The sequence below is a fragment of the Lagenorhynchus albirostris genome, chromosome 2, assembly GCF_949774975.1.
Source record: "Lagenorhynchus albirostris chromosome 2, mLagAlb1.1, whole genome shotgun sequence".
Taxonomy (NCBI): domain Eukaryota; kingdom Metazoa; phylum Chordata; class Mammalia; order Artiodactyla; family Delphinidae; genus Lagenorhynchus; species Lagenorhynchus albirostris.
Genome location: NC_083096.1, coordinates 75,406,274 through 75,473,424, shown reverse-complemented (window position 1 = coordinate 75,473,424; position 67,151 = coordinate 75,406,274). Strand labels below are relative to the sequence as shown.

At 48.9% G+C, this 67,151-nt stretch overlaps 5 protein-coding genes and 1 non-coding gene across 14 annotated transcripts; 3 read left to right on the top strand and 3 right to left on the bottom strand.

Annotated features, from left to right (window-relative positions):
* Positions 1-19,065: 19,065 nt before the first annotated feature.
* On the top strand, positions 19,066-19,138 carry TRNAD-AUC (transfer RNA aspartic acid (anticodon AUC)). Its single transcript has one exon. It is a non-coding gene; the product is annotated as a tRNA-Asp (tRNA).
* Positions 19,139-21,943: 2,805 nt separating this feature from the next.
* Positions 21,944-28,144, bottom strand: S100A16 (S100 calcium binding protein A16). Of its 4 annotated transcripts, none has more exons than XM_060138373.1 (3): positions 27,952-28,121; positions 22,990-23,167; positions 21,944-22,675 (listed from the first exon to the last, which is right to left on the bottom strand). In XM_060138373.1, the coding sequence occupies exons 2-3, from the start codon at positions 23,140-23,142 to the stop codon at positions 22,517-22,519; spliced, it is 312 nt and encodes a 103-aa protein (XP_059994356.1). In that variant the 5' UTR covers positions 23,143-23,167; positions 27,952-28,121; the 3' UTR covers positions 21,944-22,516. The 4 variants fall into 4 exon arrangements, with proteins under 4 accessions (XP_059994356.1, XP_059994342.1, XP_059994348.1 ...); XM_060138359.1 differs by having other exon boundaries at positions 27,956-28,120; XM_060138365.1 differs by lacking the exon at positions 27,952-28,121 and adding an exon at positions 23,843-23,988.
* A 998-nt stretch (positions 28,145-29,142) lies between these two features.
* S100A14 (S100 calcium binding protein A14) lies at positions 29,143-31,358 on the bottom strand. Its single transcript, XM_060142327.1, has 4 exons — positions 31,249-31,358; positions 30,756-30,854; positions 30,169-30,315; positions 29,143-29,945 (listed from the first exon to the last, which is right to left on the bottom strand). Exons 2-4 carry the CDS (start codon positions 30,783-30,785, stop codon positions 29,808-29,810), a joined length of 315 nt encoding a protein of 104 aa, XP_059998310.1. The 5' UTR covers positions 30,786-30,854; positions 31,249-31,358; the 3' UTR covers positions 29,143-29,807.
* Positions 31,359-33,477: 2,119 nt separating this feature from the next.
* On the bottom strand, positions 33,478-42,208 carry S100A13 (S100 calcium binding protein A13). Of its 2 annotated transcripts, none has more exons than XM_060138339.1 (3): positions 42,076-42,208; positions 40,676-40,869; positions 33,478-33,706 (listed from the first exon to the last, which is right to left on the bottom strand). In XM_060138339.1, the coding sequence occupies exons 2-3, from the start codon at positions 40,826-40,828 to the stop codon at positions 33,563-33,565; spliced, it is 297 nt and encodes a 98-aa protein (XP_059994322.1). In that variant the 5' UTR covers positions 40,829-40,869; positions 42,076-42,208; the 3' UTR covers positions 33,478-33,562. The 2 variants fall into 2 exon arrangements, with proteins under 2 accessions (XP_059994322.1, XP_059994313.1); XM_060138330.1 differs by lacking the exon at positions 42,076-42,208 and adding an exon at positions 41,028-41,330.
* Positions 42,039-46,482, top strand: S100A1 (S100 calcium binding protein A1). The gene is made up of 4 exons (XM_060138349.1): positions 42,039-42,057; positions 43,071-43,129; positions 45,067-45,219; positions 46,177-46,482. Exons 3-4 carry the CDS (start codon positions 45,079-45,081, stop codon positions 46,318-46,320), a joined length of 285 nt encoding a protein of 94 aa, XP_059994332.1. The 5' UTR covers positions 42,039-42,057; positions 43,071-43,129; positions 45,067-45,078; the 3' UTR covers positions 46,321-46,482.
* A 1,781-nt stretch (positions 46,483-48,263) lies between these two features.
* On the top strand, positions 48,264-57,671 carry CHTOP (chromatin target of PRMT1). 5 transcript variants are annotated; one of them, XM_060138296.1, is made up of 8 exons: positions 48,264-48,512; positions 48,995-49,036; positions 49,486-49,567; positions 50,911-51,064; positions 51,682-51,765; positions 53,615-53,801; positions 54,626-54,763; positions 56,452-57,671. In XM_060138296.1, the coding sequence occupies exons 3-8, from the start codon at positions 49,503-49,505 to the stop codon at positions 56,655-56,657; spliced, it is 834 nt and encodes a 277-aa protein (XP_059994279.1). In that variant the 5' UTR covers positions 48,264-48,512; positions 48,995-49,036; positions 49,486-49,502; the 3' UTR covers positions 56,658-57,671. The 5 variants fall into 5 exon arrangements, with proteins under 5 accessions (XP_059994279.1, XP_059994288.1, XP_059994271.1 ...); XM_060138305.1 differs by lacking the exon at positions 48,995-49,036 and having other exon boundaries at positions 53,618-53,801; XM_060138288.1 differs by lacking the exon at positions 48,995-49,036.
* Positions 57,672-67,151: the final 9,480 nt, after the last annotated feature.

Genomic DNA, 67,151 nt, shown 5'->3' with positions numbered 1-67,151 from the left:
GAGTACTTGTGGAAGGTGGTGACCATCACAGCCAGCGCCTACTCCAGAGGACTGGACATCTTAGATCTGGGGCTGCAGGGCTGGCAAGTAATGGAGACGCCTCAGCCCAGCCTGCAGGACCCACTTCTGCCCCAAACTGCCTCTCCAAGCCCCTCTCTGAATGGGCAAACAGGGCTGCATCTCCCCGCTCGGCCTATGGCTCCCTGGGCAGGGGCCATACCTCCAACTCACACTGCGGGCAGATGCTAGACCTTCTTCTGTACTTGGAAGGGCCTCATGTCTCCTCCCATCACACTTGGGGCCCACCCCTGAGTGCAGGGCTCCCCTCTTTGAGCATCTGTGGAAAGGAAATGGCAGGGTAGCCAGAGTCCCATTTGGGATCCTCTCTGTGCAGCTCCTTCCACAGGCCAGTGGGCTCTGGGCCAGTGCTGTGGAGACGGGCATCTCCATGGGGTAGCCAGTGGGGCTCGCTGGGCTCTGGCAGTGGCCATGGCTACGGCCCAGGGGTACGAGGTTCCCTGAGGAGTCAATTCCTTCCTCTGCCAGAGGGTGTCGCTCTCCCATCTAACTGGAAGCTCCCTTGGGTGGGCTCATATCCTCCCTCAGACTAGGGGCTCTCACCAGGTAGGGAATGTGTGTCCCCTCATACTGGAGGCCCCTGAGCAGGGGTGCTGGCTCTATGCAGACAGGGCATGGGTAGGGTGGAGGCAACCGAACACCCTCCCCACCAGGAAGAGTCCTATTGGGACTGGAATTAAAGAAATTAAAAGCCCAGCACCCTGGGATCAGGGCAGAGTCTAAGACCAAGGACAGACCTCAGAGGTCATCTTTTCCAAGGCTCTGCCTCTGAGAATGGTCACACCACCCCAGGAGGGTTAAGCGGGTCCCAGGGTGAGGCCAGAGGAGCTGGCACCAGAAGCGAGAAGAGCCCCGGGGCCCATCCTGCCAGCCCTGCCTTCGGGAGGTAGGAGAAGACAGGAAGAAGCAGTGGGCAGGAACCCAGCCTGCATGCTCCAGATCCCTGGCTTTTGTTCCTCAGTCCTGCTGGAATCCAGGACTTTGCAAAACAACAAAAACAAAACCCACACAAACCCAGGATCCTCCTTAAAGCGCCCATCCCACCCTCACCCGCCCCACGCACGCTTCGTACTCCTGGGCCTAAAGCCCCAAGAAGTGCCTCTAGACTGACAGCCGGACTGCGAGACCCAAGAAAGAGCCTCAGAGTAACCCCTAAACACCACAGAGGAACGCGGAAAAGGCCTCGGTCTGACACTTCACAGGAGGACGCCCCCAGATGCAGAGACCCACAGAGGCCCCAGGCCTCTTCCACCAAGGGAGCCAGCAGCAGACAGAGATCAAGACAAAGGGACAGACGGCACAAAGTAGCACAACATTGTAAATCAACTACGCTCCAATAAAAATTAATTTAAAAAAAAGACAGGGCTTCCCTGGTGGCGCAGTGGCTGAGAGTCCGCCTGCCGATGCAGGGGACGCAGGTTCGTGCCCCAGTCCAGGAGGATCCCACATGCCGCGGAGCGGCTGGGCCCGTGAGCCATGGCCGCTGAGCCTGCACGCCCGGAGCCTGTGCTCCACAATGGGAGAGGCCACAACAGTGAGAGGCCCACGTACCACAAAAAAATAAATAAATAAATAAATAAAAATTAAAAAAATAAAAAGACCAAGGGACAAAGGTAGAGACCCATGGGGGTCGACCCCACCCAGCCCTCAGCAGGACAGAGGTACTCACCAGACCTGACAGCAGAGAGACACCTGGGAAGGAAAGCAAAGGGCCAGGTGCCCAGAGTGGGGATTTATACGTCAGCCCCACTGGCCCCCAACATTGTATTTTAAGAAAACCAAACCTGCCCTAACCTGATCCTGCCAAAGCCGGGCCTCCTGCCACTCCCAGCCCCGTCCATCCCAGAGACTGCCAGGGGCACCGCCAGCTGGCCAGCTTAGCTCGGGGAGAGCTCTAGGCTGGCCAAGGGCAGCCCCTTCCCCAGCCCCACCCACGCCACAGAGGGGAGTGGGAGGTGTCATGGGGAAGGGGTAGCCTGGGCCCAGAGCAGGGGAGACAGCCCCTGTTTGCAGGGCCTGGTGACTCAGGCCAGGCCTTGTTCTCATAACACACGCCTGCGAGTCACAGCTCACTGGCGTGTCAGTGGCTGCAGGTGCCCGCTGGGACTGCACAGGCCTGTGTATGTGCGCTGGAGAAGCCAGAAGGCAGCTGGGGGGTCATCAGGAAGAAGAGGGCAGGGGTCACCTCAGGGAATGAGGGAGGCAAAGTCACTGTTTTGGTTTAATATTCATTTATTTATTTATTTGGCTGCATCGGGTCTTAGTTGCGGCACACGGGATCTAGTTCCCTGACCAGAGATCGAACGTGGGCCCCCTGCATTAGGAGCACGGAGTCTTAGCCACTGGACCACCAGGGAAGTCCCCAAAGTTACTTTTAATAGCCGGCACCAGAACATACCTGGAAAGGCCCCCTTTGGGTAGGAGGGGGGGGGTCTGGCAGGAGGCAGGAAGGCAGTGAGAGGTGGAGATGGCTCTGTTATAGTCAGCTGGGGTGAGCAGCGGTCTGTGGTGTGTAAGGACGCCCCGGGAGGGTTGAAGGGAGAGGAGAAAACTCGGGCCTCCTGCAGATTGCGACGTGGGCAGGTGACGAGGGGCCGGACAGCTCCCCAAGCCCGGTGGCCAGGCCTGGGTGAGGCCACACCCTCCCTCACCCCACTCCTCCAGGCCCCTCTCCAGAGAAAGGCAAACACTGAGGCCTTTCAGGACCCAGCCCAGGGAAGGGGCTTTCAGAGAAGAGCTGGCTTCACACTGCCCCTTCCCAGGCCCCCGTCGCCTACTGCCCCAATCCAGTCCCAGCACCGCACTTCCTGTGGGACCAGCTCCCCTCCCCCTTCCAGATGTCCACCAGCTTATTTCCCCTCCCCCAGCACCGCTAGTCCTAGGTGACTCACCCGTGGTTCCAGGCCCAGATGCCCAGGCAATGAGTCAGCGGCACCGCCCTGCTCTCCCAGGGCCAGGGCAGCCGCAGTCCCAGGGCAGTAGGCAGAAATCCCAACCCAGCTTGGGAGGAGAGAGCACCGGCACAGACACTCCGCATCAGGCCCACCCGGGGAGTTTTGGATCATGATACCACAGAGAAGCTCAGACTGAGCACCCACAGAGGGTCAGACATCAAGCCAGGCTGCTGTCTTCCTGCAGGCCACTGTGGGACTTGGAGGCAACCTGAGCGGCGTACATGAAGTCAGGCCTTGGGGCCCCCAGCATCCTCTCCTACACCTTGCAAACCACCCAGTGTCCCTCCTCCCCAAGGCACTTGGACCCCTCATGCTACTGCTCTTCCCCATCAAAACCTACTTCAGGCTGAGCCCGGAATAAAAGTTGTTCACCCTGAGGTTAAAGACCACTGGGGTGCAATGCATTGCTTTTGACAGCAGTTCTTCCATTTTAACTGAGGACTTCAACAGACGCCACTTCTGCTCAGAAACTGCAGTGGTGTCCCCATGGCTCCTGCTGGCAGTGAAGTGCTTCAGGCTTTGACCCCCACCTGCATTCCAACCTCCCCTGCATATCTCCTAACTGCCTGCTCACTGTACCTGAGCACATGGGGGTATGTGCACCTGGGGTGGCCAAGACTCTGTTCATGTTCATCCTTCTGCTCAGAATGTGCCCACTCACCACACCCCTTCCTGCTGAAATTCCCACCTATCCTTCAAAGGCCATTTTAATGCCCCCGACCTCACAGAGCCTGCCCCCAATTCTGTCTCTACCTGCTCTGTCCCGCACCAAGCACTCCTTTTGTCCTGTGTGCTCAGAGCATTCTGCTCTCCATTGAATCCCTCGTGTGCTTGTCTCCTCTCACCCTCACTCCCACATGGTGACCTCACAGGGCAGGGACTGCATGAGCAAACGGTCTTGCCCACACCAGGTGCTAACCGGGAGTTTATGGTTACCGAATGCGGGGTGGCGTGCTGGGGGCAGTATTTAGGAGCCAGGGGGCCTTCCCACCTCCCCAAATCACATCACTGATTATGCTACCAAATCATAACTTCTCCTCTGGATCCCAGGAGTGGAACTGAGACACTGGGTTGGAAAATGGAGCTTCAGAGAGCTATGAATCCCTGAGAAGTGACTGCAGGAAACATCACGCTCATGGACCCTGTGAGGGAAGGAGCAGAGCAAACTCCCCAACGGGCAGGGATGGAGATGGGAGGCAGACAGATGGAAACTGGGAAAAAAGGTCTGAGAAAAATAGAGTCACAGAAACAAAGGGACTGTGAGGGAAAAGAGAAGAAGACCAGAAAGATGAGAGAGAGAGAGGGCAAGAGTGCCACTGATTGCTAGGGGCACTACCTGGACACCTGTCCTTAAATAGGAACTGAGGCCAGGACAGTGCCCATAAAGGGGCCATATTCCTGAGACTGATGAAAATCACATAATTTGCCACTAACTTGCTGTGTGATCTAGAGCAATTCCCTCCCCCTACTGGCAGAACAGGAGGGTTAGATAGACCGACCCCTAGATTCCAATCCCGCTCTACATTCTCCACTTCTCCATGAAGGCAGAGAAACCAGGACACAGGCAGGCAGTGGGCACATCCTGGCAGTGACTGTGCCCATGCCCAGACTGGGAAACTGGGTGTCTGCTTTCCGTCCATTCCCTCGTCCCAGCTCCAGGTGCCAGAGGTTTCCTACCAGCGGCTCCTGGGCTTTGCCTATCTTGTTTATGCCTCCTGGTGGTTGCGACGTGGCATTGCAGGCTGGTCTCTGGGCTCTCCTTTCCCTCCCTCCTATCGGGGTCTGCCTGTTCTTGCCCTGCCCTGCTCCTGACTCAGGCAGGAGTAGGCAGTGCTGATTCATCTCCAGCGAGCCTTCCCACACCCACACCTCTCACACCTGCCTGATGTATGAAGTTTTTCCAGCCCAGGTGGACTTCTAAGATGGAAACTGTATGCCTGTAAACTGTTTAAAAGCCACAGGGAGGAGTCAGGAGGGAACTAGGTGGCAGAAGTGAGGGGCTGAACACTGCCAAGCTCTGCCAACCCACCCACTATCCCAGGGGCAACTTGGCGGGAAGAGAAATGGTCTTGCTATTGGGGCCCCAGATTTAAGCCCTGGCTTTCTCCTGACTTACCGTGTGACTTTGGGGGAGTTGCACCAACCTCTGAGCTTAAACTTTTTCACTACAAGGACCCCTTTTATTCTTCTTCTCCCCCCCCAGCCCCCCGCAAATATGCTTTTAAATATTTTCTCTTAACAAACTTTATGAAATAATTTATCTACTATCCCCTGACAGCCTGCTCAGCATGAGAGAACCTGCATTATCACACTGGGTGTGGGTCATTCTGGATCTGCCGTGTGTAATGCATTTGTCATTCCCTTTGCTGGAGGGGTGCAGACTGACATTATGGGGCACCTGCTGTGTGCTGGGTAACTGTCCGTATATCATCCCATTTAATTTACAGAACAATCCCAGGAAATTAGTACAGTCTTACCCCACTTTATAAAGGAGAAAAATGAGGTTCAGGGAAGTTTCCCCAAGCTCACACAATGAATGCGGCATGACTTAAACACAGGTGATCACAATGGTAAACCTCCCCTATAATGTCCAATCACCAAGAATCTCCAAGAGGGGCTTCCCTGGTGGCGCAGTGGTTAAGAATCCACCTGTCAATGCAGGGGACACGGGTTCGAGCCCTGGTCCGGGAGGATCCCACATGCCACGGAGCAACTAAGCCTGTGAGCCACAACTACCGAGCCTGCACTCTAGAGCCGGCGAGCCACAACTACTGAGCCCGTGCGCCTAGAGCCCGTGCTCTGCAACAAGAGAAGCCACCGCAATGAGAAGCCTGCACAGCAAAGAAGACCCAACACAGCTAATCAATCAATCAATCGATCTTAAAAAAAAAAACTGAGAGTGAAATTTGAAAAATTACATAAAATAGGCAGCTTTGCAGGGGAAAATATATTTTTTATATATATATATATATATATATATATAATTCACCAAAATTGACTAAGAGAGAGGAAATCTGAAGACCTATAACTATTAAAGAAATTGATCCGTAGTATAAATCCACACAATAATGATAAAAATTAAAAATAAAACAGATCCAGGCTTCCCTGGTGGCGCAGTGGTTTAGAGTCCGCCTGCTGATGCAGGGGACACGGGTTCGTGCCCCGGTCTGGGAAGATCCCACATACCGCGGAGTGGCTGGTCCCATGAGCCATGGCCGCTGAGCCTGTGCATCCGGAGCCTGTGCTCTGCAATGGGAGAGGTCACAACAGTGAGAGGCCCGCGTACCACAAATAAATAAATAAACAAAACTGATCCAAATGATTTTTGCAGGCAAGTTTATCAAATAGCCAAGAAAAAAAATCTTATACAAACTTATATTTCTAGAAAAAAAGGAAAGAGTGCCCAGCTTATTTTATGTGGCAGATACGAAATAAGCTTTGCAGTAAAGACTGCTGGTTGTGCCATTACCTATTCTCTTGTCTCTCATAGCAAAAGAACCTGTACTTTTAAGTTCAAATAAAGGCCACACTCCCCAGCCTTCCTTGCATCTAGGAGTAGCCACATGACTGAGCTCTGGCCTAGAGAAGTAAACAGAAGTGATGTTACTGAGCAGGACATTATGGACACATCCCCGGACAGACCTCCCACACACCACCATGTCCTCCTCCTGCCTCTTATTTGTAGAAAAGCTTTGGTCTCCAAGGCCTCCCATGAGTCACAAAATGCAGGCTCAAGAGTCAAGGATTGAAAGAATGGGAACATATAGTAATAAAAGATAACAGTTTGGCCAGGAGAACTGGTAACAATTTAAACAGGTCAGCCACATGGCAGTCACAGAATCGCTCACTCCTCCCTGAAGGACATAGAGAACAGAGTCTGATGCACATTCCTGAGTTGTTTTGCAGTTACTAAAACCACCACCAGAGGGAAAAAGCTAACTACATGGTAACCAGACTATAGCCATGATATAAGCGGCTCTATCCTGAGCAGTACTAAATCTATGGCTTGCCTAATTCCAGAAACTGGCCTCAAGGAAATGGGAACAAAGCAACCCTGGAGCTATAGATTGACTGTTCTTAAAACAATCAAGATGATGCTGACCAGATCACTGCATGACCAGTTCTGAGATGATTGTCAGAGTTGACTGTTACTGTTCGGCAAATAGCCCCTGCCTGCACACCCCTGAATCTTCCCAGTTTTTTCCTATAAAATCCTTTTCCCTCTAACTGGCAACTTGGAGATGGTTTGGGGGGCACTAGTCCACCATCTTCCCAGGTTGCCAGCTTCCTGTATAAAGCATCTTTTTCCACCAACCCTTGTCTCTCGAACATTGACTTTTGAGCCAAATCTGAGTTTGATTCCAGCTCTGGCCGGTAACAGAGATAGATGCAATTTCTGATTCATGCCCTTAATGGCAGAGAACATGCTGTTCTTTCACTGCTGTTTAGAATACAGATGAGCCATTTGGACCACACAAACCAGGGATAGCTGGGCAGAACCCCCAAACTAGCCCTAGACCACAAACCTCCAGACAGTACGTGACAAAGCAGTCAACTTCTTCCTACTTGCCTCTGCTATTTTTGGTATTTGTTATACACAGCCAAATCTGTGTACTAAGTAAATCACCCTACATGTGAACACCAGAAATGTACCATACGAGAAAGGAAAGTTAGAAACCAATCTCAATTATGCTTACAGATACAAAATCCTCAGTAAACTATTAGCAAATGGACTCCATCATTATACTTAAGAAAAATACATCCTGCCTAAGTTGGGTCAACATCATGAATGCAGAGATGGTTTTAACATTAGCAAATGTATTAATGTAAGTCACCCCACTAACAGATTAAAAATTAAAATTATATGATTATCTCAAGAGATGCCAGAATAAATTCAATACCCATTCATAATGAAACTCTTAGTAATCTAGGAATGGAAAAGAAATATCTTGACCAACAAAGGGCATCTATCAAAAACTTAGTTCAATTTTATTCTCAATAGTAAATGACTTAAATTATTTTTTTTTTAAATATAAATTTATTTATTTATTTTTGGCTGCATTGGGTCTTCGTTGCCGCAAACGGGCTTTCTCTGGTTGCGGCGAGCAGGGGCTACTCTTTGTTGTGGTGCGCAGGCTTCTCACTGTTGTGGCTCCTTTTTTTGCGGAGCATGGGATCTAGGTGTGCAGGCTTCAGTAGTTGTGGCACGTGGGCTCAGTCGATGTGGCACACGGGCTCTAGAGAGCATGCTTAGTAGTCGTGGCGCATGGGCTTAGCTGCTCCGCGGCATGTGGGATCTTCCCCGACCAGGGCTCGAACCTGTGTCCACTATATTAGCAGGCAGATTCTTAACCACTGCGCCACCAGGGAAGTCCCTAAATCATTCTTATTAAAGTCAAGAACAAGGAAATGATTCCCACTATTATCACTTCACTCAACGTTAAACTGAAGTGTATGGCCATTTTTCTTAAGGTCTAAGGATTAGGAAAAAATAACAAGATGATATGATTGTCTCCATGGAAAAACAAGAACCCTGACAGCTGACTACAAACAGTGCAGCATAAAAGCCCTGTTGGGATAAGAAGCAGCTGAACATAGGTGTGGGCTGACCTGGGGCAGCAAAGCCCCCTCCTGCAAATCCCCAGAGCTGGAGGATTACGACCTAAAGGGACTGCCTCTTCCCAGAGCTGTGTTTTAGAGTTCGAAGGCATAGCCCTTCCCAGAATGTTGCCTAGTAGAGTGACAGCAAAGAGAATAGTGACCCTAGTTCTCTGGTGTCTCTGGCTGTCCACACTGAGGGCCCCAATACCCATCACCAGACACAATAACTGAGAACAAACCCCACCCCAGCCCAGGAAACATGTACTTACAAGCCAAAATAATCAGAACCTGAGGTATATAGCTATTATAATGACATAATAAGAGCAAGCTAAACCATTTGAAGTAGAATTGTTGAAACTGATGAACGAAGAAATTAAAATAAGATAATAAATAGCCTCAAAAAGATAAAGAACAACTGATAGAAATAAGAACAAGAGGTCATAAAAAAAGAACCGAGTAGACATATCAAATATAAAAAATGTATTTGTTGACATTAAGAACACAACAAGTGGAAAAAATAAAGGATGGATACAGCTGGAGAACAAATGAGTGAACTGGGAGATCAGACTGAGAAAATCTCCCAGAGGGCAGAAGAAAAGATTAAAGAGAGAATACTTCAAAAGGAGCTAAATGACATAGAGAATAAAAGTGTGAGATCAGGATAATAGGATTCCCCAAAGAGAGGAAGAAAAAAAGGTAGGGGGGAATAGCTGAAGAAATATGGTAATACGTTTCTGAGAGTTAGAGTAAGGTGAAAGTTCTCAGCTTGAAATGGCTCACAGAGTGCTAACTGGGGTAACTAAGGAGGGGGAAAAACACATTTAGACTCATACTGAAATTTAAGTGTATCAAATCAGATAAAATTCTAAATATCTCCAAAAGAAATACAAAGGAACAAAAATCAAACTGCATCAGACTTCTCAACAGAAACACTAGATGCAAGAAGACAAAGTAGCAATGTTTTTAAACGTTGAAAGAAATCTTACATATAGCCAAATAGTCATTCAAATGTGAGGGTATTAAGCCCTGGTGGTCCAGGGGTTGGGACTGCTCTTCCGCTGCCTGGGGCCGGGTTCAATCCCTGGTGGGGGAAATAGGATCCCACAAGCAGCCTGGCACAGCCAAAAAAAAAAAAAATCCTCAGGCATAGTAGGCCTCAGGAAAAAGACCAACATTAAAAACACTCTTCGGGGGCTTCCCTGGTGGCACAGTGGTTGATAGTCTGCCTGCCGATGCAGGGAACACGGGTTCGTGCCCCGGTCCGGGAAGATCCCACATGCCGTGGAGCAGCTGGGCCCGTGAGCCATGGTCGCTGAGCCTGTGCGTCTGGAGCCTGTGCTCCGCAACGGGAGAGGCCACAACAGTGAGAGGCCTGCGTACCGCAAAAAAAAAAAAAAAAAAAAAACACTCTTCGGGACTTCCCTGGTGACACAGTGGTTAAGAATCCGCCTGTCAATGCAGGGGACACGGGTTTGAGACCTGGTCCGAGAAGATCCCACATGCCATGGAGCAACTAATCCTGTGCACCACAACTACTGAGCCTGCACTGTAGAGCCTGCAAGCCACAACTACTGAGACCTCGTCCCACAACTACTGAAGCCTGCGCGCCTAGAGCCCATGCTCTGCAACAAGAGAAGCCACCGCAATGAGAAGCCTGCGCACTGCAACAAAGAGTAACCCCTGCTCACCACAACTAGAGAAAGCCCGCGTGCAGCAACAAAGACCCAACACAGCCAAAAATAATAAATAAATTTATTTTTTTAAAGGAAACAACACTCTTAGAGAAAGTACTCAAATAAGAAGAGAGAAATGAGGATGATGCCTGAGACATGGGGAGTAAAACTGGTTAAATAATATAATAAAACTGATTATTTTTAAAAGCCAAAGGGCAAGGGAGAGAGAGAGAGAGAGAGAATGAAATGGTTGGGTGGAGAGCAGCGTCTCCAGTTGCTGCAGGTTATATTTGCAAAAAAAGGACTTGGCACAAAATTTTATTATCGGCTTGAGGAAAAGTACTTGAGGGACAAGACAGCTAGCCTTTGGTTGGGGAATTACACAAAAGAAGAATCAACCTGAATTTTAAGAACTGTCAAGATGATGAGAGAAGAGAGAGGAAAGGGCAAGACTAAAAGGATATGAGGGTGTGAAAAAGTACTTTTGCTATTAAGGGAAATACAAAATGAATGATACATTTAGAAATTATTCTAAGGAGGAACCTGGAGTTAAATTAAAGCAATCACAACATTGTAAAAACATAGAATATATAACTTTTTTTTTAACATCTTTATTGGGGTATAATTGCTTTACAATGGTGTGTTAGTTTCTGCTGTATAACAAAGTGAATCAGTCATACATAAACATATGTTCCCATATGTCTTCCCTCTTGCCTCTCCCTCCCTCTCACCCAGAATATATAACTTTTAAAATATAAGAAGAAAGTTGGCTCCATCCGTTGGAAAGCAAGAAAGAAAAAAACGACAAAAAAGGCACAGTATACAGAAAATTAAAATGTCAGAATAAGTCCTAATACCATAAAGGAATCTGTAATAAAGATGAACAAAATAAACATACTTGTTAAAAGACAAAGATTCCCAAGTTGGGTTTAAAATTTGTTTCAGCAATATGTTGCATACAAGAGAAACATTTAAAAGAAAAATGTATTAAATGTTTAAATTTTAAATATTTTAAATAAAAGAACAGGAGAAAATACACCAGGGAAATATAAAGCATAAGAAATATCAGGGAAGTAATTTTGATATTTGATAAAAGAGAATTCAAGATGAAAAACTATGAGACAAGAGGAACATAATACAAGAAAATACAAACATCATGAACATTAAAACACCAATAATATAGCCTCAAAATATATAAAGCAACAGCTAACAAAACTTCTGGAAGAAATAAATAAATTATGGTTAGAAATTGTAATGCACTCTTCTCAGAAACTGATCAAGGAGACAAAAAAAAAGCAGAAATATAAAATAGCTGAATAATGTTATTGGTAAATTCAAACCAGTTGGTATATATAGAGAAACCTACACCCAACAAAGAGAACATAAACATTTTTTTCTAGCACATGTGGATCATGTAATATTGAATAAGCTCTAGGACACAAAAGAAGTCTCAATAAATTTCAAAGAATCATTATTACACAGATTATGTTTTCTTACTATAATACAATAATAATTTTAATTAATAGATAATAAAATAGTTTTAAAAGAAACAGAAAAAAAATGAAAACAACCCTACTGTTCATCAACAGTATAGAGAAATAAATTAGAGCTTTTTTTTTTTTTTGCGATACGCGGGCCTCTCCCTATTGTGGCCTCTCCCATTGCGGAGCACAGGCTCCGGATGTGCAGGCTCAGCGGCCATGGCTCACGGGCCCAGCCGCTCTGCAGCATGTGGAATCTTCCCGGACCGGGGGCACAAACCCATGTCCCCTGCATCGGGAGGCAGACTCTCAACCACTGCGCCACCAGGGAAGCCCTAGAGCGTATTTAAACAATGAAATATGACACAGTAATGTAAATGAATGAACTTCATCAATATGGATAAAACAAGAGAGGAAGTTGCAGAAGAATCCACGCGTTATGGTACTATTTATGTAAATCGCAAAAGCATGCAATACTAAATAACATATTGCTTAGGAATATGTACACATGTGATCAAAATTTTTTTTTTAATCAAGGGAATCATAAACGCATAATTCAGGATAGTGGTAAAAAACTATAAACTCATAATTCAGGAGCAAAATTTGCCACCCCAAAATGTGTCTCTTTGGCTTGAAGAATAATTTAATTTTAAGAAACATAAGACTCAGGAAGTCTTTCTATTAACGTCCCCTTTGCTGCCTAAAGAATTTGGATAAAAGCCAGAATAAAGCTATCACCAGAGCTACCTGCAAAGAATATAGGCTAGGTGTGGTAGGGAGAGATCAGAGTCCACTAGTGTCTGATTGTCTCTGCATGGCCCAGCAAATATTTATTTACAAAATATTTGCTTCTCTATCTCTTACTGAATTGTCTTCCTCTCCTTTGAAGCTCCAAACAACTACCCCAAAATTCCTTTTGTCTTTAGCTGAAGATGGTATTTAAGGTGAGGGTTTTGACCATTTTGGTGAGTTACTTAGTTTTCCTAGGTCTCGCCCATGTATACATCTCATTAACCTTCTGTTTGATTTTCTCCTGTTAATCTGTCTCATGTCAATTTAATTCTTAGACCAGCCAGAAGAACCCAGAAGCACAGAGGAAAATTTCCTCCTCCCAACAGTGACTACAGCTGTGGAGAGGGCCCGTGCAATATAGGATTGCATGTGGAGGCCTTCACCTAGATCTGTAAATTTTGTTTGTTTTAAGGGATCTAAAGCAAATATTTTTTAAATTCAACAAAGCTTATGACCGGATAATGTGCTATTTTCTATACTCTTCTGTATGCTTGAAAAATTTCAACATTAAAATAGTAGGAAAAGAAAAAGAAAGAAAAGAAGAGAGAGCATCCATGGAAGGAAAGCCAGCCACAGACAAGGTAGGAAAATCCAGTTAGCCTGAGATTTTCCCATGGAACTCACAATGGCAGCAAACAGAGGAGCCATGTCTACAGGGCACAGAGAGAAAGAATGTATGACCTGAGAATTTTATGCCCTGCCAAGCAGCAACAGTCTCAAGCTGAAAAAACTCAGGGAATACAGAAGCCAAGAGCCCTTTGAAATCCAACCAACCAAATAATGACTCAAATAAAGGATGCCGGAATGAAGAAGCCAGGCTAAAAGGTCTGTTTGTGAGAGCTGAATTCACAGAACTAGAACTAAGACCAAACTTGCATTGGAAATCATGTTTACAAAACAGAATGTGAATACTGTATACGTCGACATTTTAAAATTAACTAATATAACTATCAGAAATTGGTAGATTGGGGCAGGGGAAATGGGAATAAGTGTAAATATACTGTTTTCCTCATCCTTCTGGTAGGTGGTGAGGAGTTGTTTTTTATCTCTGACTCTTTTACAAGCTAATATTTCTCATGATGAAAAATAATTTATTTTTCACCACGAGATTTATTTCATAAAATTTAGTAATTTGTTCATTTTCCATTTTTCCCTTTTGTTATCTACAAGTAAAACCTAAAGAGTACTTTTTATTATAAATAACATGTATTGTGGTCCCATTTTTGTCACTGTTTTTTCTGTAAGTCTATCTATCAGTCTCTCTAGCTGTCTATACTGATAGAGAGCCAAATGGTATTCAACAAATGTTAATGCTTATTTCTGGGTGGTGGGATAGTGATTAATTTTTTTCTTTCTTCTCTGTATTTTGCTGCTTAATTTGTTGCTGTTGTGGCTGCTGCTAATGGATATGGGTCATGGGCATTCTTTTAGAAGAAACAGAAAAGATGACCTTGGCAGTAATTTCAGGAATGGATCAAGGCAGGACTTGTGGGAAGCAGAGAAGATTGGCCCTTGCAGTGGGGGGAGATGGTGATGGTTTTGAAATGATGGGAAGGGCATTAGAGAGGAAAAGAAGTGAAAAGATTTGAGGTTTATTTTTGAGGTAGAACCAATAGGACTTGCTGATCAGTGAGGTATGGGGAGTGAGAGGTAAGGAAGACCCAAGAAAACTTCTGGATTTGACTTGTACGGCTGAGCAGATGGTAGCGCCGTTAATATGGGAAGGTGGGGTTGAGGATGTGGATTTGGAGGGAAAACCAGGAGTTTGTTTTTGGACTTGGTCAGTTTCATATACTGTGAGACATCCATGTGGAAGTTCATTTATTCAACAAATATTGAGTACTTACTGTTAGGTGAGCCAACACGGGTTGTGAAAGAATTCACAGAAGGATTAACAAGGGAAAAAGAGAAAGTTATTCACTTTCTGAGGGAGGAAAGAGGCCAGACGCATAGAGTGGCATTAGCCCCAAAGGCTGGGGGTTTGAGTCTTTCAGTGGGCTTCAAAGGGCAAGGTGCAGGAAAGAGGGGGTGGGTTCATATCTATTTTGGTCCAGAGTTGTATCGAAATTGGATGTGCTTCTACGGGGTGTGTTTTCTCTGAGAATCTGTAACTTTTTGTCTTCAGAAGTTTTCCAGTCCTTGGGTGTCTGAAAGAGACTTGATAGTGGCCCTTGACAGGCATGACTCTATTTTGAACAATGTTATATGAATTTACACTTACTATGTGCTAGGCACTGTGGGATGCTACAGTGAACAAAAGAGACAATGAAATCTTCCCTCGTGGTGCTTGCAATAAACAATAAGTAGGGACTTACCTGGTGGTGCAGTGGTTAAGAATCTGCCTGCCAATGCAGGGGACACGGGTTCGAGCCCTGGTCTGGGAAGATCCCACCAGCCGCAGAGTGACGAAGCCTGTGTGCCACAACTACTGAGCCTGTGCTCTAGAGCCCACGAGCCACAACTACTGAGCCTGCATGCCACAACTACTGAAGCCCACACACCTAGAGCCCGTGCTCCGCAACAAAAGAAGCCACCACAGTGAGAAGCCCGCGCAAAGTAACAGAGTAGCCCCCACTCACCGCAACTAAAGAAAGCCCGCGCACAGCAACAAAGACCAAGCACAGCCAAAAATAAATAAAATAAAATAAAATTTTTTTAATAATAAAAATTTTTTTCAATAAAAATTAAAAAAAAAACAATAAGTAAAACACATAGTATTTTAGAGGTCACAAGTGCCATGAGGAAAAATAAAGCAGGAAGTAGGAATAGGGTATAACAGCCTGTGGAGAGGTTCAATTTTTTTTTTTAATATTTATTTTTTTAATTTATTTATTTGGCTGCACCAGGTCTTAGCTGCGGTACGCAGGATCTGTGTTGCGGCACACAGGCTCTTAGTTGCAGCATGCGGCATCTAGTTCCCTGACCAGGGATCGAACCCGAGTCCCCTGCATTGGGAGCGTGTGGTCTTAACCACTGGACCACCAGGGAAGTCTCAAGAGGTTCAATTTTAAATAAAGTGGTCAAGGAAGTTTCCACTGAGAGAGAGACATTTGACCAAAGACCTGAAGCAGATGAGGGAGAGGCCATGTGACTATCTGGGGAAGAGAGTTCTTCTCTAGCACCCAAAGAGGAGATAGTGGGAACCTCTGATTTATAGGCAGAAGTTCAATTGGTATCTGAAATGGGGGGGGGATTCGGGGGGATGTTTTGTAGGACTGAGCCCTTAACCTGTAGATCTGATGCTATCTCCAGGTAGATAATTTCAGAATTGAGCTGAATTATAAGAGACTCAGCTGGTGTCAGAGAATTGCTTGGTGGCGTGGGGAAAAATCTCACACATTGACTTGGAATTGGTGTCAGAATTGCAGATGCTTTTTAGACACAACCTCTTCTCTTCTCACTCCATGCTCTATCCCTTGGCATGCTCATCCATGCCCAATGCTTAGGTTTCCATCTATGTTTCTGCCTCCCAAACTGCCAATCCAGCCCTCCTCTCTGAACTCTGATGTGTATATCCAACTACTTCTTTGACATTACCATGTGACTATCACAAGAAGATGTCTAAAACTAAAATTGCAATATCCACACACCTACTGCCCCAAATCTGGGCCTCCTCCAGTTTTCCCTGTGGCAATAAATTGTACCACCATGTATTTGGTTTCACAAGCCAGAAATATGGGAGTCACATGCACACCTGCCGCTCCCTGATCCATCATGTCCAGCCCATCAAGGCCTGACTATTTTACCCCCTAAATCTCTCATGAACGCATCCACTTCTCACATTTCCCCACCACACCACTCCCCAGAACTCACTGTTCTTCATCTCTGCTTTATTTTTCTTTACACATCATATGATTTCTTTGTTTGTTTGCTGCTCACGTATCTCCACCTGACTAGACTCCAAGCTCCATAGAGATAGAATAGTGCCTGGCTTGTAGTGAGCACTAAATAAGCACGTGTTGACTGGATGAATGAACCTGCGCTCTCTCCACTCGAGTTCAGGAGATAATCATAGTTAAGAACAGCAGCTCCCAAATCAGACTGCCTGGGTTCCACCACTTGCCAGTTCTATGATCTCTGGCAAGTTATGTAACTTCTCTGTGCCTCAGTTTCCTCTCCTGTAAAATGGAGATAACAAAAGTACTTACTTCATTGGGTTGTGGGGATTAGGGAGTTAATATCTGTGAAATAGAACAATGCCTGGTATAGAGTAAGTACTCAGTAACAATGAGCAATTATTTGCTATTATTTGTTAAATTACCTCTCCACTGGTCTCCCTGTCCCAACTCTACCCCCTCTCTTAATCTTTTCCATTATTGCAAAATGGAATTTTAAGTGAAATTTTTCAAAGTGCAACTCTGATCATGTCGCACACTCAAGCGCACACAAACACACACACATTCACATTGCTGAAAAAACCATTCAGCGGCTACCAATCCTTAACATGTCCCTCAGGGTCTTGCCCACGCCTCCAGCCTCACCTTGTATCTCTCTCCACCTTGTTCTTGGGTTTTAGCCACACTTAACTTTCCCTGGTAACTCATCATGCCCCCTTCCTGCCACAGAGCCTTTGCATATAATGGTCCTTCTATCTAGGTAGCACTTCCTCCCCTCAACTTCACTCTCACCCTCCTTCCTCCCTTTGCCTGGATAACTTCTGCTCATCTTTCAGATTTCAACTCAAGAGTCACTTCCATAATGACATTCCCCACTCCCAGACTAAAATTCAAGTTTCTTTGTTTAAAATTACCATAGGGAATTCCCTGGTGGTCCAGTGGTTAGGACTCAGCACTTTCAGTGCCGTGGCCTGGGTTCAATCTGTGGTCAAGGAACTAAGAGTCCTCAAGCCATGTGGTGTGGCCAAAAAGAAGAAAAAGTTACTGTAAACGTGATCCCTTAGCAGTTGACCTCTATTTGTAATTATCCACTTGTTTGTGTTTTCACGTGGTTATTTATTGTCTTCTCTAAACTGAAAGCCCCATAAAATCAGGAAACATATTTTTCCTCCTCTTTTTATTGCAGTATCTACTGTGCCTGGCACATACAAAGTACTACCTTCTGAATGAGTGAATGAATGGGTCCTCAGCAGAAGCAACCACAACCACCATACAGGGCCTGTAAAGGGCTTAACCCTTCATAGTTCTCGGGACCAAGACACAGACAACAGCCTCTGCCCTTTGGGCAGTTCACAGTTAGTAAAAGAGGGGGTCTGAGTGGCAGGTCTGCTGGTCACCAGCAGTGTGTCTTTGACTAAGTCACGTCTCCTCTCTGAGCCTCCATGTCTTCATCTGTAAAATGTGGATCATGATTCTTATCTCACAGGGTTAAGGAGGACCAAATGAGCCTTGGATGAGAACGTGTTTTTTAAAACTTTTAACATTGAACAAACAGAAAGAATTGTTTTATTTTCCAAAAGGGAACTTTACTAGGAATTGAAATGGAAAGAAAAGCCAAATATACAGGAAGTACAAAAGCTGACCCAGGTGGCTTTACTTTCCTTACCCTAATGTGGCAAGATAAGCCAGGTTCTCATCCCATAGAATGAAAAGCCTGGCTACACCTCAGTCCCAATAGTTTAGACACTAGGCCAGGCCAGTGTGAGACACAAGACAGAGAGACCCTTCTCAGCTCCACTGTGGGACCCCCACAGGAGCCTGTTCTGGCCCCCTACCCCCTGCTCTGCTCAGGTCCTGCTCAAGCCATCTGGTCCCTGGACTCCTGAGTGAAGGAGGAAGGCCCACCCTTCTCTGGCCCCAACACTCCCCAGAGAGGCCTCCAGATGAGCTGCCTGACCTCAAAGTAGCTGGTTTTGCTCCTTTAGGGCCTCTCTGGCTCCAGGCCCTGGAGCCCAATCCTTGATTGTTGTTAAGTTTCTCTGACCTCCACTGAAGCTCAGCATCCTCCCCAGTGCTCTAGGCTTACACTCAGACCCCTCTAGAAACAGGCCTGTAACAGGGGTCACACACCAGCTCATTTCCTGCCAGCTGCTCTAACGTCTTGACCAGTGAAGTGTTTATTTCCAGACACAAACCAGGGGCAGTGAAGGGAGCTCTATTCTGAGTTGCCTCCGGGATCTCTCATGCCATCCCCACACCTTAGGCTTCACATCAAGTCCTTGGCAAAAGACTTGTACACTGAAAATGACAAACCATTGCTGAAAGAAATTGAAGAAGGCACAAATAGAGGGAAAGACATCCCATGTTCATGTATTGGAAGACTTAATATCATTAAATATCCATACTATCCAAAGTGACCTACAGATTAAATATGATCCCTATCAAAATCCCAGTGGCATTTTTTTAGAAATAGACAAAACTATCCTAAAAGTCATATGGAATCTCAAAGGACCCCAAATAGCCAAAACAATCTTGAGAGAGAAGAGTAAAGCTGGAAGTGTCACACGTCCTGATTTCAAAACATATTATAAAGCTACAGTAATCAAAACAGTATGGAACTGGCAAAAAGACAGACAGACATACAGGGACTTCACTGGTGGTCCAGTGGGTAAGACACTGCGCTATCAATGCAGGGGGCCCAGGTTCGATCCCTGGTCAGGGAACTAGATCCCACATGCATGCCACAACTAAGAGTTCGCATGCTGCAACTAAGAGGCCCGCATGCCACAACTAAAAGATCCCACATGCCACAACTAAATATCCCGCATGCCACAATGAAAATCCTGCGTGCCACAACTAAGACCCAGTGCAACCAAAATCAATTAATTAATTAAAAAGATAGACATACAGACCAATGGACCAGAATGGAGAGCCCAAAAATACACCCTCACATATTTGATTGAATGATTTTCAACAAGGATATCAAGAACACACAATGGGGAAAGGATAGTCTCTTCAACAAATGGTGTTAGGAAAACTGTATATTCATATACAAAAGAATGAATTTGGACCCTTACCTTATACCATATACAAAAATTAACTCAAAATGGAAACCTAAAATTAAGACCTGAAACTATAAAACTCCTAGAAGAAAACATCAAGGAAAATCCTCATGACATTGTAACAAGCAAAGATTCCTTGAATATGACACCAAAAAAAGATAACAAAAGCAAAAATAGACAAATAGGACTACATTAAACTTAAAAACTTCTGGGGAACAAAGGAAATAATCAACAAAGTAAAAGGATAACTTACAGAATGGGGGAAAATATTTGCAAGCCATATGTCAGATAACCGGTTAATTAATATCCAGGATATATAAAGAACTACAACTCAACAAAATAAAACAAAAAATAACCCACTTAAAAATGAGCAAAGGATTTGAATAGACATTTCTCCAAAGTAGATTACACAAATGGTCAAGAAGCATATGAAAAGATGCTCAACATCACTAATTATCAGTGAAATGCAAATTAAAAAGAAAAAGACACAAGATATCACCTCATTTTCATTAGGATGGTCACTATCAAAAAAAATTAAAACAGAAAATAACAAGTATTGGTGAGAATGTGGAGAAATTGGAACCCTTGTGCACTGTTGGTGGGAATGTAAAATGGTGCAGCCACTATGGAATAGTATGGAGGTTCCTCAAAAATTTTTAAATAGAACTGCCATATAACCCAGCAAGCCCGCTTCTGGGTATACATCGAAAATAATTGAGGGGACTTCCCTGGCTGTCCAGTGGTTAAGACTCCGTGCTTCCACTGCAGGGGACATGAGTTCGATCCCTGGTCGGGGAATTAAGATCCCACATGCCATGCTGTGCGGCCAAAAAATTCTTTAAAAAAAGAAAAGAAAAAAATTAAAAATAGGATCTTGAAGAGATAGTATCACTCCCATGTTCATTACAGCTTTATTCACATTAGCCAAGATCTAGAAGCAACCTAAATGCCCATTGACAGATGAAAGGATAAAGAAAATGTTGTATATACATACAATGGAATATTATTCAGCCTTCCAAAAAAAGGAAATTCTGTCATATGCTACAACATGGATGAACCTTGAGGATATTATGTTAAGTGAAATTAGCCAGTCACAAAAGGGCAAGTACTGCATGATTCCATTTAATATGAGGTAACTAAAGTAATCAAACTCATAGAAACAGAAAGTAGAACGGTGGTTGCCAGGGCCTGAGAGGTGGGGAATGGGGAGTTGCTGTTCAGTGACTATAGAGGTTCAGTCCTGTAAGATGAAAAAGCTCTAGAGATCGGCTGTACAACAATGTGCATATAGCTAACAATACTGCAATGTGCACTTAAAATTTATGAAGAGAGTAAATTGATGTGTGTATTTTATCACAATTATATATATATAATGTGAATGAGTTCTTCACCATTCAGTCAAGGTAGCATTGTGACTCCCCAGGACAGGCAAAAGGTGTTCTTTACTCTTTTTTTGGCTATATTGGGTCTTCTCTACAGTGCGCGGGCTTCTCCTTGCGGTGGCTTCTCTTGCTGCAGAGCACAGGCTCTAGGCACGTGGGCTTCAGTAGTTGTGGCATGTGGGCTCAGTATTTGTAGCTCACAGGCTCTAGAGCGCAGGCTCAGTAGTTGTGGCGCACTGGCTTAGTTGCTCCGCGGCATGTGGGATCTTCCCAGACCAGGACTCGAACCCGTGTCCCCTGCATTGGCAGGCGGATTCTTAACCACTGTGCCACCAGGGAAGTCCCTGTTCTTTACATTTTTAACTAGAGAAGGGTTGCTGTGAAGGAGAGATGGTAAAGACGACTAGTGTGCTACCTTGACTGCAAGCCCATTCTGAGGCAGGTCACTTTTAGAAGGTTGAGGATCTGTAATGGATTCCAATAAAACTGTCTATGCCTGTGCATCTTTAGAAAAACCTTAAACCTCAGGGGTAAGCTGCCCTGGCTTGAAAACCATTGATCCAGAGCGCACAGGCTGGATTTCCTGCCCCGTTTCTCTTGGGGGCATGTGCTGTCTTTCCATGGCAGGGGAGAAACATAGAAGCTGTCATTGTCCCCTACACCAGGCACAAGTCCCAACTCTGGCCTTCCACACCCCTCTTTCTTTGCAACCCACTTTCTCATCCCATAAACTTCTCTGTGTATTAGAACAATCTGTACATGAGAATTCAGTATCTCTGTGCTATTCATGACTCAAGACTGAGGTTGCAGCGCCTCTCTCATGGAATTTCAGTGAGGACAAAATGGGATACACTGTGTGCCCAGAAGTTGAATGTGAGTTGAGCTTGGTCTATGAGGGCCCAGAGGTGATGACACGTGTGGCCTTTGGCCCTTCATGGAGGAGGGAAGTAGCTGCTGACCCAGGGCTGACAGCACCAGCTGGGATCCCAGAGTTCTACTTCTTTTTTGCTCTGCCCTCTCGGTGAGATTTCCCCTTGCCACCCCCTTGCACCGGGGCCCATGGCAAAGATCACCAAGGCATGAGGAAGTTCCAAGGAGTGGAAAGGTTTTAATGAACATTACAAAGGGACTTGGTGAGGGGGACACAAACTCCAAATCCAGCCTTTGTTGCCCATTTCAGTGGCTCAGGAGGGAGGGGGCTCAACCCTGTTCCCAGACCCAGAGGCAGCTGGAGGGCAATCCCTGGAAGTCTCCTCTACCCAGCAGAGGGGCTGAGGGAAAGGGGAGAGAGGAGTCTCTACTGGTGTTGCCAGGAACAGGGAGACCTGAAGCAGCAAGCTGACCTCTAAGGTCAGGAGAGACCCGGAATCAGGCAGGAACATCAGAGGTCAGAAGGGTAGATAACAGGTGGGGAAACTCTTGGGTCCCCATACAGCACTGTCACAGAGGGGCCCCAGGGTCTGCTGGCTCCGGGGACTGAGACCCTCAGGGAGACACCCCCAGACTGAGACACTCACAAAGGGGCCCTGACGTCCCCCCTTGCCCTGTTCAGCAATTGTCAGGAGAAGGTCTAGAGGAAGAAGAGAGGACAGGGGTCTGGGTGGGCAGAGGAGGGAGCCTAGGAAGAGCATGGGGGAGGGGACGGTGGGAGGGTCCTCTAGCTGCTGCTCTGCTGCTCCTGCTGGCGGATAAGGTTGGCGATGGGACTAGTGATGCCGCCTATCAAGATCCAGTACTCGTCGAAGCTGATGCGCCCGTCGTGGTTGGCGTCCAGGTTCTGGATGAGCTTATCAGCAGCCCTTCGGTTCCCGGTGTCCTGGCGAGGAACTGAGGGTCAGCAATACTGAGGTGGCAGCTCTACAGAGGCCCCAGCAAGGACCCTAGGCAGAGTCCAGGGTCTGGCCTGGGCTGCTGCTGCCCTTGGAAGATGGGAACAGAGCCCTCACTGGCTCAGGCCTGGGCACCCTGAGGACAGAGGGCTGGGCGGGGTGGAGATCCCTGGTTTTGGGGGGATAACTCTGAAAGGACAGAAGCGGCGGTGGGGAAGGAAACCCAGAGAGGGCAAGAGCTTCAGGAGCTGGGTGGGGTAGGGGCGCGGAGAGGCCAGGCCCTTGGGTGGGGGGACCTCACCGTCAGCATATGGTTGAGCTCCTTCTGAAGCATCTTCCGGAAGCTGCTTTTGCTGATCTTGTCCTTGGCCAGGCTGTGCTTGGACACGTATTTGTAGAAGTTTTCCACCAGGACGACCACCGCCTTCTCCAGCTCCGTGTAGGAGTCCGCCATCTCACCGCCTCACACCTCACAAGGCCTGGGTGCCAGGATGAGGGGAGGTGAGGAGACGCCACAGGCCACACCTGCTCCTTCGCCTCTCTGCCCCTGTCCACCTGCTGGGCCCACCCCCGGGCCTCTGGCCCCCCAGGCTGGCTGGTCCTCAGGAGGAAGTAAGCAGGGAAAGGGGAACCCAGGGTGGGCCTGGAATGAGAACTATGTGTCTCCTCTCATCCAGGTGCTCTCCAGCTCAACAGCCTCAACAGGTTTTCCAGGCGCTTCCCCAGCCCCAGGCACTGAGCTTGTCAGAGCCCCAGAGAGAACAAGAGGCTCCTGGGAAGAGGATGAGAGCCAGTGCCCATCCTTCCGCCTTCTCCATACCTGGCCCACCCAGAGGCCCTGGCCCGGGGACAAGCACAGCTAGAAACTGCTAGGATGGGCCACGTCCCCCACCCCCAGGGCTGGCCGAGACCCCTGCCCCAGGCAACAAAGCAGGAGGCGGGGACCTAGGCTCTCCTCAGTCCTTTCCGCCAGGCTCCAGGACAGTGCGTCGCGGGTCTCAGGCCATGGCTGCCCTTCTCTGATAAAGGACGATGTCCCGATCCATCAAGTGAGGCTTTGTGCAGGCCCCCAGCCAGCCCCGGCTAGCTTAACCTCCCTCATACCCACCCCGAAATATACAGCAGGATACAAGGGCCCCTCCCCACCCCATTACCTAAGGAGGAGCCCGGAGGTTCAGCCCCAGCTGGAGACAGCTGGAGATGGAGCCTCCACAGCCAGCCAGAGGCTACACACAACAGCCCCTCGCTCCAGGACAAAAGGCACTCACACTGCAAGCGGATACAGCCTACTGAATAACAGGATATGAGGGCAACAGGCGGATCTGTGATCTGTGAGTCGCCGCCCATGCCCAGAGCCCCCCCAAGTGAACCCTGGCAAATAAGCCTCCCTTCCCGCCCCCAAGCCCAGGAATGAGTTGCAGCTGCCTTGCCCACTGGGTCTTGGCAAGGGAAGGTGGACACCGCCACCAGGGCATCCCATGGTTCGATAATGGAAGGGAAGTCTGCTTCTCCGAGCCCCACCGCAGCCCCTGCCCCTGCCACCTGCTTTCTAATCCTCCTCTTGGCCATCCATCCCTCCTCCTGTGCCCATTGCCCTGCCCTCTCCACCTAGCTGAAGCCTGCCCAAACCGCACCTCCAGGGAAGACTGCCCTGCCCTCTGGTCCTCCTCCCCTGACTCCCACAGACTCTCAGCCAGCCTTGGCTGGGCCCACTAGCTGCTGTGACTGCAGTCTCTTCCTGGATCATCTCTCCCCAGACACCAGAACTTCCTTGAAGCAAGGATAGTGTTTCTTATATGCAGCCATTGTGTTAGGACTGGGAGACTTTGGGACCAAGTGAGTCCCAAAAATCCTGGATATACAACCTCCCTGCTTTTAATCTCTGCATCTCCTATCGCCCACGTGGCCTGGGCCAATGCTTTGCTCAAGGTAGATGCTCTATAAATATTCCACCTCCTGCCAGCCCTGATACCAGGTATCCAAGGCCCCTGACCACTCTTCGAAGATTTTTCTTTCACTAAACTTCTTCTGGAGGAAGGGTGAGACCCAGAAGGACTAAGCCAGGATGGAGGAAGGAAGGAGAGTTGAGAGGGAGAGGGGTCAGTTTAGGGCAACTCTAACCAGGAATCCTACCCTTCTCTCCCCTGCCTCGTCCACCTGACCGCTCTGGTCTGTGGCCAAAAGAATGAAGTATGGAACCAGGACTGTAGGAAACCATTTTTTTTTTCCAGTACTCTTTATTTATTGTGTGTAATTGTGTGGTTCAATGTTTATACCTTTGTAAGACTTTCATACAAATGCTCTAACATTCACAAATGAGGACAAAAATGTTTCAATCCATGAACTGTCTGCCCTGCTGCCCTTGGGTGGGCAGTTGCCCAGGCCTACGACCAGTATTCCTGGGGATTCCGAAAGCTGCACCCATGTCAGCAAGGACTGTGTCATGCCCTACTCCCAACCAGCCTTGGGAGTGGGGAGAAAGATCAGAGAATCCCCCACTTTCACCATCCCAGACCTTGTTCCCCAAGTGAGGAATTCTGTGGGAAATAGTCAGGGAGAGGAAAGGATAAGAAATGGGTTTGGGGGGCAGTGTGTCTCTGTCCCTCTCGCCACTGGCCGAGCACTCCCCTCCCACCACCTGCCATCTTGGAGCCCAGTCCTGCCCTTCCTTGATACCATGCCTCAGCCTCTACCTGGCAAGACACAGGTGAGCTCCCAGGAGACATCTCAGCACCTGCTGTCAGGTACACAGTCACCCCAGAGAGCTGCGCTTCAGCTCCCAGCCCTCCCAATAGTCCCCACCCCACCTTCTTCTGGTCAATTGGACAATGCTGGAGTTAACAATTTGGACAAATGCTTTTCTGAAGCTTCTTCTGAAGGAAAAGAAGAGTCAGGTGTCATTACCCTCTTTCTCCCTCCCTTCCCTGGGGGTCAGGAGACAGGCTCTGCCACCACACCCATGCCAAGGTCACCTGCCCCTCCTGCCTGCCCAGTCCTCCCACCAAACCAGGCCAGAGGGTCCCCAGGCATGTGGTTGCGGGGAGGGGAGGTGGTGGGCCATCCCGTCAGCCCCTCCCTGGGAAGGGCGGGGCAGGAGGTAACTCCTGCATTGACTTTGCCACAGGTTGATCCTGGCCTGAGGGGGAGGGGGGAGGTGGACAGTACACTGGAGCCTTCCAAAACAGTGAGAATGGAGGGACTCATCCTCCAAAGGACCCTCGCACCTGGGCCCCCAACCCTCCTGCAATGTCCACTGTCTCCACCTTGGCTGATTCATCACTGAGCAACCAAGGGGCCCCCACTCTGCCCACCTCAGCCCAGCTTGCTGACTTCTCCAAAAGCCCAAATTGCCCTGACACCATGCTTCTGGGTCTCAGCCACTCCAGCCTCACCCTCCCACCCCCAGGTGCTGGGCCCCACCCCTCCAAGTGCCTCCTCTTCACCCTCCATCTCTTCAACTCCCCAGTCCCTTTCCGTGTGGAGCCCTGAACATCCACCACACCCTCTAAAACTCACCTCCTCTTTCCACCTCCACACACACTTCTTGAGTCTTAAATTGTTCCCAAGTGTTGGGATATGTCCCTGGACTCCTATCCCTCCTAGTCACCTCTCCTCTAGAGCCTAGGCCACTCTCAAGCCTCAATTTGGCATTCTCTGCATTCCTTTCATCTACCTTGAATTTGTTCACTCATTTATCCACCATTCACTTGCTTACTCTCTCCTTCATTTCCTACTTAATTCACTCATTTGCCCCAGCTGCCTGCAATACACAGGGAAGGCTGCAATCTACACTGGGCTGGTAATGCTTTACTCAATTTGCAAGGTTGTTTCAAATTAACCTCTCCAGCCTCTCCAGCTCCATTCTCTGTTCCCTCTTCTCCTGCTCTTTTCCCAGTTCCAGAGGCTACTATCTCACACAAGTGTCCTTGCCTACCCCCCAGCCCCACCCTCACAGGACTCACTGCATCTAATCCACACAAATGTACACAATCACAATGAGCAAGGAATTCTGCCATTTCTGATCCCCTCTGCTTGGGTGACCCATCGACCTTCCAAACTCTTCTGCTTTCAGAATACGTAGCTGGAGGAAGAAGAGTGTTCCTCGGAAATTTCTTTCCAAACAAGTGAAGTTGGAGGAGTTTGGTGTGGATACACACACACACACACACACACACACACACACACACACACACACACACACACACACACACACACACACACACCTGCCCCTGGCCTCACCAACACCCAGACACACACACACACACACACACACACACACACACACACACACACACACACACACACACACACACACACACACACACACACACACACACACACACACACACACACACACACACACACACACACACACACACACACACACACACACCTGCCCCTGGCCTCACCAACACCCAGAGAGCTCTTTTCTAGTCGACGGGGAAAGTCTGAGCTCTTGCTCCCCGGCACTCCAGGGCTCCATCGTGGGTCTCCAAGCACACCAGCCCTCATTCCCTCCGACCTGGGCCAGGCAGGGCAAATGCTCTACAGGGCAGGGGACTCCACCAAGCAAAGCAAGTCAAGTCAGAACCTGCCTGGGTCTTGAGGTAGAGGAGAAGCTGCCCAGTTTCTGGGCCCCTCTCCTGGAGTTCAGGCTCCAGGGGGGCCTCACCCAGGTTCCTCCTGGGCCCCATCGCCCCTCCCAAGAAACAGCTCCCAGAGCACTTGGGGCCAGTGTCCGGCACCTGCCTGAGTCGAGAGAAGCAACCCAGGCCCCTGCCTCCCTTCCTCGGGCTGCTCTCAGGCTCCCTGGGCCCTCCCTGGCTTCTCCCGGACCCCATCACCTCTCCCAGACACAGCGCCCAGCGAGGCCTGTGTCCAGGGTCTGGCTACTCCCCAACCTCCACCAAACACATCTGCCCTTTTTCTGTTGCGGAAAATCGGAGCAGCTGAGAGCAAAGCTTCTGAACACTCTGCCCGGTGGCCCAGCCCTGGGAGAGGAACCCGGTCAGCTGCTGGGCTGGAGAGGGGGTCTTTCCACCCCATCCACTCATCTGAAGGCCTCTCCAACCCCCAAGCCCACCGGAACGCCCCATTCCCGTACTGGCCTTTTGGGAAAGTTAACAATTGACGAAACCTTCCTGCTCAGTCTCTGCAGGCCCCCCTCCTCAGGCCCCCTTCACTGCCCCTTGTCTGGGCCTCCCAAGCCTGCAGGGCCCCTCCGGCAGCCCCAGACCTCCCAGGACGGGCCTGGGGTGCTCACCTACCTTCTTGGTCCACCTCCTCTCCTGCGGGGCTCTGGGACCTGGGCTCTGGCACTGCCAAGTAGCTACGAGCTCAGCCAGCCAGGACTCCTCCCCGCTGCACTCCCAGAATCTGTCCCACTCCCTCCCGGCCCTGCCTGGCGCAGCTGGCTCAGTGGGGAGGTAAGGTCTGAGCTCCCTCTTGACTTGGCCCTGGGGTTGGGCCCATGTTAAAGGGATACACACCTTTTTTAACACCCTTCTGCCCCCACCCCAGAGGGAGTGGTGCAAGCTGGCGCTCCCTCAACCCCACCCTCCTAACCCTGCAGGGCCTGAACAGAATTTACAACTTTGAGAAAGGAAGGGAAAGACTGTCACCTGCCCTTCTCACCTGGGTCACTGGGAGCCCCGTTTCAGGGACCCCTAACAGACAAGTTCAGTTAGTATTCCAGGCCAGCCTGGCTGGCCGCTTAAATCTCCTTGCTGTTGGGATTTCCGTGGGCTACAGTTAAAAGGGCCCAGAGCGTGGTTCCTTGCCTTCCACCTCCAGTGCACCCGTCCCTAGGACCTCTGTGTGCAGCAGAGGATTCCTCTGGAAACACCCCTCCACCCCTTCTCCAAGATACCCAAGGAAATTGGCCAGTTCGATGTCCCAGAGGCAACAGCTGACGCCAGAAGTGACCCATCACCCCCACTCCAGTGACTTCTGCTCACTGGCCTCTCACTCTGTGTCAGGCTCTCTGCTAAGTACTTCACATCTTGTGTCCCATCCCCATTTTACAGATGAGGAAACTGATACTCTGAGAATACGCCCCAAGTTCCAAAGATAGTACGTGGCAGAGCTGGGATTCAAACCCAGGTTGGTCAGCCTGTTTCTCGGCCTCACATTTCCCCTGCTACCAGTCAGCCAGGCTCACCTGGGTTCATATTCTTCTCCCCACATGTGCACACACGCCCTCCTCTCCCGTCAGAGGGCCAGGTCACTGGCAAAGTACAGCCTGTCCCTCAGAGAGAACCAGGTCTCCCACCTTTTAGGCCTTTTGCCATCCTCAACCCAAATCCACGGGGGAAAGTGAGGCCCCTATTTGCCTCCACTGCCGACCACTGCAGTCCCACAGGTACCGTGCCACCCAATGACTCTGCCATTCACCCCAACACCTCCTCACCCACGGACACTTGGGGTGGGGATGGAGTTCAGTCAAGACAACGTCTTTCATTTTTTCCATCTTCTTTATTAATCAAATGATACAAAACAACCATCATTCTGTAAATGCCCAAGCACCCAGCTGGTCCTCTCACTCCCAAAACTCACCCTCCTCAGCCTCTCCCCCAACCTGCTCTGTCTCTTCCCCTGCCCTAAGCCAGGGAGACAGGGTCCTGAGAGGAAGCTGGGGCAGAGCTGGGGGCAGGGAGGGACAGCACTGGACAGATGGTTGGGGTTGGGGAAGAGATTAGGAGGGGTAGGTTCGTAGAGGCCCTTTTTAGTACCGAATATCCATTCCTCCTTCCACCCCCTTCAAATCAGTTCCCATAGCTCAGCTCCTCTCTGCCCTTCTACCACTACTAAATGACTTGGCCCTTACAGCATCCTCAACCCTCCAGCAGCCCTCCAATACATCCCTGGCCCCAGCCACCCCCTGAGCCTCCCCCAGGTGGGGACCCCTGGACCCATTAGCCCCACAGAGCTCCCAGGGATGAAGTACACAGAGGTCCCAGGAAGGGCCATAATGAACCTGAACGTTGAAGAGGTGAGACAGGTGGGGCTGGGGAATAGTGCGGGGGTGGTGGAGAGAGGAGTTTTATTTCCAGGCCCCCCAGGCTCTGGAGGCCCCCTTTCCCCAATATCCCCCCGCTGCCGAATTCCAGGGGAAGGTTTTCAACTCCCCCGGACAGGGCTCTCCAGCTTCACACTCTTGGCTGCTTCTCCAATCAGCTCCCAGAAAGTCCCGAACTCCAGTTTAGAGTCTTTACAGCTGCCCAAGTTGGCAATTTTCTCTTCCAGCCCACAGTTGTTCTGAAAGGAGGGAAGACACCACAGCTCAGCCAGGCAGCACTTTCCAATCTTCCCACTCCGCCCTACCCAGGGGCAGAAAGCAGGTCCTGAGCCTACCTGGCACTGACAAGGGGAAGGGCTGGGGTTTGCCAGTGCCAGGGGCCTTGGCAGTGTGGGTGGGGTCTTGGAGTACTTGCTTGGGAAGTCAGGGTACTGTCTGGGGCGGGGTCCACTCCCTCAGTACCGGCATGAGGTGGGGCAGCTGCTGGGTGACCAGGTCCCGTAGCTCGGAGGGGGTCAGCGTCTCCTTCCCACCCTCCACCGAATACTGGTGGAAGTTCTTGATCAGGGTCTCGATGGCCCTCTCCACGTCACTGAATTCCTGGGCACCCTGAGGGCAAGGGACATGGCCCATGTTGCAGAGGTCCCACCCATCCTATGACACCCTGTTTCCCCAGGAGCCCGGCAGAGCCAACAGGGCAGAAGACAGCTGGCAGGAACGTGGGCCCTCGCCCGCTCCAAAGCCCAGCATCCAGCCCCTTTGCCCCCACTGTCCTCTGCCCTGAGCCATGTGTTGGGCAAGGCTTCCTCCCCACCTCCCCCCAGCCTCCAGGCAGGGCAGGTCCCAGCATGAGACCCAGGCATCCTCTTCCAGGGAGGGCTCATCTACATCACCCTATGTAGGCACCAGAGAGGGTTCAGGTCTCACAGGCAGGGTCTGGAGTGCAGAGCAAGGCCAAGGTGAGGGGGCAGAAGTCAGTGAGGGACACAGACGCTCAGGGTGAAGGAGGGGAGAGTGGGAACAGAAAGGCCAGGAATGAATGGGCCCACCTGCACGTTGGCTGACCCACACTGTCCCATGGTGCTTGGTCCTTTGGTGAGAGTGTTGTCGTCCTACAGCCGGCCCCAGAGGAGCTGATGTCTCATGATCTGCTCAGAGGAGGGGGGAGGCTGAGCTAAGGACAGAACTCAGCATTTCTTTCTCAACTATCCCCTTTGGCTGCACCCCAGATATTCTGTGCCTCACCCAGGGGGTCAGAGCCAACTCCACACAAGCCCCGTCCCTGCCCAGGCTCCCGGAGCTAAGGTCACAGCCCCCAAGCCAACCTATTTAGAGGGAATCCCTTGAGCCTCACCTTAGCCTCCTTCCTCCCATCCCTTCCAACCCCCCACCCCTGTTCCATACACACACACACACATACACACCAGCCTCCAGGGCCTGGTCCCCCAGACCCTCCCCTGGCAGACTAGGGTAGGATAGGTTAAGCATGCCCTCTGGACCGGGGACAGCCCATTTTGGGTGAAAAGCCCTGGGACTCCTTACCTGCTGGCAGCCGCTGAGACAGGACTGGAAGAGCCAGTGCACCTGAGCTCAGCTCTTATACCTGGGAGAAGGGAGGGGAGGCAGGGGGCTGGGCCTCATCCCGAAGCCAGCCCTGCTCCTGCAGCCGCCTGGGCTGTGAGCCAGCCCAGCGGGGGCCCCACCTCCATTGGCCGCAGCTCCGAGAGCCCGCCCCGCACCCGGGCCACGAGGAGGGAACCATGGAGAGCTGGGTCTGGGATGCCCCTGGCCCCAGACCAGCAGGCAGAGTCCAGGGAAGATAGGGAGGGGAAGCTGGGGGTGGGGGGTGGGGCGGGGGTGGGGGAGGACTTGGAAACGCTGTGGCGTGGAGCCTGGGAGGAAAGGCCTGGAGGAAATGTAGGACAGGAAAGGGTTCTGAGGGGGCTCTGAGTCAGTCACCAGGAAAGAAGGAGAAGCAGAGGCTGGTCAAGGCGGGTTTTGTGGCCTTGAAGGAATGAGGGACACGTGGGTTGAAGTACTTTAATGTGTCACACACACACATTCCTCCCCTCAAGACCGATTTAGATAGTGACACTCAAGCCTGCCCAGCCTTGCCCAGTCCTAATGGCAGAAATTTGGGTCTGGAGGAAGGAGCCAGAGAAGGGTAGCCTGGTGAAGGGGACAGACTGAGTGTTGTCCTGATGTCCTTTCAGCTCCCCGCAGCCAGCATGCACGTATGGGAGGCCCAGATGGGTTATCTGTCAGCTAACAACCTCTCCAAACTGGTTGGGCTACCTGCTCCTCCCTCCCTCAGAATCCCATGCCTTCCCTAACCCAGAGACTCCACAGCAAACCGCCCTCCCCGCCCCGCCCAATCCAGCACCTGGGATAACATCCCAGGGATCCTGGACTGTAGGTCTGGGGGGAACTCAGCCCAACCCTAGTGGCCTTCCCCACCTGATGAGGGAAGTGAAAGGGAGAAGGCAGGGGAGTCTGTGTGGGTCAGGAAAGAAGGGGGCAGTGCTGAGAGCCAGAGTTCCTGGACTCCTTTCCTAAACTCTGAGATCAAAGCATACCTCCCAGTGCCCCTCCGCGGGTCTCCTTCTAGGGCTCCTATGTACTTTTGGCCTCCACTGAGGTGTCTGTAAGTGTCTCAATCTGGGGACCCCTCTGAGGCTATCTCGATTTCAGGGTTTCTCCAAGACGGAGGTCTCTAATGTCTCAGTCTGGGGATCCCTCTGGAATGTCTCAGTCTCTCACTGTGAGGGAGCCCCTCTGGAATGTCTCAAATGGACCCTCAGAGTCCCAGCCTGGCAGTCCCTCTGAGGTCTCTCAGTCCAGGGGCACTTAGATGGAAGGTCTCAATCTAGGACCCTTTCATGGTGTGTGATGCGGAGCTTGTCTCAGCCTAAATGTTCCTCTGGACTCATAGCTGCCTCAAATGATGGACACCTGACAGTAAGGCAGTGACAGTCCTTGGAAGGCAGTGCCTGCTGGGCTGCCCCACCCCTGCTCCCTCTGGTGGCAGACAGTTCAAACCACATGCCCCTCTAGCCAAGAAGGATGGGGAGAGCAGCACTTGGGTGCCCTAAAGTTCTGCTTCCTGCAGTACGACCGCCACCCTCACCCCAGTCCTCGAACCAGAACCCTGTGTTCCTCCTTCTGCTTCACCCCTGCCATGGTAGGAGGGAGGAGAGGAGGGTCCAGGGTTCCCAAGCACCCGTCCAGAGAGGATCCTGGTTCATTACAGAGGCTCTGGAATTTCAACCCAGTTCTACCTATTCTTGTCTTTGTGACTTAACCTCTCTAAAATCTGTTTCCTCATCTTTAATACAAGACTTAAAAACAGTACCTACCTCAACAGGCTGTGAGCATTAACTAAAATAATACAAGAAAATGTTCAGCCCTGTTCCTGGCACAGAGCAAGCCCTCAACACCTGTTCACTGCTATAATTACCATCCAATGACACAAACCCCAGGAATAAGAAAGTGGGAACCAAGACCAAGCCCCTGAGACCTGGTGGGATATGAGTCACCTCACCTGCCCCAGAGATCTGTCTCTACCTTTCAGATATTCATTCATCAACCATGTATTTATTGAGCACCTATCCTGTACAAGATCTGATGCTGCAGAGTATCTGAAGATGAATAACATTCCTGGTCCTCAAGGAGCTCGTAATTTTTGGACCCAACCTCAGGTGGGGACAGAGCTTTCCCACCCCCTAGTCTCAAGAGAAGAAATCATCAGGGTGGGTGTGAGTAAGAAACATCTTTGTTTCAAGGAGAAAGCTTTATTTGTGGGGAGTGGGGTACTGCCCAGCCCTGCCATGCCCACCCCCATCCCGGCCAGCTGGCTTTACTTCTTCCGGATCTGCAGGGCCTTCTCCTTCCTGATCTCCTTGGCCAGCTCCCCAATCAGTCTCCAGTACTCGTTGAACTTGAGCTCTGAGTCCTGATTCACATCCAAGCTCTTCATCTTCTCCTCTAAGGAGCCCACATCCTGAGGAGACACCACAGGGAAGAGTGGGGTTAGAAACGAGGGTTCTGACACAGGGAGGGAAGAATTGCCAGTCACCGCTCCCTTCCCTCAGAGAGCACTAGGATCTGCCCCAAACCTTCAGGACGAAGCTGCAGCCCCAACACAGCACCGCCCTGGTGCCCAACTCCAGGGGGAAGCAGAGGAGGGAAGTGGGGAGCCTGGTTATAGTGTTTGCTGTGGTCTAAATATACCCACCATGGCAGATCATGAACCATAAACATGATGTCACTGAACGCAGAGAGGGGAAGAGCTGCACACAACGGGCCTTCAGTGGCAGGTATGGGTGGGCTCCAGCATGCCGCTGTGCCAGCCCTGGGATAAGCCCCAAGACACTCGGGGAGCCCTTGTAGGCACTGACTCACTCTGACCACCCACAGAGTCTTCTCAGGCCACACTCCTCCTTTACAGAAAGCTGGAGAAGTTCACAGCACTTGGCTGTCCATTTGCATAATCCTAGTGTCTTCTCATTCTTCCAGTTGGGTCACTAGCCTGGTAGATCAGAGGAATGGCAAGGACACAAGGTATGTGGTTTCCCAGGGGGCCCTTGGCCAAGTCTCTCCCAGCAGACCTGTGAACTCTAAGGATATTCTAAGTTGGACCATCGTGATCAAAGGATGGGTTGCCAGGTAAGCAACCACAACCAGAAAGTTGACTGTCGAACAATGGATCCATGTCAAACCAGACAAGGGTGCCTCAGGAGGAGCTCATGCTAAACATTTGAATCAACATTTGGAGGAAGGCAGAGAAGGCTTGCCAAACCTATAGATGGCACAAAGCTAATTTATAGAAGAGCTAAACAAGACGTTTTTTAAAGCTACAATCATGCTTATTTATAAAATACTATAAGCATTGCCAGTGGAAGGCAACGATGCCCAGTGTAACACACAGATGGAGGGGGAAAACATACAATTAGTCAAGAGAAAGAAATAAAAGGTAAAATTGTTGGGAAAGAAGATGCAAATTCACCTCTTATATTAGCAATTATATAATTGTATACCTTTAAAAAACGAAAGAGTGATAAAAGTTAACATTTCAACAAGTGTAAGCACTTAATAGTGCTGACCGTTCTGAGCATATGCTGAACACCCTACGTGCTTTACATCATTTAATCTTCATAATCTGCTAGGATGAAAGTCTCCTGAGCACAGGGACCTGGTCCGTCTTGTTCACCACCATAATGCCAGTGCCTGGGAGAATGTCTGGCACATAGCGGAGGCTTGTTCACCTCTATAACCCAAAGCCTAGGACAGTGTCAGAACAGAACGTAGTAGGCACTCAATAAATACTGACTGAATAAATGCAACACCAATCCAACAAGAACAGTATTACTATGAGTCCATTTCACAGATGAGAAATGAAGGCTCAGAAAGATTAAATAACTAACCCGGGATGACAAGCTAGACCCTGCATTTGAACCTAGATTGTCTGACTCAGAGCTTATGCTCTTACCCACTAATATGTATTTCTTCCCCCAAAAAACTATTAGAAATGATAAAGTATCAGGTGACAATATTAATACACAAAAACAAATACCAGTTTGAAAATATAATATGAAAGATCCCACTTAAAATAGTAAAAAATAAAATAAAGCACTCAGGAAAAAATGTAGGACTCTGTTAAGCTTTTGTGAAGAAAACTGAACTGAAGGATATGAAAGAAAACAAGAATAAATAGAAAAACATACTTTTTTTTACAGAGAAAGATTCAATAGTGTAAAGATGTCAATTTTCCCTAAAATAACATTTTTATATAATCCCAATTAAAATATTTACAGGATTCTTTTTAATATGATTAAATGTTACTAAAATTATTCTTGAAAAATCAACATGTGGGATCTACTGGTAAAATTCTGAAAAAAAAACAATAATGAGGGAGAACCAACCCTACAGGTTATCAAAGCATATTTTAAAACCACAGTAATTAAATGAGAATGTTTCTAAATAATAAACAGATCAATGAAACAGAATAAAGAGCCCCAAAATATACATGGGAATTGAATAAATAATAAATGGGGTATTTAACATCAATAAGAAAATTTTAATAATAAAATAAAGTCTGGGAGTTTTTTAAATAAGTTAAACTGAGGAAGACCTTTCTAAACATGGCATAAAACACAGAAGCCATTCAGGAAAAGTTTGACAGATTTGACTACATAAAAATTTTTTATATTCTGTATGGCAAAAAAGACCAAAAACAAACTCAAAGGACGAAAAGGCAAATTAGGGGGAAATGTTTGCAATGCACATAATAGACAAAGGTTATTTTCTTTATTTATAAAGAGCTATAATAAATCAATATGAAAAGAAAAACACTTCGATAAAAGAAACAAGCAGTTCACAGAAAAGGCAATATATATGCCTATCAAATATTTTTTAAAGTTCTATTTCACTCAGAATTAAAGAAGTGTAAGTCAGAACAAGACACCATTTCCACATATTAGATTGGCAAAATTTAAAAGCTCAGTAAGGGTTTCCCTGGTGGTGCAGTGGTTAAGAATCCGCCTGCCAATGCAGGGGGCGCGGGTTCGAGCCCCGGTCAGGGAAGATCCCACATGCCATGTGTGCCACAACTACTGAGCCTGCGCTCTAGAACCCGCGAGCCACAACTACCGAGCCCACGGGCCACAACTACTGATGCCCGCGCGCCTAGAGCCCGTGCTCCAAGAGAAGCCACCGCAATGAGAAGCCCGCGCACCGCAACAAAGAGTAGCCCCTGCTCCCTGCAACTAGAGAAAGCCTGCGCCCAGCAAGAAGAACCAATGCAGCCAAAAATAAAATAAATAAATAAATTTATAAAAACAAAAAAATAAAATTAAATTAAAAAATAAACTCTCGGGGCTTGCCTGGTGGTGCAGTGGTTGAGAGTCCGCCTGCCGATGCAGGGGACACAGGTTCGTGCCCCGGTCCGGGAAGATCCCACATGCCGCGGAGCGGCTGGGCCCGTGAGCCATGGCCACTGAGCCTGCGCGTCCGGAGCCTGTGCTCCGCAACGGGAGAGGCCACAGCAGTGAGAGGCCCGCGTACCGCAAAAAAAAAAAAAAAAGAAAAAAAAAAAAAGAAAATAAACTCTCAGTTAGACCCATTTGGGGCAAGGATGTGGGAAACAGGCAGTCGCATGCATTGCTGTTGGCCATGAAAACAAGTGCAAACTTGTTGGGAGGCAAATTAATAATATCCATAAAAATTAAGAACAAACCTTTTGACCTAATATTTATACTGCCAGACATTTACTCTATAAATATTTTCCCTTTAGTATGTAAAGATATATCAATATAAACAACGTTTGCAAAAGGGAAAAGTGAACACAAGAGAAATGTTCATCAATAGAGGACTGACTACATAAATTTGTGTTAAGCTACATATTAGAATACAGTACATCATTTTTTAAACTGGGAAAACAGCCTATATGCATTGTTACATTTTTAAAAATCTATTTGTAGAACCGTAGGTAAGATGCATTTATTCATTCACTCACTCAACAATTTTTACTTCTTTTAAACTTTTTTTACTATCTCACTTATTCCCTCAGTATTTTTTTTTTTTTTTTTTTGTGGTACGTGGGCCTCTCACTGTTGTGGCCTCTCCCATTGCGGAGCACAGGCTCCGGACGCGCAGGCTCAGCGGCCATGGCTCACAGGCCCAGCCACTCCGCGGCATGTGGGATCTTCCCGGACCGGGGCACGAACCCATGTCCCCTGCATTGGCAGGCGGACTCTCAACCACTGCGCGAGAGAGGGAAGCCCTCTCTCAGTATTTTATTGAGCACCTAACTAGGAGTCAGACACTAAGTGCTGGGGATAAAACAGTGAGCAGATTCCTTTCCTTTATAGAACAAGAATGTTTCCTACATGGAAAGGAAGAAAATTATATGTTACTTCTTGGTAACGTAAAATTGTATAATGGAAGCTAAGTTGTGAAGGAAGTGTTCTGAAAGAAAATAGCCCAAGGTAAAGGAACAGAACACAAGGAGGTGATCTCTGTACTCAGTGGTGAAGGAAGGTCATGCTGAGGATTTGCCATCTGAGCAGAAATCTGTCAAACGAGGAATAAGCCTAGCAGATACCTGGGGTATGAGCATTCTGAACCAGGAGAGGAAAAGTAGAGACAGCATAAAGTGGAGAGTATAAATAACTCTCACTGCTTTTGAGGAGTTTTACTACAAAGGGGAACAGAGATGTAAGGCATAGCTGGAGGGAATTATAGGGTCAAGGGAGGTTTTCTTTTAAGACGGGAGATAGTACAGCATATTTGTAAACTGATCAGAACAACCTAGTAGAGACAGAAATTTTGATGATGCAAGAGAGAAGAGGAAGAATTGAGGGCTTCCCTGGTGGCTCAGTGGTTAAGAATCCGCCTGACAATGCAGGGGACACGGGTTTGAGCCCTGGGCTGGGAAAACCCCACATGCCGCGGAGCAACTAAGCCCGTGCGCCACAACTACTGAGCCTGCACTCTAGAGCCGCGAGCCACAACTGCTGAGCCTGCATGCCACAACTACTGAAGCCCACACGCCTAGAGCCCGTGCTCCACAACAAGAGAAGCCACCGCAATGAGATGCCTGCACACCGCCACGAGGAGTAGCCCCTGCTCTGCGCAACTAGAGAAAGCCCGTGCTCAGCTACGAGGACCCAATGCAGCCAAAATAAATTTAGTTAATTAATTAATTTTAAGAAAAAAAGGAGGAAGAATTGAAAGAGTAACGTCTTTAAGTAGGTGAGAAGGGATGGGATTTAGTGCACCAGTGGAGGGGCTGGCCTTAGCAGCAGAGACAGATCATTCGTGTTAACAGGAAGGAAGGCAGGAAATGTGCTGATCGGTTGGTAGTTTTGGGGGAGGAAGCACATAGAAGTTTCCCGATGGCTTTTATTTTTCTCAGTGAGAGGGAGACTATGAAAAGAGGTACTGGAGTTTAAGGAGAAAGGAAAAGTTGTGAAATAATCACCTGAAAGAGCTGGTAAATGAATTAATAGGGAAATGTAGAAGAATTTCCAGGTATTGCTAAGGGTCCTATTGGGGGCTGTGGTTATAGATTTAAAGTGAGACAAATCAACAACATGGCAGTGCATTTTTCTCTAGCCAGATTCAGCTGTACAAGCGCAGACACAGAACGGTGGGTTTCACCAACAAGCTAATGAAGCTGAAATGTTGGATTTAACCTGGGTTGGGATTTTGCCAAATAACTAGGACAGAGAGAAAGAGAATCAAGGGAGTTGAGCAAGTGATTATAGTGGTGAGCCTTAGAACCCAGCTGAGTAAGAAGGGAAATGAGGTCTCGAGGGATGGTGATGGAAGATGAAAAAGTGATAGGGTCAAGAGACTGAAGTTCCCAGTGGAGTCAGGAAGTCATGGAGTGGAGGAACTAGATAGAGGAATAGAACTGGAATGACAGGAGGCGGCAGACAGAGAAAGAGAGGCCTGAAATTGAGATTTTGGAGACGGCGCATTGGTAATGACAAGACCTAAAGAATGGACAGGGCAGCAGAGTGGAGGGGCAGGGATGCTGAGGTGCAGGAAGACAGAACCTTTGAAAGTAAGGAGTTGAAGAAATTGAAAGGCCCAGGGACTTCCATGGTGGTCCAGTGGTTACGATGCCGTGCTCCCAATGCAGTGGGCGTGGGTTCGATCCCTTGTCTGGGAACTAAGATTCCACACGCCGCGCAGCGCGGCCAAAAAAAAAAGAAACTGAAAGGCCCAGGTGTTGAATAAGTTGCCTGTGTGGATACTGAAGGTAATGACAGTGGCAGTGATGAGAAGAAAAACAGTAAAAGCCAGAAGCTGAAGAGCTATAAGGTGTGCGATTAGAAGGGTGGCACGTGGTACATACGAGCTTCCAAGGAGTCGGGTGTCTTAGGAAGGAGAAGAGGGAATTCCCTGGCAGTCCAGTGGTTAGGACTGTGCGCTCTCACTGCTGAGGGCCCGGGTTTTAACCCCTGGTCGGGGAACTAAAATCTCACAAGCTGCACGGGTGCAGCCAAAAAAAAAAGAAGAAGAAGAAACGAAGATCTGGAAGTTGCAATGAAAAGCAAAGGGGTCACTATCTGCATTTCCAGACCCAGAGGGAGTCGGATTTGGAAGAAAAACCAGTCATTATTTGACAAGGCTACAGGGAATGTTGTACTTTCAGGGCAGAGCCTGAAGTTTCCTGTGAGAAGAGGAAGGGAAAAGTCTAAGGATGTAGGAGATATTGCAAATGATAGACTATGAATTTCAGAGACTAGTTTGTGTCGTTTTTTTTTTAATCCATGTTCACACACTTTTATGTGCCTTTGAATTTTTAGAAAGGATGTAAAAGAAACTGTTAACAGCCTGGGATGATGTGCCAACCCAGAGCGGATGAAATGTAAATCCCTACTCCATCCTGTGAACAGGAGAGAAAGAATAATCCTGTCAGTTGCATTATTGAGGGGATTCCCAGAGCGGGTGGGGAATAATCACAGACCACTTACAGGAACCTCCTATACTGAGATTCTATGACTCCATTAATTTGGCTGTGTTTTGATTTTTGACAAACCCTTTCCCATAGCTGGGCCTCGGTTTCTGTATACGTGAAGTGAGGAATTTGGACCGTGTTTTCTCTTGGCCTCCTTCTAGCTCTGATGGCCTATGAATCTCCTGGAAGCCAGCTCTGGGTCCAGTCCTGTGCTGGGGAAATGAGACCAGAGAGGCACAGAGAGACACCACGAGAACCCAACAGCATCCTCTGATGGGAGCACAAAGCCCAATACAACACTCGCATTCACACAGACATAATATTACCTAACTATACACACACCAGGCAAGAACGCCCAGAACCATTTACATGTGCAGTCATCACACCCTCCTCCACAGTACACCTGTGGTCACCTTATCATGCTCAGTAATATCTCCTCATATACACAGGGTCCCACAGCCACTGGCTCCCAAAACCTCACACCCAGAGACCCCCACCTACCTTGAGCAGGTGAGGCAACTGCTGAGTGACCAGTTCCTTAAACTCATTGATGCTGAGGCTGCCCTTCCGGCCCTCCTGCCCTGCAAAGGTGAAGAAGGTGGTGACCACAGTCTCAATGGCCGCCTCCAGCTCAGTCAGTGGTTCGGCTGCCATTAGGACCCTGGGGCTGGAGCTGATGTCCGCACAGGGCTGACCTGCAGGAGGGGGAAGAAGAGAGAGTCAGGACAGGCCAGAGCGCCCCTGCCCTGGCGCCGCCGCCTCAAGCCTCTGCCTGGAGGAGGCCTCAAGGGGAAGTAGGGAAGGGACAGGGACGCAGGGATGGAGCTTGGGGCAGGGGACCAGGCAATGGTACCTCAGTGTAGGTGGGGGAAGAAATGTTCACTTCCAGAAACCCCTTCCTCTCTAGGTCTCACAGTCTGGGGGTCCTTTGAAGTGTCCGTGTCTCAGGGACCCGTGTGTGGTGGTCCCTCAGTCTGGAGACCCCTCTGTCTGGGAGCAGGCTTTCAGTCTGGGGTCCTTCTTTGGAGTCCTCTCAGTCTGGTGGCCCCTCTGTGGGGTTCAGTCCCAAGGGTCCTTTCTTGGAGCTTAACCGGCCTCAAAGGGTCATGGGGTTGTTTGTCTCCAAAGCTTGTTTGTGCAAGGACCTGGGTCTCCACCCGCCTGCATTGCACCCGCCACACACACAGACACACACACACACAGACACACAGACACACACAGACACACAGACACACACACACACACACAGACACACACACACACACACAGACACAGACACACACACACACACACACACACACACACACACACACACACACACACACACACACACACACACACACACACACACACACACACACACACACACACACACACACACACACACACACACACACACACACACACACACACTGGCTGCTCTTCCCAGCAGAGAGGCCGGGGTCTGGCAAATGCCCAGCTGTGGTCAGGGCTGGCTTGGTCTGGGCAGACCCCGCCTCTCTGTCGTCCCGTTCGCCCCTCCCCTCGGGGGCAGCTGGGCAGAGTGCGCAGCCCAGGAGCCCATAGCCCTCCCCGCCCCCGTCTCCCAGCAACAGGTCCTGGATGGGGCTCCGCTGACTGCCCGCGCCCAGGAGGGATTTGGTACTGGCACTTACTCACAGCGCCCGGAGTGGAGGGGCGTCGGCGGGGAAGGGAGGGGACGGGTACAGCTGGGGCAAGGGGGCATGCCCAATCATCCTCCCTTTTCCCACCCACCCCCTGCCCTCTGCAAGGACTGCTGCTGGATTTCCCGAAGCCATTTCCTGAATCCCAGTCTGAGCCGGCTCCAGCGTAGGAACCTGGGAGGCCAGGGCGGAAAAAGGCTCCCCAGGAACCCTCCAGGGGTAAGGGTTGCGACTCACCGGGGCAAGGAGATGGGATGCAGCGAGGCAGGAGCCCTAGGGCTGAGGTTTATAAGCTTCCCTGGAGGGAGGAAAGAGCCCCTCCCAAGCCCGGAGGTGTCAAGTTTCCGTCGTGCATTCTGAAGAGAGGAGCGCGCCCAGTCACGCCTCCCGCCCGGCCCTCCCCACCCCAAGCAATCAGGCCTGGAACCCTGGCCCCACCCAACGCAGCCCACCGCAGCCTCCACTTGGTGAGGGGGAGGGCCCGCCTGGAGCTGCCTGGCCAGATTACACTCAGCAGGCATCCTGGGGTCCCATCCCTCCCAACACGGAGAGCCTGCTGCCCCACTACACCCGCCCCGTCTGATCTGGAGTATGTATGTTGGGGCGTGGGGAGGCCACTGTAAATTCAAAGAATCAACTGAGGGAGCTCGGCACTGAGAGGTCCCATCTAAGAAACACCACAAGAGGGCCCCTCAGAATGGGATCCCACCGAGGACCCTACAGCCCTAGACCCCTACAGAGGATCCAGACTGAGACCCCACAAACAGAGGGGGACACAGGCCGAGCCCCCGATAGAGGAGACCCTGGATTGAAATCCCGCAGTGGGGTCTCAGGCTGAAACCCCTCGGGGAGACTACCAAGACTAAATTATTCACTGAGAAGTTCCCTCGCTGAGCCCCTCAGCCAGGTGCGTGTACCTCTTCCTAGCCTAGCAGCATACCCAGTACTGCGGGAGGCCGGGGGAGCCGAGAAGGCCTCTGAGTGTTCCTTCTTCCCAGGACCTTTCCCACCTCCCTTCCTCCTGGGCCCTGCCTTTTGGGACCCAGCGTGGGGGGAGGCAGGGGAGGCTGGAGAAGAGGACACAGGCCAGCCTGTTCCAGCCCAGGAGACAGAGGGCGCCTCTGTCCACTCCTGGCCCCTTGCCCCACTGGGTGTCTGTCTGTGAAGGGGTGGAGCCAGTGAGGGGTGTCGGCGGGGGGGAAGGACGACTGAAGACAGGTCTCCCCACACAGCTCCGGTAGCCACATTTGCAGCCTCGTCTGTCTGTCCAGAACCTGCTCCCAGGCTGACAGTGAGTATCCTGCCCCATCTGCCCTGGGTCCCTGCCCTGGCCAGTCTTGTGGAAAGGGGACTTCAGCAGGGCTCCAAAAGTCTGGGGAGGAGCTCGGGATTTGGGGGAGACAGTGTTTGGAAGGTGGTGAGGGGAGGCAAGTGAAGGTCAGAGGGAGATCTGGGAGCTCAGTGAATAAGGAAGCCAGTGGGGAACGCAGCCACTGAGTTTCCAGGAGACCAGGCCCTCCTCCCACAGAGCTCTCACGTGCCCCCGCAAGGCTCCCTCCATCTCCCAGGTGCTGGGGAGGAGACCCAGCTCTCGCCTTGCTTCCAGCGGTGTAAGAATAAGAAAGCAGATGGACCAGCTCCTTCTGCCCACCCACCCCCCGCCAGCCGTGGTCTCTCTGCCACCCCACCCAGCCTTGCCAAGAGCTCAGGTCCCAGGGAAGTTGGGGGGCGGGGGTGGCAGAGCATGAATCATGTGATACCAGGAAGGGGGCACTAGGGTACTATACCCACTCCCACTGTCCCTTCATGTGACCTCCCCTTTCTCCTCCTCCTCTTTCTTGGCCCAGTTTCTCCATTCTTCTTTCCTCTCATTCTTTCCCTTTGTTTTTCTGTCTGCCCCCTCCCTGCCAAGAATGGCCCCTACGCAAAATCCCAGGCTGCTTGAGGTCTCCGGGAAACCTCTATGTGCCTCTCCTGGATGGGGCTGATAACTGAGCCACCAGCACCCCTCCCTCCGCCCCCCACCCACCCCCCAGCTTATCCCCTCCATCAGCCCCGGCTTGGGTTCCATCTCCCCCGTGTCTCTGTGACAACCGCTTCTCACGTCCGGAGTTCAGGTGACATTCACAAGGGCCCCATTGAAGAGCTAGGATGTCATCCGATCAGGGCCCATTGTCCAGCCCCTCAGGTCTGGGGAAGGATGGGGACACCTGATCTGAGACACCTGAGCTGCCCCCTGAGGCTGTGGAGGGGCCAACCGTCCCAAGGCCAAGAGAAAGAGACCCCCTGGCTTGGCAGTCCCCTCTCCTCAACAGACCCCTCCATTTTTCCCCTCCTCTCCCCCAGCCCCTTGGGTTCAGAGGACCTCATGCACTCAGCCTTTATCTCCCCTAACACATACCAGCCCCATTCTCCCTGCTGCCATGTCCCCACATCACCCAAGTTGGGCCTGGGGGTGGGAGTGGCAGGGACAAGATCCCACAAGTGTCCTCTCCCCCTCCCTGGGAGCCCTGGCTCCAAGGAAAAGGCTCAGACATTCCTCTTTCCTTTCCCACCACCACACAGTAGAAGGGCTGAATCTGCAGAGAAGCAAGACGAACCAAACTAGAGGTAACAGAGGGAAGCCAAAGTGACATGTTCAGGAGAGAACAGTGTAGAAGGACCAAGAGAGGCCCCCAGTCTGCTGACAAGAAACTCAGAGGCAGTGAGACGCCCCCGTCCCCATGAACCTTGGGCCAGCCACTCAGACTGCCACCCTATCCACCAGGCCAACTAAGGGCACCAGATTGACTCCTTGCTCGGGGTGGGCAGCAGAGTCAAGGCTATACAGGGGAGCCCAGCCCACCATCCCCAACAGCAGATCTTGGCTGTGCTGGGCAGGCAAGTCCAGGGTAAAAATAGAGCCAGAGGAAGCCAGGCCGGGTCCTGTGACCACCCCTACCTGCCTGCCCCACCCTCCTCAGTGTGCAGGCAGCCAGGAGCAACTGCGAAGTCCACTGCAGGCCTCTAGAGCCAGCCCAGATCCAGCTGTTCTACCTCCATGCCCAAAGCCCTGATTCGCTCTGGCTGGGGTGTGGACTGAAGGGCACAGAGAATGAGGCTAGACTTAGGTCTGATCAGTTGTGGTGGGGCTTTGATCTCATGGCTCTTTGAGCTGTGGGCCCCTACCCCAACCCCAGCTACCCCAGGCACGGTCCCCAGCTCACTTCCATGGTGGGACGTGGGTAGGTGAGCTACAAGATGGGCTCTGAGCTGGAGACGGCAATGGAGACTCTCATCAATGTGTTCCACGCCCACTCGGGCAAGGAGGGGGACAAGTACAAGCTGAGCAAGAAGGAGCTGAAAGAGCTGCTGCAGACGGAGCTCTCCGGCTTCCTGGACGTGAGCACAGGGTGGGGGTACAGGGTGGAGTGGGCGAGGGGTGGGGGAACAGAGTGGGCCCCTCCCTGCCACCTCCCCATCCCACCCCAGCTCAGCCCAACCATCTCCTTCCTCTCCCAGGCTCCCCTACTCTTCTGGGTTCAAGTCAAAATGCCCTGATTTACTGATCACCTGCTAAGGGCTAGGCCTTGTGTAGATGCATCAATAACAAAACACACCGTCTAGCAGGGAAGGACTGACACTTGAAAGTAAACCTTGAGCACCAGGAAGCACCCAGGGCCTTAACAGAGGTGCCAGAAAGGATTATGGGAGAATATTAACCTGACTGAAGTGGACGGCTTGTCCAAAGAGGTGGCACTCAGGCCCCTGGAAGATCATTAGGGTAAATGTAGACATTTTAGGAGGAGGTATAGTACCTGAACAAGAGCGTGTGAGAAAGCAGATGGAGCGTGCTCGGTAGTTTTGACTGGACTGAAGGATGCAAAAGAGAAGCCAGTAGAAAGTGTACCAGCTTTGAGATTTTATGAGACCTGGGTTCAAATTCTGGTGCTGCCACTTAATAGCTGTGTGACTTTGGGCGTGTTCCTTAACCGTCGACTGTCAACTTGTTTCTTCTCTGGAATGGGACTAATGAAAGCTACTTCATACTATTTGTGCTAGAATTAAATGAGACAGTGCTTGTAAAGCTCCTAGTGTAGTGCTTCTCACATTGTAGGCACTCAACATATGGTAATTGTTTTTATTATTCTGCCTTGTTAAGGAGCTGATTCTGTAGGCAACAGGAAGCCATAAGTATTTTGTTAGTTTTGAGGACAGCAGCGAGAGTCCCATAATTAGAAGTAGTTCTCTCTCTTGCTCATCTCTGCCTCCTTCTCCCCAATCAACCAGCCCCCATGTCCCTGACTCAGTGCTGTTCATTTCCCTATATGCCTACCTCTCCGTCTCCTCCCTCCACAGGCCCAGAAGGATGCGGATGCTGTGGACAAGGTGATGAAGGAGTTAGATGAGAATGGAGATGGAGAGGTGGACTTCCAGGAGTATGTGGTGCTGGTGGCTGCCCTCACAGTGGCCTGTAACAACTTCTTCTGGGAGAACAGTTGAGCAGACGGCCCCAGTGGGCAGCGCCCTTCGCCTCCACCCTGCCATACCTGCCCCTTCACCCTGCTTCCCCCTCACCCCACTTTTCCCGCCCCACCAACAAGGGCGCAAGAGTAGTGGGCCAGGCCTGCAACTCATCTTTCATTAAAGGCTCCTCTCTCACAAGCCACCAGCTGCTGTCTGTCTCCTTTGGGGTATGGAAGTGGGTGGGGAAGTGAAGGCTGCTCACTCCCAACTTGCCTTATTTGGGGAGGGATCTTATTTTGAGAGAGGTCAAGGGGCCATTACATCTTCCTACTTAAGGAATGCTCAAGGCCCAGGAACATTGGGGTTCAATGTCCCAGCTGGAAGTGGAGGAGACATCAGCTTCTCAGATATAAAGCCAGAAGAATTTCCCTTCAACCTTCAAAGAATATTTACTGAAGACCTACCATGCGCTGGACATCCTATGGGAACTGGGGACACAGCAGTGAGCAAAACAAACACGACTCTCAACATCACATAGGTAAAGTCCAGTAAGGATGCCAAAACATACACACATACATGCTAGGAAGGAAAATGAAAGGATCTGATGCACGTGATTGGGGTGGGGGGGGTGTTGAAGACGTGTTCATACACTCATTCTTCAAACATGCGAGCGTTTTATTGTGTGTCCAGCCATAATGAAAATCCCGCATAGGTCTACATCAAAATCCACATGGATGGCAGATGGCGAGAGAGGACACAGAAGGGGGAGCGGGGACGCAAAGGTCCCCCTCAAATAACTATTTAACGATGTTCAGGCCAAGTTGGGGAGGGAAGTGAAGAGGAAAATATGGACGGGTGGTGATGAGTGGTGCAGGATCTAGCAGAGGTGTGCTCCCAGCACTGGCCCCCAGGCCTTGGCTGGGGCATTTGCAGCAATCTGCAACTCTCTGACCGGGGCCAAGGCAAATGATGAGGGGAGAGCCAGTGCAAATTACCTGGGCCCAGTGGTCCACAAGAGAGACCGAGGAGGGACTTCCCTGGTGGCGCAGTGGTTAAGAATCCACCTGCCAATGCAGGGGACATGGGTTCCATCCCTGGTCTGGGAAGATCCCACATGCTGCGGAGCAACTAAGCCTGTGTGCCACAACTATTGAGCCTGCGTGCCACAACTACTGAAGCCCGCGTGCCTAGAGCCCGTGCTCTGAAACAAGAATCCACTGCAGTGAGAAGCCCACGCACTGCAAGGAAGAGTAGCCTCCATTCGACACAGCTAGAGAAAGCCCACGCACAGCAACAAAGACCCAACGCAGCCAAAAATAAATAATAAAATTAATTAATTTTTTGAAAACAAAGGGGGAGAGAGAGACCGAGGAACATCCGCATAAAGAATTGTAGTCCGTCTGCCTTAGCTTGAGGGGCAGAGGGATGTGCCAGGAAATATGAACATCTTTTTCAGGGGGACCGAATCAGCCCCAGCGACCCAAATTACTAAACTGCAGCCCCCTTAAAACCCGGGAGCAGGGACTTCCCTGGCGGTCCAGTGGCTAAGACTGCACTCTCAATGCAAGGGGACCAGGTTCAATCCCTGGTCAGGGAACTAGATCCCACATGCTGCAACTAAGAGTTCACATGCCACAACTAAAGATCCCGCATGCCGCAACTAAGACCCAATGCTGCCAAATAAATACATATTTTTTAAAAGCTTTAAAAAATAATCCATTTTCCAAAAATAAACAGAGCTGTGCCACTTGGTCACGCCCCTTCCTAGGCGGGGGGCTGAGTTTAATACAGACCAAGACTTTGCTAAAGCCCCGCCTTCTCCCTAGGGCTCCGCCCTAATCCCGCGCAGGCGTGGCACAAATTTTCCCGCCCCTTAGTGGTGCGGCGGATCTGACGCCTAACGTAACTGCGTCGACGCCATTTTAGCCGGTCCCTCTCCGCACTGGGTGTGGCGGCCATTTTGTTTTCGACACCGAGCGGGAGTTGACGGCAGCCGCTGTGGTGAAAGGCAGGAAAGGGCAGGCCGGTTAGCAAGCGGACGGGCCAACCGGACAGCCAGCCAACAGCAAAGAACTAACCTAGCAATCTACCGCTTAACACATCTAACTAACCGCCCACCAAGTTAACCCGAGCCCCTCCACCGTTAACTCAGGTTCGGCCGGCCCCCGGCCCGCCTGCCGCAGCCGTGGTGGCAGCCCCGGGAGGAGCACTGGCGTCCGTTTCCTTCGGTACGTGTCTGTGGTGAGGAGGGCAAGAGTCCTGGGGAACGGAGGGGTCCGGCGGACGCGGAACGGAAGCTGGCGGCATGTGGAGGCAGACAGGGTGTCCGAGATGGAGGCCCCAGAGGGGGCGGAGCCCCTGAGAGGGAGGCGGGGGAGACCCCGAACTGGAAACTCGCCGCGGGATTGATGGAAAAGTTGGGGATTTGATATAGTTAAAGAATCTTGTTTGGTGGGTTGAGCAATGTCGGCGGTCCTGACAGGGCTTTGAGAGGGAAGGGCCATCAAAGGAGGACTGCACGACCTTAGGGAACGTTGGAAAGTAATGGCGGCTTCAGGGTTAAATTTTGTGGAGCGCTCCCGGGAGCGAACTCCCAGGTGAATGCCCATTTAGGGAAACCTTGCCTACTCCCTCCCTCCCCCAGCTCCGCAGTCCCTTGCTAAGCCTCCTACTTGATTTTGAAACTGGAATGCTTGTGTCATCTCTCTAGATCAGTGGTTCTCAGTTGTGGCTGCACAAGAGAAGCACCAAGGTAGACTCCCCCCCCCCACCCTTCGAGGTAGACTTTTTTTTTTTCCCCCCTTCTAATTGCTGATCCCCAGACCTCACCATCAGAGATTGTGCTTTAAATAGTTTGGGCCCAGGCTTCTGTGTTTTGTTTTTTTTTTTTAAAAAAAAAGCCTTCTTGCAGCCAAGGTTGAGAAGGATCGCTCTAGATGAAAAAACTCAACACTTTTTTGGCTGGGTCTGAGTCTGCCATTTTGGAGGCTTGGGCAGATATTTTCTGTCCTGTGGCCTTGGAGTTTATTAGTTAGAGGTAACTAGCTTCTTAAGTTTAAGCACCTGAAATGAGTTTTGGTGTGATCATCAATAGTCACTGATACAGGCCTTTTCATTCATTTTTGGTTTGGGCCTTTGGCACTTGTTGCAATGAGGTGGTCATCATTCTCATTTGCTCATTCTGTCCGTTGTCCTTTGTAGATTCTCGGGATTTGAAGATGGCTGCACAGTCAGCGCCGAAAGTTGTGCTAAAAAGCACCACCAAGATGTCTCTAAATGAGCGGTGAGGCAGCCAACAGCAACTTCAGCTCGTTCATAAGAAAACATTACTTAAATTGGCCCTGGGGTCCAATGCACAAAAACCGGTTTTAAACTAAATACCAACAGAAGGCTACAGACCTCTGTTCTTAGTTGCATCGTATGTGGTACACAAAACAAATTGGGCGGTTGTTTCAAAACCCCTTATCAGTAGATTTTTATGTTATGCTGTCTGAAATATTTATCTGGTGGGATGTATTTTAAAAAGACTCCTCACACCCTCCCTTTTCTTCACTTTTTTTTTTTTTTTTTTTTACATTGATACAGGGGTGGTGCAGCTCGGTAGCATGGTACCCTAGCTGCAGTAGGCTTGCTGCCCAGTCCAAGGCCAGCAGTGTTGTGTCTGGCCTGTAAGAGGCGGGTAGCAAGCTATGAATATGTCCAAAGGCCCTTGAATGTCATTCTTGGGCCTTGTAAGAGGCACTCGCTTTGCTCCATTTCACTTTCTTTCCATTCTGCTTTTAGTTTGTTTTTGTTTTCAATTCTTTTACAATTGAATGTTCTTCTCTTTCATTCCATTAAACTTACCTTGACAGGAATAATAGAAGAGTGTCTTCACAAGCTCTTAAATGATTAAACTAATCTTAACTTTTTCAGAAGTAATCACTTAGAGTCAGAAAAAGTAATCATTTGACACTAAGAAAAGTTAAGGCATTTAAAGGCACTTTCTGTCTCTGAGAGCTTTGTTCATTGAGTGCCTTCGACCAGTGACTTTATTAAGTTAATGTTAGACCACTAAAAAATTTACTTATGTTTGTTTGCCTTTTCTGAAGCATATGTACTTCTCTTTATCCCTTAGTGATACACTAATTCTCCATATTCACATTACTACGTGAACAAATACATGAGAGAATGTGATATGCTCCTATAGTTTATGTGGGTGTATCATTTCCATGGGCTTTGAAGGTGCTCTAGTCCTTCCTTATATTTGTCCTTAAAATGCACCCTCAGGTCCCCGAAGGTTTTGGCTTGCTTTGTCTGTCTTTGAAACTACATCTTCTGTCTCTTGTCATCACATCTGCTTATTGCATGCTTTTCATACTTTCTACCTCTCTAAAAGCCGTTACCTGAGCCCTTGTTATCACTTTTGATTGAATGTGCTACACTTAGCTGCATTTCTAAGTTTCTGATTCTTGCAAGTTTGTGGAAGCAGAGGAGTCTTTAACCCACATCAGCCTTGATCTAAGTGTACCACTTTACTTAAAGTTCGTGGGATCTGGAGCTCCTGGTCTAGCAAGCCATGAAAATGCCAATAAATGTTTTGTAATAAAGCGTTTATTTAAACATCCATTTTGTTCGACCTTGAAGCTTTACTAATATGCTGAAGAACAAACAGCCGATGCCAGTGAATATTCGGGCTTCGATGCAGCAACAACAGCAGCTAGCCAGTGCCAGAAACAGAAGACTGGCCCAGCAGATGGAGAATAGACCCTCTGTCCAGGCAGCATTAAAACTTAAGCAGGTGAGAGAATGGGTCTTAATGCGCCAGAAGCAGCTGGTGAGCCCTGTCAGGTAGTCCACTGAGGCTGTCAGGACGCCATGGATAATTATGAGGTGGCTCAGGGCAAAAGCTGAACTTTTCTGGAGGAAAGAGAAGTTCAGAGAATTCCCATTTTGGCAGGTACCAATAAGTAACTTTTTGTTGTCTTTCTCTTTTAGGGAGTTTGCCATCAAGGTGGCCTGTTTCTTTGTTATCAATGAGTATTAATCTCTTTTGTTCTCTGATCCTTTGCCCTTAAAATAGATTAACTGGCTTTTTCCACAAAGAAATTTTGGTTTCTGTTTTAGATGATCTTCAAAAAATCCTTGATTTCTCACTAAATGGTTTACAAATTAGGGAAATGATTTTATTCTTTCTTCCCTAATACAGGGAGTCTGAAAGGCCTCTTAGTCAAAGGTTTTCAATGCTAAACAGTAGAAAGAGTGGGGTGACCCTCATCTCCACAGCACCTAAAGTTTTGTCAGTAAAGTAGAGCGAGAACACTGAGTAATTTAAGAGTTAGCGGTTCTCTTTCAAATTTCCAGTAAGAGATAATCCTATTCAGATCTGAAATAAAACCTGCTCTTTATTATTCATAGACTTTATATGCAAGTCCGGACAGTGGCTGTGGAAGGATATGTCCAAGCTGTGGCTGGGCGTCTGGAGGGCGGTGCCATGCAACTGTAAGGACTTTAACTGGTAGCACTGCATGGCTGTGCATAAAATCAGCAGTTAAATATAACACCCTTCCACCCCCACCCTGAACCATTGGGCTCACTGACCAAAAATAAACAAGGCCTTCTGCTTCAGCTACCTTAAGCCCTGGAGTGGCTGCATTCATCCTAGACTCAGGAAAGCAGTAAAAGGTGCCACTGTTTTCTAAGAGGAAATACTAAAAATTGTTGAAGACAGGTCTCTGACATATTATTCCGAAGGACCTTTTAACAAGAAGCTTGGGACAGAGGCTGTGCCGAAGAAAGTAGCCTCTAGAGCACTGCTGTCCAATAGAACTTTCCACGGTGTTGGAAATGTTCTATATCTGTGCTCTCCAACACAGTAGCCATTAGCCACATTGACTGTTGAGTGCTCAAAATGTGGCTAGTGCCATTGAGGAGCTTAAATTTTTATTTTTGTTTATTTATTTTTTAACTTGTAATTTAAATTAGCCACATGTGGCTAGTGGTTACCTTAGCATATAGCACAGCTCTAGAGTGGAAACTGAATGATACAGTTGACATCCTTCAGCTTCTTTTCAATATTAGAGACTAGTATCGGTGGCAAGTAAGGGATGGGAAGGGAGAAGAACTTCTAAGTACTATGCATTCTCCCCTTAAAGCACAGATCTTGGGAGAATGTACTAGGGATGACTAAACACAAGAGACTTGTAGAAAGAAGTCCTGACCTCATGTTGTTCAGAGCCTGCCCCTCTGATTAGAAGCAGTTTATGATCTCATGCTAGAAAGCTAATAATAACAACTCGCAGCATATGGTTGCAGAGAAAGTCGTTTGTAGTCGTTTGTGGGTGAAGCCTGAGGACGCATAATTTACTTTCGTTCATACTGACTTACAGCGTTATAGGAGAACAGGTTTGCTAGGGCTTTGGTGGTGTTCAAGGCTACACAGTCACCCTTTCCTCTGAAGGAATTTAATTGTCTGAGATGTGGTCTTTGTAGTTTCTCTTTGAGGGACAGATTATTGAAAAATTTCTATCTATGGTATGTCCTTGTTCTCAAATGTGGCCCTGAGTTTTATGATTATAGCTGAACTGTCTTAATTCTAATGCAGGTTTGGCTAGCTTTCTGTGGAGATACGTTTGAGTTATGGGTTTATTTTGAATTTAAAGTCATTATACTGAATTAATGGATCTGTTTGCAAAGGTAGACATGGAATTACAGCTATTTAAGATATGTAAGGAAAGGAGATTTGACTTTTTTGTGTTTATTTACATCTTAAGGTAAAAAGTGGACCGTCTGGAGATAGATACTCAGAGGAAAAATGGAACACACTGGCCTCTTTGACTGAGAAATCAAACTTGTTCTTAAGTCACAAGAATTCAAATGAAATTGTAATTTAAACTTTGCCCAGAGTGTGATGAACTTCCTATGGTGTTTGAGTAAGCCTTTGAAGACAGTGGTAGTCCTTGGGCAGGTATGAATCCAGTCCTGTCATTGTCAACTGGTGGTTCAAAAGCAGCAGAATCCAGGATTTGAAATACAGTGTTCTTATTAAAACTTACGTTCCAAGTAGTGGTATATGACTTCTGTAGCCAAACTAGTGAGGTAATTTGTGGTGATGCCAGTTTCATGGGACCATACTCAAGCTTCTTAGAAGCTCTGGATCAGAATTCTGCTTGTTTTCTACCATGTTCTGAGGCAAACGCTTGGTTCTGGTTTGGGATCCTTAGGACACCCCGTGCAGGTTTATCTCCCGCCACACAGACATCTCACTTGCTTCTTTTTCTCTGCACTTTGAGTTGCTAAATCCCATTGGATTGCTTTTTTGATCTCAATTCCCTAACACCTTTTCTTCCAGAAGAGCTTAAAGCAGCGCCTGGGTAAGAGTAACATCCAGGCACGGTTAGGCCGACCAATAGGGGCCCTGGCCAGGGGAGCAATCGGAGGACGAGGCCTGCCCATTATCCAGAGAGGCTTGTCCAGAGGAGGACTTCGTGGGGGACGTGCCACAAGAACCCTACTTAGGGGCGGGATGTCGCTCCGAGGTCAGTGCTCTGTACCTGATAATTGTCGGGCCCCACCCCTTTCCCTTTTCTCTTGGGCTGCTTATGGACACATTTGTTTAACATCTTTAAGCCTGAATTTGTATTAATATAATTAATAACTTTTGAAATGACGTGTTTTTAATAGTGCTGCATGTCTTTTATCGATACCATTCCTTTTCTGATAATGTGCAATGGTGAGAGGCTAGGACCTGCGTTACAACAGGTAATTCATGTCATCTCCATTCCATTTTAAAACACCCTGCTGCTGCTTGAATCAAAGCACATTCGAGTTCTAGAAATAAGTCAAATCTAAGAAACTTCTTGGCCTGTTGGCCTATATCTTAATTAATCATCTCTGTTCCTGGTTCTAGTGAAATACTCTATTACATCTGGAAAAAAGAGGACAAGTTGACCAATAGCACTTAGCTATATGTTACATTTTAGGCACTGTTATTCTGTTCTCTGTATAGTTCTTGTCCCCTACAAAAATGTATTGAGAGCAGGAACCATATCATTTATTTTTAAATCTGCCATAATGCTAGGCACCTACCTGTAATTATTCAATAGATATTCATTAAATGTATGTACTTAACTAATTGACTTAACTCCCAGCTTCTTCCAAAAGTGGATTTGTGGTCAGACTTGTTGAATTGATTGAATAAAGAGCAGCTTAATCTTTTCACACTCAGTGTGCAGCTTGCCCCACCCAACCTAAAAATTAACTGAATTAACTCTCATTTAACCCTCACCGCCTTCCTTTGGTTAGAATCTACTTTGTCTCTCTTGGATTTACCTGCATATACATTGTATGCCTCCTCTCCAAGGTCAAAACCTGCTCCGAGGTGGACGAGCCGTAGCTCCCCGAATGGGCTTAAGAAGAGGTGGTGTTCGAGGTCGTGGAGGTCCTGGGAGAGGGGGCCTAGGGCGTGGAGCTATGGGTCGTGGCGGAATCGGTGGTAGAGGTTAGTCAGCTACCAACTTCAGAGACTAGCTTCCCCTTATTTCTCTCCCTTCAAAACTCAGAGCCACCTTTCTGCACAGCTTCAAGTCACAGGCAGGCTTATTTGTTTGTCTTGTTTGTTTTATGAAACTGGCTTATTTTCTAAATTCACATGCTGGTAATGTGGAGGTCTGTCATGGGTTTTCCAAGAACAGTCAGGTATGTGTTACAGAGCCAGATTATATTCAGACTTCTTTCAGGCTCTTGCAAATTTAAATTGTATTGTTAAAAATGACAGAATGGTCAGTTTGGCGTTTTATCTTTTTCTGTCCCTGACCCACCACCACACACCCCACCCCATAGCTCAAAACCCACTTTGAGTCTAAGAAGAGAGAAGAGGGAGATGTACAAAAATGAAGCAGAGTTAAAGAGGATGGTGAGACTTGGAGCTAGGTATTGACTCTGAAACCAAGTAAATTCAAGATAAAGTTTGTGTCTATGCGAAACCAGAGATGACTCTTTTTGATCAAAGTAGAAAAAGCAAGATGGTATTGTGTCAGTTAACTAACTGACTCTTGTTGATAATCTTACCTTGAGACTTAGTGATATTTGTCCTGTGACCTCATGGCCCAGACTGGAAGAGAGTTTTTAATGGTGTTGCTGTTAATGCCAAATCTCATGGGAGTTTTCTGGCTTAGAGTTTAGTGGAAAACTCCCAGCAACACCTGTCCAGGAAAAATAATATATATTCTTTTAGCCCCTGGGTATATTTGCTTTGGTCTTTTTAAAGTGTGTGGTGGGTCTTCCATAATTTATGACCTTGAAGTTGCCAGGGGATAATAACTATTGGGAAAAGAAATTTGATAACAGAGGGCTTGTTTTCTTCTCTCGCATTATATGTTGCTTGGCTTATTGAGTGAAGTACAAGCTAGTTTGGGTTTCAGGATGAAATAGCATGTTTCCAAATTATCTTGACTTGGTTTCTGAGAGAGACATCACAGGGATTGGGCGGGGAGGAGTCTGAAGTAGCTTTTCAGAAAGCTGGGTATGTTTTGTTAAGTGAATTGAAACCACCTCTCAGATAACCATAATTGTTAAAATGTGAATAGAATCGGGAGATAGAAATGGCTGGGACTACTCAAAATGTTTTTCCCCAATTCCCTTCATTGTTCCTATGTCAGAATAACTCCTCAGTCTCCTGACATAGGATCAGTTCATTAGGTTTGATAAATTTGAGGAGACGAGCTAATTTTTCAGAAGGATCTCCAGTAAAGTTTAATTTGAAAACTGTCTAGCTTCACACCCCTGTTTCTCTGTGCCCTTGTTATTTCCTCCCTATCTTGCTAAATGGGGTTATCTTTAATGTACTTGTATTTTAATTGTAAACTTATAGCGAGTCTCAAATTTTAGTTTCTCTGTCTTAGGAGAGATTAAGAAATTTTTAATTATCAGTTAACTATATTCCCTTACTTTGCTGGTAGAATAAAAAAAATTTAAATAGCATTTAGAGATGAGCATGTAATAAGGGATTCATTATGTGTGCTTTCCATGTGTTGCTTTCTACCCAGTGTGTTTCCTGTTTTTCCAGATTTCTCCTCTTGCCCTGCCCTTCAGCCTTTCTCAGCTAGGCCCCACTGCTCTAAGGGGCATTTACCATAGCACCAATTAAACTTACTTGTAACTGTTTTTCTTGTTTTTCCCTTGGGCCAGGTCGGGGTATGATAGGTCGGGGAAGAGGGGGCTTTGGAGGCAGAGGACGAGGCCGTGGACGAGGGAGAGGTGCCCTTGCTCGCCCTGTACTGACCAAGGAGCAGCTGGACAACCAACTGGATGCATACATGTCAAAAACGAAAGGACACCTGGATGCTGAGTTGGATGCCTACATGGCTCAGACAGATCCCGAAACCAATGATTGAAGCCTGCCCACCCTCCTGTGAGACTCTTGTTAAAGTCACACATCTGTAAATAACCTTGAGATAACAGATGAGAAGAAACTTGATTGATGCTGGAAGGACCTACCATAATAGGCTATGGACTGACTCGCCACCAGTTTGTGCATTTAGTGTGTTCCTTTTACTTTTTGATACTGTGTTGTATGAAACCCTTTTTTCCTCTGACTTGGGTTTTGTTTTGTTGTCGTTTGGGGTTTTTTTTCCTTCGCCCAGACTTCTCTTTGAACATGAATGTGTTGGCCTTGTGGCTAGTACACCCTCTTCCCCGCTCTGCCTTCCCTCACTTGTCATATGCTTTGGCATTCTGACATTTCCTCTGTTCATCTCCCGTGAAAAAGTCCCAGAAAGAGCCCATCAATGTCCCTCCTTAATATCTAGGTTTCTGAGATACAGTTCTGTTCTGCATCATCTTTAAAGAGCCTCTTAAAAGTGTTTAGAAAATGTGGAGCTCAAAAATGCATTCTGCCACGCTGATGTTTTAGTAAAGTAAATTAGGAACTTTGACATAGCTACAGGGCCACCTAACAAGTTACACACGGTAGCAGCTCTGATTTGATTAAAGTTATTACCATGTACATTTACACCACATAACCAGTGTACTGGGTCAGGTATGTGCACTTTCTACCCTGGAATGAGATTTATAAACTTTTCCTCTTGGCTTTGCATCGTGCCCAAAGAGGGTATTTTTGGATTGGCTTACACCTGCAAAAGAGTGGGGAAAGCCGTTTGGTTTGGCAGATGCTTCAGAAGGGAAAGGGCTGGAAATTGATGACAGATATCTGGTGGGAGGGGTCAGAAGATATCCATGCTGAAATGCTGTTATGTTTATACCAGGCCGATCTTGGGCTTCATTCATTGACTTTGACCCTTATTCCCCTTGAAGGTTTAATTAAGTTCAACCATTTTCTGTCAACTGTTCCAGTTTCAGTAGAATCTTTTGTTTCTGGTTCATTATAACAAATTGTTCTCTGAAATCTAGTCAGGACTTTCTCTTTATTTGTTGGGCTCTTTGAAATATTATGGCCACTATAACAATATTTTGATATACCCCTTGTAGAGTTGAGAGTCCTTCATAGTTGTATTAAAATTTGGGGTGGGAGGGGGATGTGACTTTGGGGCAGAAAGTGAACAATTTGCCCTCTTGTGAATAATCCCTGAGGTAAGATTAACCACACAAAGTAATGTACCAACACATTTGGTCCATAGGAAGCTCAAACATAATGGTCTCAGGAGGCAGTTGAGGACCTCAGCCCTGGTTTCCCTTTTCCTCTGTGCTGTTTAGGGAAAAGAAGAAGCTAACCACCTCTAATCAAACCAGTTGCCATTGAGCAACCTGGTACCCTAAACTGTTGGGAGGTTGTGTGTTATTGTAGACTGGGAAGGAAATTTTGGCCAGGACAACCTGAACTTGAATCCCATTTGTATGACCTGGGCTACTTAACCTCTGGATTGTGAAGCAAGTTTAGTTGTAGAAGGGAGAGCTTGAAAAGACCATGCAGTGTTAGGACAGAGCCATGCTGACATAACCAATCAGACCTAGTTTTGAAGTGTCTGTACTGTAACTACTTACTCTTAATAGAAGTGGACTGTGAGACTGGAGGTCTTTAGCCCAGACAAGTATTTATAAACCTTTCATCGGAAAGAGTGAAAAAGGTATTTTTGTGTGAGCAAGGCCGATTTTAAGGATAATTCCTTAGATGCCAAACTCCAGTCAGCCCCCAAGGCTCTTCTGTGGGAGAGGTGCTGATTGGCAGTGGGCAGGCTACCCCTTGCGAACTTCACATCCACTGGTAGCCTTTTGTCATCTTCCAGGGCCTCCAGAACACCTTTGGGAGAAAAGGAGGGAGCTGCAAGGTGAGAGTTTTTCTATCCCCCCAACCACACAACTTGGGATGACCCGTCTCTGGGATTTTTTCCCCAGCCCCGTCCTTCCCAAATACTTTGACCCTCCTTCAAGGTAGCTAACAGGTATGTGCCCTCAGGATATTTTTAATCTGGTGGCTTTTGGTACCACTCCATAATCCACTGAGATCCTCTGTGTAAGAATAAGGAGTGAAAGAGGCACCACTTTTGAAGCCTATGCAAGGGGTGGGGTAACTAGCTGAGGTAGAGATGGGGAGGGGCCAGCAGTATGAGTCTGGATCACAGTGCCCAATTCCAGTTCCATGGAGCCCACACAGGAGAGCACCCCGTATACTTTTGGCAAGGTTCCAGGCTGAAAGCAAAGTGTTGGAGTCAGGAAATGAGAGGTGAGGGGTGTACTGGGTGGCAGCAAGTGTCTGAGGCCTCCCACCACCGCCAGTCCATCTGCTGACGTAATTCCCTTGTGAGGGAGAGGTCCATTTCAGAACAGAGCTCCTGGATGCCTCAGCCCCTAGACTAAGGAAGAGAAGCTGGGGCCAGGATACTGGGTCCTTCAACAAAGGGGAACTTGCCGAGGTGCCAGCTGTGCCTTAGCTGTTCACTCTCCTAGGTCAACCTCTTCCAGCTCAGGATTGCCCTGCCCAGGGTGCTTCCAGTCCCACCTCGTCCTGCTGACTCAGTACTCCTAGTGCCCACAGGTGTCTGTCCAAAAGGACCTGCCCCGTGTCCTCTACGCCCATCTCTTGCACTGGCCCAACTTGCAGGGTAGTGAACTAAGACCAGGTTGGGGCTGCTGTTTGTAGCACCTGTGTGATCTTTACTACCTACAAAAATGTCAAGCAGATCTAGTGGTCAGGGGACCCGGAAGCATCCTGGGGGGGGGGGGCGCGTTACTTTGTGGGTCCCAGTGAAGATGGGCAGTGAGGCAACCACTGGAGCTTAAGGCCCCTTCCCTTTCTGCCTCTTCTATATCCCTCCAACCAGTTGAAGAATTCCCAACAGTGGGCAAAGGAACTTCCCTACCAGCCATGGACCCTCCAGCTCCACTCACTGCTCATTGCAGTTCCCAGAGTCTCCTTGAGGCCTGTGCCCACTTCTGCCATCCTTGATCCTTCGTGAGTGTCCCGGGTAGAGCAGAATGGGACAAAGAGAGTCAGCCTGGCTCCCGGGTCAGCCTTTCACTCATTCAGCGACCGTATGCCAAGGGCTTGCCATACAGACGCGAACAAGGCATTGTTAGGCATTGGGAGTACAGAGAAGAGATTATTGAGCTAGAATATGAAAGTCAAGGGAAAGTTTAACAGAGAAGGGGGGAAGAATATTCGAAGGAGAGGGAACGAATAAAAAGGTGCAGGGAAAGTGTGTTCAGTGGTCCTTCAAAGTAGGGTGGGAGACACAACTGACCAGATTGGGTAGCCTGGAGCCTAACTGTCTGCTAAAGACCTTGGGCTTTATGCTCTGGGTAGTGGGGAGTGATTGAGGACTTTAAGTAGGAGAGTGCCATGGGATGATTATTCAGAAGGGTGGTAGGAAGTGAAAACGGGCTAGAGGGAGGACCATGGAGACTGGGAAACTATTAGGTTAGTCTAAAACAAAACAGAGTTGGCCTGAACCTGGGCAGGCCACACCCTCAGCAGTTTCCTAGCTATCTGAAGTCTGGGATGCCTGTCAGCACAAGAGACAGGAGTCAGGGGCGGCCTGAGCAGTGGAGAAAGCACATGGCATATGCCTCTCCCTGGCCTGCTCTTGTTTGTCTCCCTAATGTCCCCGTGTGGTGGCCCCATGATGCCTGATCTGCCACCCAACCCAGCCTCCACCACAGCTACCCACTCCCTATGACCTCATACCCTGGAAAGAGCTAAGCTTCCAGACAAGGGGCTGGCAGAGGACAGGCCTTCAGCCCCCATAAGTCCAAATGGCAGCACTTTCCTCCCCTCCTCCAGGCCCCCTGCGGCCTTGTCAGGTAGTTTCAGCTAATACCCACCCACCAGCAGTGAACAGCACCCAGACCAGCACTGTAAATGGGGCAGGCCTAAGGGTTGGCTCCTAGAAGGGAGGCAAAGGGCCCAGAGAGGCTGGGACCTGGGAGGAGACCTGGCCTGGCCTCTGTGTCCCCTCTCCTCTTCCCGTGGGCTGTCCTGTCCATCCCACTGCAACCCCAGCCCTCCCACTACCTCTCGCGCTGATTCTGCAGGCAATGTTGTTAACGAAAGCTCGGCCTCTCTGTACACCGGTGCCAAATCCAATCTCGGAGACAGAGTTTTGGGTGAAATAAAAAAGCTTTACTACTTTGCCAGGCAAAGGGGACACACTGGACTTCTGCCTCAAAAAACTATGTGTCCCAACCCTGGAGGATTTTATTAGGGTCTTATATGGTTCAGAGGTGGGGGGGGTCTCTGCCAAGATTAGGGTGTGAGCAGGGTAATCTCCTCTCAGGTGGTCGGTCTCCTAATCTTGATGAGCTTCTCTGGTCCCTTTAATCTTGCCTCAGGTGGTTTCTTGGCAGCTCCCCCCCACCCCTTGATTAGCAGCTGTTCAACTCTGGAACTCAGGGAAGGTCATGGAGGCTGAAGTCTTTTTTTTTTTTTTTGCGGTACGCGGGCCTCTCACTGTTGTGGCCTCTCCCGTTGCGTGGCACAGGCTCCGGACGCGCAGGCTCAGCGGCCATGGCTCATGGGCCCAGCCGCTCCGCAGCATGTGGGATCTTCCCGGACCGGGGCACGAACCCATGTCCCCTGCATCGGCAGGTGGACTCTCAACAACTGCGCCACCAGGGAAGCCCGAGGCTGAAGTCTTGCCTACAAGAAATGGGGGACGAAAGGGCCTCCGTGGCTGGGAGCCCCCACAGGGCCCCACTCGGTTTCAATGTGAGAAGGGCAAGGGTGCCCAAGCCTCCAGTTCCCTGGGTTCCGGGCACCTTTAAGGACTCACCTCCAGCTCTCTCCCTCCCCACAAATACACATATAGACACAGTTGTCACAGTGGAGGCATGAGAAATGGAATATTTCCTGCCATATCAGTAAACAAATGATGTCACAGTCGTCAGCTTGCAGCCCTCCAACGTGAGCTGGTGAGCCCTGAGGAAACTCAGGGCTGAAAAGAATACCTGCCATCTAGCAGCCATCAGACTGCAGCCATTCCCTATGGTGAGCACAGAGGAAACTCAGGATGTGAAAATACAGGATACTGGCCCCAGATAGCTGAGGTGCATATCAAAGGAATGATTTCAGTGAGCCCAGAACTTTTGCATCTTCCCATACATAGAAAAGCACTAAACTCCTTAACTTGGGTTATCTGGTTTTCTTTAACCATAATCTTTTGATGTTCCCAGCTACCTGCCCTTTGTTGCAAAATATCTTTATAACCTGGCTCCCCCCTTCGCCTCCGCTGAGCAGTTCTCTCAGGGTTACTTGAGATGCTGCCTCTCAGGCTTGAAGTCCTAAAATTTCCCGCTGAATAAAACATAACTCTCAACTTTTAGGTTGTGAATAATTTTTTAAGTCCATAGGCATATCATCTTGTTTCTGACCCTGGACCTTCCCCAGGCACCACCTCCAGCCTCTTATCAGGAAATCACATCTCCAGACTCCTTATGTTCTGTCTCCAAGTTTTAGCTGGTAGTGTTAGGGTTAGAGTAGGATAATCAAACAGTTAGCTCAGAAACCCCATTAGGGGATTGTAGATAGAGAGAAAACTTCAGGGGGCTTTGGCAGACCACAGTAAGATTAACGATCACTCAAGAAATGAATGGGAAAATCCTGCAACAATGTGGGCTTACTTGACTCATAAACCAGTGCAAATCATTTAGCATCAAAGCCAGATTGGCTCGCTCAACAAAACCAAGCTAACTTGATTAGCAACAAAAGCATACAACAGGAGAATGAGACATGCCTCAAAACAATTAAACAATGGTGACTTGAGACCCACATCCTTCCCAGTGAGCTCAGTTAGTTAATGACCAACAAGACATGTTCTTTGGCCCCTAGGACATGCTCTTTGCACACAAAAAAACAATCATTATGGAAAGGGAAAGACCCTCATTGTACTGAGACCTGAAATAATTTTTCCAAAGTGCCATGGCAGTCCTGGCCTGACCATGCAGGGACAAAACTCCCCTGCCCAAACTGGAGGAGGAGCTGATGATGGAAGCGTGACACCTACTCAAGAAAGACAAAGAAGGTCTTCTCCCCGTCCCCTCTCTTCCTTTGATTAGAAAAATGTAACCCACTAAGTACTTGGGGCAGCACAACGCTCGCCTGCCTGCTTGTTAGCCTCACAAGCATCCTATTCTAATAAATCACTTCTTATCACTTTGCCTCTCACTGAATTCTTTCTGCATTGAGACATAAAGGACCAGACCTCTTCAGAGCCCCCTGAAACACCACCTATCTGTTTCAGTAGTGCCAGTGGGAGAGGTGTTGCAGGTGACCTCTGGCTGCCCTATTCTCCTGCCTGGGTGGTCTCTCTGACCTTACCACACCCATTCTAGTGACTTGGCCAGGCAGGATGACGGCGAGGGTGGAGACTGAGGCCCAGGATGGCTCTGGAACCTGTGATGGTGGCAGCAGTCTACCACCACTAATCCCCAGACAAGGGCCTCTTACTGTGTAGGGCAGGCAGGCCAGTAGACCTGGGGCAGCAATGGCTCCATGAGCCCTCTTTAAAGGATTCTCTTAATTCTCCATTTAGGCTTGATTTATTTAATTTCTTTACCCTTTAGTGTAAGGTGATTATCAATTTAAGATTTAAACACATCTTTGGTGTGATATTATGAGGTATAAGAAATATATATTAGGGGCTTCCCTGGTGGCGCAGTGGATAAGAATCTGCCTGCCATTGCAAGGGACACAGGTTGGATCCCTGGTCCGGGAAGACCCCACATGCCGCGGAGCAACTAAGCCTGTGCGCCACAACTACTGAGCCCGCGAGCCACAACTACTGAAGCCCACGTGCCTAGAGCCCGTGCTCCGCAACGAGAAGCCACCACCCGCACACCACAACAAAGAGTAGCCCCTGCTCGCTGCAACTAGAGAAAGCCCACGCGCAGCAACAAAGACCCAACACAGCCAAAAATAAATAAATAAAAATTATAAAAAAGGAAATATATATTTGGTCGTCGGCCCCAGTTCCTGGCACAGAACTCCTAAAACCCTTAGAGTTTCCTGTGATAAGAGCAATAAAGGTGTCTTTTGTTATGTTAATAAGGTGACTTTTGGAAAGCTCCAGGTAACCTAAGGGGGAGAGGGGGGGTAGTTGCCAGGGGAATCGATCAAGTGGTTAGAGGGTTGGAAATTCCAGTCCCACCCACAGACCTCTGGGGTGGGCAGAGGGGCTGGAGATAGAGTTATGTTAATGCGGTGGTTTGGACCTCACCAAAGGATGGGAGCTGCCAGGAGAGACAACCTTGTGATTAGACGGATGGAATTTTCAATCCCACCCCCAATCTCCATGGAGGGGAGAGGGGCCGGAGGTTGAGTTCAATCGATGGCCAATGATTCATGCCTATGTAATGAAGACCTCACAAAAACCCAAAAGTGTTGCAGGAAGGGGGACCCCTTTCAGGGCAAGACAAGAGTGGGCTCTTGTCTTACACTGAGAAATTAATTGTCCAAGGAGACACAGGTGCTGACAAAGCAAGAGACTTTATAGGGAAAGGGTGCCCAGGCAGAGAGCAGCAGGGTAAGGGAAACCAGGAGAACTGCTCTGCCACGTGGCTCGCAGTCTCAGGTTTTATGGTGATGCGGTTAGTTTCCGGGTTGTCTCCGGCCAATCATTCCGACTCAGGGTCCTTCCTGGTGAGGCGCATATCTCTCAGCCAAGATAGATTCCAGCGAGAAGGATTTTGAGAGGTTGGTAGGACATATGAACTGGAGTCTCCTCTCTCCTTTTGACCTTTCCTGAATTCTTCCCGTTGGTGGGTAGCTTGTTAGTTCCGCATTCCTTACCAGGACCTCCTGTTTAAGATAATTTATGCAAGTGATTACTACAGTGCCTGGCCAGGGCGGGCGGTTTCAGTCAGTCATTCCCCTAACAAAAGGACTGAGAGCTTACAGAGCCTCCTTGACCTTCCCTGAGTTCCAAAGTGTAGATTCAAACAGTTGCTTATCGAGGAAGGGAGGGAATGCAGAAATGAAGAAGAAGCAGTCAAAAAACAATAGTGCAGCCATAGGGCAGGATTCTGGTTCCTCCTCAAGGGATATACATAACAAAATACCTTTGAGTTCTTCTGCTGGAACAAGGCCCCCACCCAGGTGGAGGATGGTGACTTCAGGCTGAACACAAGACTCCTGGAGCACCACCCTATCACCTCACCACCAACCAATCAGAAGAGAGTCTGCACACAGCAGAAGATAACAAAGACTCTGGACCCCTCCCCAGATGATTCTCCCTTTAAAAACTTCATGGTCAAAGCAGAATCCTCGGAGTTAATCTTTGGACGTGAGTCCACCATTTCCCGAGGTTGCCGGCCTCCTGAATAAAGCAAGCTTTCCATTCCTACCAGCACTTGTCTCTCCAGTGTTGGCTTTGGAGTGGCGAGCAGCCGAACCTGCGTTCAGTAACGCTAGGAGGGTGTCGTGGGAACCTCTGACTTATATCCAGTCTGTCAAAAGTACAGGTAACAACCTGGGCTAGTGATAGAGACTGGTGTCTGAAGTGGAAAGAGTGGGGGGATGGAGGGGCACTGGTGGCAGTCATAGGACGATCTTTAACCTGCTGTGGACAAAGAATGTCCTGCCTTTTCAGTAAACAAAGGATGTTGAGGCCATCAAGCCCTTAGCCACTGCAGCTGTGCGAGGGTGCACCCTGAGGGGATTCTGGATGGAGGAAAACAGGATACTGGCCCTATCCTTTGATAGTTCAGGGGTATATCAAAGGAATAATTTCAATAAGCCCAGACTCTTTCATCTTCCCATACATAGAAGAGCTCTAAATTCATTAACCTGAGATGTCTGTTTCTTTAATTAGCCATAATCTTTTGATGTTCCACTAAGTAGGGGTTTTTTGGGGTTTTTTTGCAGAAACTCCTATATAGCCTGGTTCCTCCCTTACCTCTTCAGAACAGTCCCTCAGAGTTATCTGAGGAAGCTGTACCTCGGGCTTAAGTCCTCAGTAATGCCCCAGATAAAACATAATTCTCAACTTTTAGGTTGTGCTTTTTTTTTCTTTTTTTTTTTTTGCGGTACGCGGGCCTCTCACTGTTGTGGCCTCTCCCGTTACGGAGCACAGGCTCCGGACGCGCAGGCTAAGCAGCCATGGCTCACGGGCCCAGCCGCTCCGCGGCATGTGGGATCTTCCCGGACCGGGGCACGAACCCGTGTCCCCTGCATCGGCAGGTGGACTCTCAACCACTGCACCACCAGGGAAGCCCTAGGTTGTGCTTTTTGTTTCTCAGTCAACACTGGAATCTGACGCAATCTCCAGTAGTGTCAGAATTGAGTTAAATTCTCGGACACCCTGCTGGTGTCAGAATCGCCTGTTGAAAGTGTGGGGAAACCCACACAGACATTGGCATTGGGTCAAAGAGACCAAAAGACATGGGGATAAGAGACACACACAGTGAAAAAACTTATCTGGAAGTCTTGGGTGAAATGAGTTCCCCCAAAATGTTCTGAAGACTTACCCTTTGGATTTTGTGTGTGAAAGCACATCCTCTAAGGGAACTTAATTTCAGGGGGGACACCAGGTCAGCAAATGGAGAAGAGAGAGGAGATGACGGAAAGCTAGACCAGAAAGATTCAAGAGGGGGACAGTCCTCCTCAGCCTCCACCTTCTGACCCCTTTGGGATAAGCAGGAGTCCTGGGGTCTGACCTGATCCTGGTCTGAGAATGAAGGATGTGGAGGCGGTGGATCCCAAGCACCAGTTAATAAAACAGCAGGGGGCTTCCCTGGTGGCGCAGTGGTTAAGACTCCGCGCTCCCAATGCAGGGGACACGGGTACAATCCCTGGTTAGGGAACTAGATCCCACATGCATGCCGCAACTAAAAGTTTGCATGCCACAACTAAGGAGCCCGCGAGCCACAACGAAGGAGCACACCTGCCGAAACGAAGACCCAGTGCAACCAAATAAATTAAATAAATAAATTAAATAAATATTAACCACAAAATACAGCGGGAATCTCAGGCCTCCTGGCTGCCTGCCCCTTCCCCACTCCCACCCCTGCTGCTGCCCTTTCAGCTCTGCCATTGAAGCATTGTAGGGCTCCCCAGACAAAGTTCTCACCTCCCAGAAATCAGGGTAGACCAGGCAATACCCATCCCTTAACCTGGACCTGACAGGCCCGAAGAAATCTGACTCTCAGGTCCCCCTCCATAGTTAAAGCTATCACCAGACACCATTCTGTGCCCCACTCCAAACAGGAAGGACCTTCTGACAACCCTGAGCACCCCCCTGCCACGCTCGGGCTCCACGTGGGATGTCGGGGTGCTGCTAGCCTGCCAGGCAGAGGGCACAGTGTGGCTGTGTGCCTTCCCGCAACAGACCCCTCCCCCATCTCCTCTGCCTGCCTCCTCTTTTTTTTTTTTTAAGTTTTTTTTTTTTAATTTATTTTATTTTTGGCTGGGTTGGGTCTTCATGCTGCATGCCGGCTTCCTC

Excerpts from the sequence above, each read along its gene's own strand:
- S100A16 (XM_060138373.1), bottom strand. The coding sequence starts at position 23,142 with ATGGCGGACTCCTACACGGAGCTGGAGAAGGCGGTGGTCGTCCTGGTG. Across the intron at positions 22,676-22,989 it reads AGCTCAACCATATGCTGACG|GACACCGGGAACCGAAGGGC; the intron begins GTGAGGTCCCCC and ends GTTCCTCGCCAG.
- S100A14 (XM_060142327.1), bottom strand. The coding sequence starts at position 30,785 with ATGGGACAGTGTGGGTCAGCCAACGTGCAG. Across the intron at positions 30,316-30,755 it reads GTGGGTCAGCCAACGTGCAG|GGTGCCCAGGAATTCAGTGA; the intron begins GTGGGCCCATTC and ends CCTTGCCCTCAG. Across the intron at positions 29,946-30,168 it reads AGCTGCCCCACCTCATGCCG|AACAACTGTGGGCTGGAAGA; the intron begins GTACTGAGGGAG and ends CCCTCCTTTCAG.
- S100A13 (XM_060138339.1), bottom strand. The coding sequence starts at position 40,828 with ATGGCAGCCGAACCACTGACTGAGCTGGAGGCGGCCATTGAGACTGTG. Across the intron at positions 33,707-40,675 it reads AGTTGCCTCACCTGCTCAAG|GATGTGGGCTCCTTAGAGGA; the intron begins GTAGGTGGGGGT and ends GTGTCTCCTCAG.
- S100A1 (XM_060138349.1), top strand. The coding sequence starts at position 45,079 with ATGGGCTCTGAGCTGGAGACGGCAATGGAGACTCTCATCAATGTGTTC. Across the intron at positions 45,220-46,176 it reads AGCTCTCCGGCTTCCTGGAC|GCCCAGAAGGATGCGGATGC; the intron begins GTGAGCACAGGG and ends CTCCCTCCACAG.
- CHTOP (XM_060138288.1), top strand. The coding sequence starts at position 49,503 with ATGGCTGCACAGTCAGCGCCGAAAGTTGTGCTAAAAAGCACCACCAAG. Across the intron at positions 49,568-50,910 it reads AAGATGTCTCTAAATGAGCG|CTTTACTAATATGCTGAAGA; the intron begins GTGAGGCAGCCA and ends TCGACCTTGAAG. Across the intron at positions 51,065-51,681 it reads CAGCATTAAAACTTAAGCAG|ACTTTATATGCAAGTCCGGA; the intron begins GTGAGAGAATGG and ends TATTATTCATAG.